The sequence below is a fragment of the Rosa chinensis genome, chromosome 5 (assembly GCF_002994745.2).
Source record: "Rosa chinensis cultivar Old Blush chromosome 5, RchiOBHm-V2, whole genome shotgun sequence".
Classification (NCBI taxonomy): domain Eukaryota; kingdom Viridiplantae; phylum Streptophyta; class Magnoliopsida; order Rosales; family Rosaceae; genus Rosa; species Rosa chinensis.
The window spans coordinates 33,565,261-33,625,644 of NC_037092.1; the positions used below are offsets into that span (position 1 = coordinate 33,565,261).

The 60,384-nt window shown below is 38.4% G+C and overlaps 5 protein-coding genes across 18 annotated transcripts in view; 4 read left to right on the forward strand and 1 right to left on the reverse strand.

Moving 5' to 3' along the window:
- The first annotated feature begins 5,983 nt into the window (after positions 1 to 5,983).
- On the forward strand, positions 5,984 to 9,009 carry LOC121049098. Of its 7 annotated transcripts, none has more exons than XM_040505587.1 (3): positions 5,984 to 8,040; positions 8,122 to 8,239; positions 8,465 to 9,009. In XM_040505587.1, the coding sequence occupies exons 1-2, from the start codon at positions 6,070 to 6,072 to the stop codon at positions 8,212 to 8,214; spliced, it is 2,064 nt and encodes a 687-aa protein (XP_040361521.1). In that variant the 5' UTR covers positions 5,984 to 6,069; the 3' UTR covers positions 8,215 to 8,239; positions 8,465 to 9,009. The 7 variants fall into 7 exon arrangements, with proteins under 7 accessions (XP_040361521.1, XP_040361522.1, XP_040361517.1 ...); XM_040505588.1 differs by having other exon boundaries at positions 8,506 to 9,009; XM_040505583.1 differs by having other exon boundaries at positions 5,984 to 8,239.
- Positions 9,010 to 9,887: 878 nt separating this feature from the next.
- LOC112203670 lies at positions 9,888 to 19,599 on the forward strand. Of its 6 annotated transcripts, XR_005799318.1 has the most exons (4): positions 9,888 to 12,227; positions 14,938 to 15,912; positions 18,297 to 18,403; positions 19,446 to 19,599. XR_005799318.1 is itself a non-coding variant. In XM_040505597.1 (2 exons), exon 1 carries the CDS (start codon positions 10,401 to 10,403, stop codon positions 12,210 to 12,212), a length of 1,812 nt encoding a protein of 603 aa, XP_040361531.1. In that variant the 5' UTR covers positions 9,888 to 10,400; the 3' UTR covers positions 12,213 to 12,227; positions 14,938 to 16,565. The 6 variants fall into 6 exon arrangements, 4 of the variants coding, with proteins under 4 accessions (XP_040361531.1, XP_040361532.1, XP_040361530.1 ...); XR_005799319.1 differs by lacking the exon at positions 14,938 to 15,912; XM_040505597.1 differs by lacking the exons at positions 18,297 to 18,403; positions 19,446 to 19,599 and having other exon boundaries at positions 14,938 to 16,565.
- Positions 19,600 to 26,729: 7,130 nt separating this feature from the next.
- On the forward strand, positions 26,730 to 34,023 carry LOC112202387. 3 transcript variants are annotated; one of them, XM_040507377.1, is made up of 4 exons: positions 26,730 to 30,638; positions 31,448 to 31,549; positions 32,815 to 32,895; positions 33,750 to 34,023. In XM_040507377.1, the coding sequence occupies exon 1, from the start codon at positions 26,857 to 26,859 to the stop codon at positions 30,601 to 30,603; it is 3,747 nt and encodes a 1,248-aa protein (XP_040363311.1). In that variant the 5' UTR covers positions 26,730 to 26,856; the 3' UTR covers positions 30,604 to 30,638; positions 31,448 to 31,549; positions 32,815 to 32,895; positions 33,750 to 34,023. The 3 variants fall into 3 exon arrangements, with proteins under 3 accessions (XP_040363311.1, XP_040363310.1, XP_040363309.1); XM_040507376.1 differs by having other exon boundaries at positions 33,712 to 33,837; XM_040507375.1 differs by lacking the exon at positions 33,750 to 34,023 and having other exon boundaries at positions 32,815 to 33,340.
- Positions 34,024 to 39,632: 5,609 nt separating this feature from the next.
- On the reverse strand, positions 39,633 to 41,271 carry LOC112166762 (7-deoxyloganetin glucosyltransferase). Its single transcript, XM_024303663.2, has 2 exons — positions 40,722 to 41,271; positions 39,633 to 40,625 (listed from the first exon to the last, which is right to left on the reverse strand). The coding sequence occupies exons 1-2, from the start codon at positions 41,224 to 41,226 to the stop codon at positions 39,688 to 39,690; spliced, it is 1,443 nt and encodes a 480-aa protein (XP_024159431.1). The 5' UTR covers positions 41,227 to 41,271; the 3' UTR covers positions 39,633 to 39,687.
- A 15,658-nt stretch (positions 41,272 to 56,929) lies between these two features.
- LOC112167236 overlaps positions 56,930 to 60,384 on the forward strand; it is a 5,213-nt gene continuing 1,758 nt past the window's right edge. The window contains exons 1-4 of the mRNA XM_024304223.2: positions 56,930 to 57,644; positions 58,134 to 58,600; positions 58,967 to 59,272; positions 59,758 to 59,844. Of these exons, the coding sequence (XP_024159991.1) occupies positions 57,001 to 57,644; positions 58,134 to 58,600; positions 58,967 to 59,268 (1,413 nt within the window). The 5' untranslated portion in view covers positions 56,930 to 57,000 and the 3' untranslated portion in view covers positions 59,269 to 59,272; positions 59,758 to 59,844. The remainder of the gene's footprint in view (positions 57,645 to 58,133; positions 58,601 to 58,966; positions 59,273 to 59,757; positions 59,845 to 60,384) is intronic.

Consider the following 60,384-nt stretch of genomic DNA (forward strand, 5'->3'; position numbering starts at 1 on the left):
TTCCACACACACACACACACATATATATATATATATATCTATATATATATATATATATATCTCTCTCTCTCTCTCTCTATACACACACACATATATATTAATATATATATATATGTATATATATATAAATATATATATATATATATATATAAACACACACACACACATATAGATATATCTATATATATAACACACACACACATACATATATATATATATTAATATATATATATAAACACACACACACACACAATATATATATAAAATATTTTGCGGGCTTTTATGGGCCGGGCCTAGAGGGCTTTTGGCGGGCCGGGCCTATGGGTCGGGCCGGGTTTTTGCGGGCCTCCATCGGCCCACCAAGGCGGGCTTTTGCGGGTTTTTTGACGGGCCGGGCTGGGCCGGGCCAAAAGCCCTGCGGGCGGGCGGGCCTCCATCGGCCCACTTGATCCGCGGGCTTTTTGATGAGACCTACCCTCTTGCCTGATATAATTTTGTTTTCCCTAACTTCTTTTATAGTTAGGGGTTGTGGAAGCCTTAAGCATGATTTATAATGGATGCTGATACTATTTTCTAAATTTCTTTGTTTGGATGGAAGCTAGGTTTACTATTTTCATCGATGATATCTTTATGTGTTTTTTAGGGATGCATATGTATTAAATGTATGTTGGCCAACAAAAAATTTCTCAAATGTGTAGATGATAGCTGATCATTAAATTATTAGGTGGTCCCGAAGCATAATACGCGTGGTGATCCTGATTGATGTTATTGGCTCATACGATTTATGTTTGTTTCTTATTGATCTTTTAATTTAATTTATCTTTTATTTTTTCACCCCTGCATGGTCCCCACGAAATTCAAGTGATGTTATTGACTTGGACCACCACATGGCAATGCCACATGGTAATCCAGGACCACATAATAATTAGAGAAACAACCGAACAACTTGAGCTCTATTTTTGTAGACCAATTTCTAGATGACTTGGTGACAAACATCATGTGCTAGGCCTCTTTTTATGTCTCAAACGTTTTTTGAACTTAATGATCTCGATTTTTATGTGCCTGATTTTTATAAGCTCTATGAAGTTTCATCTTTACACTCTTACATAATATAATTTTGTATTTCCTTCATTGCAGAGGAATCATGGGCCCTGAGCAGAATTTCAACGGAAACTTGACAAAGCTGAGAAAGATAGGCACACTTATCTTGTGGAGCTTCATCAATGTAATTTATCGCCATATCATATATTTCAATGTATTGTTTGATTGAACTTTCATGGATTGAAATGTATTGGATACCATGCATGTGAGAAAAGAGTGGAGCAACTAAACAAGAAAATGGAGGAAGTGAAGGCAACACATGAAGCAAAACTGGCCACTTATAACAGAAATATGGAAATTGTGAAGTATACTTTGGAAGATGAATACATAAAAAATAAAAAAAATAAAAAAAGAGAGAGAAAGAGAAAGAGAAAGAAGGCTGCAAGCTAATGTGGTAGAGCTCAAAAACAATCATACCAGACTATTGATTGAGTTCACTCAGCAGCAAGCTTCTCTAGTGATACAAAACGATCACTACGAAGAACTCTAGATTTTCGAGTGCACTCATAAAGAAACTATTGAAGTTATACATAAAAATCACTACCAAATGCTCCAAAGTCACATGAAGGATGTTGTAAATTTAATGAATCATCATACCGCATAGGTCCAAATGCTTAAGTACACTAAAGTATGTTGTCCAAGTAATGCAATACGATCACTATGAACGCTTCCAGAATCTTGAGTACACTTATCAACGAAAAGTTTAAGTAGTTTAGAACTATTACCATAGTACAAGAGAAGAGATAGATTAAGAGAACTAATGAGAAATTACAGAGAGAATTAATGCTTGAAGGAGATGAGAGCTTTTTGGACCGGATGCTATTTTTTATTAAGTTTGGAAGGGACATTAGGAGGAGTGGAATTATATGTAGATAAAACGCACGGCTGCTATCTCATTGTAGCAATCATAATTTTCTCCGTTGCTCTATTCTTGAGTGGATGGGAGTTCACATGTGATTGTCAACCATGAAATAAGATGATGGAGATTGCCTTAAGCTACAAAATTCTATTCGGTTATAGCAATCTTCGCTGACCTTGTCTTCTATTCGGGAATTGCATCCAATATTGCACGTAACCATATATATACACTTGCACTTTTCAATTGTGGTTGTTAGTACATAAACTTACTCTCAAAGCAATAATGTCAAGAGAGAAAAACACAGCGGGGAGGCGTCAAGATATTGAGATGCAAAAGCAGGAGTAGCTAGCAAGAGGGAGACTTTTGACACGGTGAGAGGAAACTTTTTTATTTGTTTTTTGACATCAAAATCAATCAAAATAAATCCAAGATGGTTTACTTGCCAAGCTTAGGTATTAAAAGACCTAAATTCGTTTATTTAGATGAACAGTTTAATATTTTCTCATTAACTATATTCTTATATGCTTTCTATGGAAGCATACATAGATGCATATTTTAGGGCTTAATGTCTTAAATGTGTAGATAACTGCCTTATCATTGCATGTTTTAGAGAAACAATCAAACAATGTGTAAATTTCTTGACTAACATCTTGTGTTAGGCCTCTTGTTATGTCTCCAACATTTTTCAAACTTAATAATCTCAATTTGTTAGATGTTAGATATATAACATCTATATAGGTCAACAAGTTTAGATTGAAGCTTTGCATAATAACACCTTCACTTAGCAAGGCAATTATGAGAATGTAACGCAGTTTGTATCTAACGTCCTCGGCTTACAGTGAGCATAGTGATCCAAATAACTGAATTTAGGTTAGCTAGTTATCCATGAATTGATCGTTTAGTGGTGGAAGCATGATGTAGGATGAGAATGTGACCGGTTTAACCGGTAAACGATAAAAGTAAAGAAGCCGTGTAGAATCAAATAACTGAGCATGATAACACTCTTCACTTAGCAAGGCAATTATGAGAACTTAATACAGTTTGTACCTAATATCCTCGGCTTACAGTGAGCATAGTCATCCAAATAATTGAATTTAGGTTAGCTAGTTATCCATGAATTGATCGTTTGGTGGCGGAAGCGTGATGTAGGACGAGAATGTGACCGATTTAACCGGAAAATGATAAAAGTAAAGAAGCCGCGTAGAATCAAGAAGAATGATGGGTTAATCCATCTATAATTGTCGCTAGATGTTTTTTTTTTTTTTTGAGTAAAATGAGGTCAGCCCTTTATTGAAATTGAAAGGTTACAATGATACCATGCCAATAGGCATAAAAAAGAAAATAAACAATGAGAAAAGAAAAGATGCAAAAATTACATCTGAAATACAAAGAATTAAAAATGCAAGAGCAGTAACGTCGAGACGTAGCGCTGATTTTACACTATGGATTGCAGCCTTGTAGTGAATTGAGTAGTCGGTGGTTTGACTACCCATCAAACCCCAACGCACAAATTGACAAAAATCAACTTGGCGTCAGAATGAAGGCACTCTCCCAGCTAAAGATCGAAGCCGGACAAGGGTGTCAGAACATGGCCATGTTGGCAGACGATCTTTCATGAACAAATACCATAGCATTGGGTCCCCAATCCAGTACCAGTAGCGAGTAGGGGCCCCATGCCATTCCAACTGTTGAACAAAATCCCAAGGAAAAGAGTGGGCCTAAAACCAAGCCCAAATGCGAAATTGGGTCGGAAGCCAAACCCAAAATTGAGAGTGGGTCAGAGCCTAAACCCCCAACCCGCCCGGATCCCAGATCCAGATTCTCTTGCCCTGGTCCCAGACCCGATACTTGAGGTGCACCCCCTAATTCCATTGCCGGCAAGACAAACCCGGCACCACAGCAGCCTCAGTCCCATCTGCACCACGACCACTATAGCTCAACCAAGGCACACCCAAGCAGTTGAGATCCAAATGAAGGACCTCGTTCCCAGCCTTCCAAAACAGCAGATCTGGCGCCCCCCCACCGAACGCCGCTACCGCCAATCACACCACCACCACGATCAGCCTCATATCGCCACCAGCAGCCAACAGACACCAGTTCATCCACCATATCAGAACTGGCAAACAAACCTTTCCTCACCATCCCCGAACACAGCAAAACACCAGCCCCAACAAGAGGAAACAGAGAGAAGAAAATCAGGCCAAGACCTGCAGATTTATCCATAGCTACGTCCACTAGGGACGACGGCTCACAAACCCTAGCAGAGCTAGGTCAGAGAGGGAAAAAAACCCCGTATCAGAGAGGCTAGATGTTCATAAAGAAAGGCCAATATGGGGAAATTTAGTCTTAATGTGATGATATCAAATACTAGCTAGACAGCCGAATTATTTGTTATAATCTTTATGAACTTTTATTTTTTTTACTTCGACCATAATATGTATTCTTTTCCCATTTGTTTTCATAAATTGTTGTTGATTTTCCTATAACTACAACAATTATATCCCATACCGTCGTCCAAGTTTTTCGTTGGCCATTGAAATCTTCATGATTGGGGCAACACAAAGAGAGCCAAAGTTGTGACTTATGATCGAAGTTTCTTGAAATATAATAACCAGTTTAAAGTTTTGATTAATGCAACAAAATCGGGTTATATAGATAACAGACGAGAAATGTTTTGGGCCAAACCACGTGACAAAGCCTAGTGACTCGGTGCTTACATTACTCTCCCACAATTGTCGTTAAACCTGTCTATAATTGTTACATAATTGTCATATCTATTTGTCTATACTATGTATAAAGCAAAACAATCAACCTTCACCAAAATACCAAAAAAAAAAAAAAAGGGAGAAAAATATAAATTTAATTTTTTTTAAAGAAATTAGTGAAAATTAAAGAATATTCACCAATCACACGCACGAGCATGAGACTAGTGTTCATAACTGTATCCATGTTGTTCATAATTGCTGAATATTACAATTCCTTTTTTTTTTTTTTGAACCAAATCATTCATTCATCTCAAGCCAGTATGACACGGATACATACATTCCCTTGCCAACTCTAGGACAAGTTTAGAACGTGGTATGCTAGTACCACCCATTAGACAACCAGTGCTCACTTATTCAGCGAGCCTATGAACTATGAACATACATAGTAAATAGACACAAAAACAAAACAAAAGTGCATAGGTCCCTAAAAAAATAGGGTATAACTTAGAAAAAAAAATCTATCTAATTTGGAGGCCAAACAGACCCAATAGTAGCCCTAGGACCAACACTTAACCCAAAGGACAAAGTGAAGGTCCGGGCCTATAAACCGCAGCCCTACAGGATATGCAGCCAAGGCCCAACAGTGAAGCCCAGCCCATCATCTCTCCACAGCGCAGAGTCTACGAGAGCCTCCCGACTTCCTCACCGTCTGATGCCATCGCCGCCTGACGCCATCGCTTCCGATCTCGCGCCCAACCCAGAAGCGAGGGACGATGTACTCCACAGTTTGACCACTCGCACGGGCCTCACAACGCCGTCGTCTGGAGCGAAACCTAGCCGACGCCAGTCAGGAGCGAAAACCTGCCGCCTCCTCGTCATAAACCTCCAGCCCCAAGCTGCCTCGATCCGAATAGGTACATCTACCACCATCAAAACCTTAAGCAAAGACCCCATAGGGCTAGACCATGTGTCGCCCGTCCGGCAGCATCCCCACGACGTCAGGGAGACGCCGGAGAGCCACTGGACGAGGCTGGAGATGCCTTCGCCGCCGCAAAGCTTGAGGGTTCTCAGAGAGAGTTAGTCCTCTCTTTTTTTTGAATCCCATTAATATTACAATTCCTAAGATTGAGATAACCTCATAACCCCATTATAAGATTAATGCTCTTTTATGAGAAATTTGAATACCAATTAACCTTATTTTCTTTTACCGACAAATCAAACCTGCCCCATGGGCGCTGTTAAGTTGGAACCAAAACTATAATAGCAATAGCATAGGGACAAAGGTCTTCACTCTTCACCTTACCCCAAATTGGTTTCTTTCTTTTAGACTTCATCCCTAGTTTCAAGTTTCAACCTTTTCCAAACTCAAAACCCTCTCTTTGAACCCAGAAGTTTTCCTGCGAAATGTTCCAGCATTCCTCTCAGGCCAAAAGGCCAAAGCTTTCTCTGTTCAAGGAGACTCCACCGGACACGACGGTCGAAGAGCAACAAGACGCGGCCATGGTTTCTTCAACTGGTGGACACCCATTTCGCAAAAATGCCTACTTTCTCAAACCCATTGCCCCATATTCCTCCATTGATGAACCTCCTTTCAAGCTCCCTCTCTGTTTTTCCTCCCTCCCTTCCCGTTTTGACCCAAAAGGCTGGCCATTGAAGCTTCCTTTTACCGGGTGGCGTCTCGACCACTACGATTTACAGACTTGGGTCGAACGCTTGGCCCCCATTCACCAATGGACATGGAAGAAAGCTGGTATTTATGAAGCCATCTTCAGTTCCACTTACGAAATCAAAAGGAGAAAGGATTTGGTTTGTGGGTTTGCAGAGAAATGGTGTTGTGAGACCAACACATTCATCTTTCCTTGGGGTGAAGCAACTATCACATTGGAGGATGTTATGGTTTTGGGAGGCTTTTCGGTTCTGGGTGACTCTGTTTTCAGCCCTCTTAAAAGCACAGAGCTGAAGGAAGTAGAAGAGAAACTTGAGCAGAAGCGACTGGGACTCCGCACTTGCACGACTGTTCACACAAGATTATGGATGGAGAAATTCATGAATAGTGGGAGTGAACTCGAGCACGAAGCATTTCTTGTCTTTTGGTTGGCCAGGTATGTTTTCAACCATCATAATATGGTAAAAGAGGCTGTGATTTCTATTGCAATTCGTTTAGCTAGGGGGATTCGAGTTGCGCTTGCACCGGCTGTTCTTGCCAGCATTTACAAAGAATTGAGTATCTTAAAAACGACTCTTGTATCAGATGAATTCAGAACCTGTGATGATGTCTTAAAACTCACCATTCACTCACCATTTCAATTAGTTCAGGTTTGGGCATGGGAGAGGTTTTTGGAACTTAGGCCAAAACCCAATGTTATTAGCTATGGTGAGCCAAGGATGGCTCGATGGGATAAAGTAGATGGTCTGAATGTTCAAAATTGGAGGAGGGTTTTAGACTCCGCCGGGGAAGATTTCATGTGGCGCCCTTATGCCATGGCCATTGAGAACTGGAATCCTAAATACTATTTGGAAAAGGACATGAGGGTTTGTCCTGGTTTGGATGATGAACTCCTGTCATTTGCCATATGCTTGAGGGTGACTGAGTTAGATGGGTTCGTTACTACAACACAATACCTTCCTCATAGGGTAGCTAGGCAATTTGGATTTGATCAAGACATTCCATGTTCCGTTGATAGATCCGACAAGGATTCCAATATGCTTTGTGGAAAAAAAGATCCTCATAGAGCCTGGAAACATCACATTAGGGAAATTAAGAATGTAAACTTGTCTGTTCCATCTAGACTTTCTGAGGCAGATGTGAGCACAAGATACCTGAAATGGTGGGAGAAAACAGTGTCCTGTATCAAGCACATGAGAGAGCCTAGCATGCCAGAAAAAAAGAAAGAAAACAGTACTCAAGGATCACTACCAAAGGATAAACATGTCCCCATGCATCCTGGGTTTCTGCCAAAGAAAGTTGTTAAAGGTTCAACAGAAAGGAACATGATTACTGATTTCGCCATTCCTTCAGTTTCTTACCTAAAAAGTTTGGAAAAACTAGTGCAGGCCTCAAAAGGAAGCAATGAGGGTAATGATTCCTTTTTTCCTCCAGGGTTTCCTCCCAGAGGTGATAGGATTGAAGCTGGAGCTCCTATGGATGATTATGAAAATGTCAAAACTAGAAAATGTGGTGACAGAGAGAAGTTATCAGGTGAAGTTCAGAATTTGGAATCTTCAATGTCCTTTGAAGGTTCTAATAATTGTATGCTATCAGGAAAAATTGAGAAAGAGATAAGCTTGAGTGAAGCTTTGGTTGGAGGATCCAAGGCGAAGTCAAACGTTGAAACTATCAAGGGGTATACTGCAAGAAGTCAAGCCATGAACACTGTAAGTATCACGGCCAATAATTGTGCTTGTAGTAGCTCTTTATTGGAGATACTGTTTACCCTAAAAGAGTTCCAGAAACAGTTTTCAGAACTTAAAGCAAAGGTTAGCAGGCTTGAAAGTGTGGTGGACATGTCACAAGCAAACGCTAAAGGAGCGAGTTTTAGGAATAACTAAGGAAAGAAAGTCTTCATCAGATTTGGTATTTCTAAAACCTAGTTGTTCTTACTGTACTTTTGTGTCAATGCCATTGATGAGTATTTAGTTTTCCTGATGTTTGCAGAATATTCAACAAAACAAATTGTGGGCGTTTATCTAATGTCTTTTGTTATATTCTCAATCTGGACGTTTTTTTTGTTTATCTAATTGGCTACTTGCTGAATTGGTTGAACATGAAATTTTTTTTTTTGTTTTACTTTTGCCACAGAACTGCCATTTTTTCAGTTGAATGAAAGTTTGCATTTTCAGTGTTTTGTACCATTGGATGGAGACACATCTATATCACAAGTTCTGAAATATAGCAAGACAGATGAAAATGTTGAAAGTGGTGACTGAGAAATTATCATGTCAAGTTCAAAATTGGTAGCTTCAAGGGTGGGAAAAGGTGCTGGTAATACTATAAGGTCAGAGGGAACGAAGGAAGTACTGAAGACTGAAGCTTTTACCGGAGCATTTAAGGCTAATTGTAACCTGCAAAATGTAATGGACAGCAAAACAGGAGGTCCAAAGAACTACATGGCTAGCACCATTGGTAATGAATGTGCTAGCAGTAGCTTGTCTTTTGAAACGAGGGTTAAAAGGCTGTATTTGCTGAGCTAGAAAGCAAATACATTTTAGGAAAAGCTAATGAAAAGAAGCTGAGTTGGTTTTTCTAATTCCTGGTTGTTATCACTGTACTTCTGTTATCACTGATCAGTACTTCTTTTGTTGTCCTGTTTTTTAGTTTTTCAAGATTTGAAACTTTTTTCATCTTATTATGCAACAAATCTCTTCTTTTATGTCTGACTTGATTTTTGTTAAATAGGTGTTATTTCATTCGGGATTATGATATAAAGCTGCCTGAATGAGTAGGTTGAGCCCGGTTTTTAAGTGGAATAAAGTGCATTAGAAAGATTTGAATCTCTAATGCCAAGTTAACGGAGAAGCAATTTAGATAAACTTATTACTCTACTTGAAATATTTTCTACTAAGCAGTGCAATGATTCTGCTCAGAGCCAACTCAACTTGATACAGGTGAAACTATATACTGATCTTCTTTCTATCTAAGAGTACTGTCAATGAAAGAGTGAAATCTGGGACAAAACATTCTTGTAAATTGTAAGTAATGGTGCAACCTTGTGAAGTATTTTGAGACACCTGAAGTGATCAAGTTCTTGCAGACTTGCAGTCTTGTATAAGCAAAACAGCGCAGTCAGTTTAGTCGACGAACGCTTCGTCCTAGGTCCTTGGTCTATCTTCTGCAAACAATGATCGTTCTGCGGTTCATGTCTCAGAGTGCAGAGTGCCTCATTCCCCCTATGCAAATTGGTTTCAACCGCATTATGCTTGAAGGCGATTCTAAGCTTGTTATCAATTGCATCAAGTGGTGATCCTCTCTGACGCTTACGTATTCTTCATTCAAAGACATTAAGATGCTTGTTGCTCAGTTTGACCATATGTTGCTTAAATTTTGTTGGTCGTTGGTCACTCACTCACTCTAGCTCAGGCAGTCAGACATGGTCCTAAAGCATTCTCGTGTGTTGTGTCAGTTCAAGGGGCTTTCGCTACTAATTCTATTTTCTTATAAAAAATTAAAATATAAAAACAAAACAGAAATTATGTACAAACCTTCTTAAAGAATCAACCTTTCTTCTAAAGGAAATCAAAACCCCTCGCTCCTTTTGAACCCAAGAGTTTTCAGTTTTTCAGGCAAAGATGTTTGAAGCCGTTGAGCACTCCCCTCACTCCAAAAGGCCAAAACTTTCTCTCTTTCCTAGCTGCAAGGAGACTCCGCCGGAAACCATGGTTGAAGAGAAAGAAGACCTCATGATTTCACCAACCGGTGGACACCCATTTCACAAAACAGCCCACTATCTCAAACCCATATCCCCACCTCACCCTTGGACCCAAAAAAGTGGCCATCCCAGCTTCAGTTCCGTGGATGGCGCCGCGACCACCAAGACTTACTGACTTGGGTTCACCACTTGGCTTCTACTCACCAATCCACGTGGAAGAAAGCCGGCATTTACGAACCCATCTTCAACTCGACTTACCAGATAAGAAGAAACAACGACTTGGTTTGTGGGTTTGCAGAGAAATGGTGTTGTGAGACCAACACCTTCGTTTTCCCATGGGGTGAAACCACAATCACATTGGAGGATGTTATGGTTTTGGGAGGCTTCTGTGTTTTGGGGGACTCTATTTTGAGTCCTATTGAAAGCAGAGAGCTGAAAGAAATAGAAGAGAAACTTGAGAAAGAGCGAAAAGGGCTTTACGATTACAGTGGGCGTGGGTCTAAGGTGGCCAGCGCAGAGTTATGGATGAAGAAATTCATGAAGAGCGGGAGTAAACTAGAGCACCTAGCATTTCTCGTCTTTTGGTTGTCCAGGTATGTTTTCCACGGCAGTCGTGATTCAGTAAACAAGGCTGTTTTCTCTGTTGCAATTCATTTAGATAGGGGCATTCGGATTGCTCTTGCACCGGCTGTTCTTGCTCACATTTATGGAGATTTGAGTCTGCTTAAAAGGACTATTGTAGCTTCAAATGGCAGTAATGAATTAAAGCTAGAGTCACCATTTCATTTAGTTCAGGTTTGGGCATGGGAAAGGTTTTTGGAACTTAGGCCAAAGCCGAATGTTATGAGCTATGCTGAGCCAAGATTGGCTAGATGGGATAGAATACATGGTCAGGATTTCGGAAATTTGAGGATTGTTTTAGACTCTGCTGGAGAATGTTTCATGTGGCGCCCTTATGCCATTGCCATTGAAAACTGGAAGCTTCCTGGTTACTGTTCAGAAAAAGATAGGTGCGTTGGTCCTGGTTTGGATGATGAGTTCCTTTCATTTGCTCTATGCTTGAGGGTGATTGATTTGGTTGGATTTGGTCGAAATGAGCGATACCTTCCGCACAGGGTGGCTAGGCAATTTGGATATGATCAAGATATTCCGTGTGTCATTGCTCAATCCAATGATGGTTCTGGTATTTTCATTCCTCATATATCGTGGAATGATCACATGAAGGAAATTAAGGATGTAAAATTGTATATTCCATCTAGGCTGTCTGAAGCAGATGTGAGCACAAGATACATGAAATGGTGGGAGGAAACAGTATCAGGTCTCAAACACATAACGAAGCCTAGGATGCCACTGAAGAAGAAAGCAAAGACTGTTGAGGGATCACTACTGACGGGTAAACCTGCCCTCAGGCATCCTGGTTTCCGGCGAACAAAAGTTGCTGAGGGTTCAAATGAAAGAAACAGGTTTACTGGTTTCACCATTCCTTCTGTTTCTTGTCCAAAGAGTTATGCAAAAGTAGTAAAGATTTCCAAAGTACATAATGTAGGTAATGATTCCCTTGTTCCTCCCGGATTTCCTCCCAGATTTCCTCCCACAGGTAATATGATGGAAGTTGGAGACACTATGGACAAAGATGAACCGACTAGTCCAGAAATTTTGGAAAAAGGGAAGCAAAAAAACGTTGAAACTAGAAAAGGGGTTGATGATTCAATTGCTGATGGAAGTTCTGTTGATGATATTATGAAGTCAGAAAGATTGGAGGAAGAGGTTATGCTGAGTCCGACTTTGGTTTGGGGAACTAAGGCCAAGAGGAACATTAAATATGTAATTGTGAGTAATGCAAGAAGTCTAGATAATGACATGGTAAGAACTATTGGCAATGAATGGGCGAGCAGGGTTGAGAGACAGGTTTCAGAGCTTAAAAATCTTGTAAGAAGCTTTAAAGAATCAGACATTTTGAAATATTGTAAGAAGCATAAAAATATTGAAACTAGAAGAGATGGTGACTGCGTGAAGTTATCAGGTGAAGTTCAAGATTTGGCATCTTCAACTGTGGAAGAAGGTTCTGTTATGAAACAGGTTTCAGAGCTTAAAGCTAGGGTTAGCAAGCTTGAAAGTTTGGCTGACATGTTTCAAACAAACACTAGTGGAGCAGGTGTGGGAACAGCTAAGGAAAGATAGCACTCCTCTAATTTGGTATTTCTAAAACTTTAATTATTCTTACTCTACTTTTGTTATTATGGGTGATAAACTTTCCTGATGTTTGCCTAATTTTTTTATTAAAAAAAAATCACTTGCTCTATCTTATGTCTTATGTCTTATATATTATTCAATATTTGTCTTGATTTTTGTTTTCTTACTTACTCTTTGAATCTGGATTCTGGTCTTGCTGTTGAATGAGTTGTTTGAACATAACTGCCACTTTTAAAATGGAACTAAGGGATTTCATTTTAAAATTTGAACCCTTGATTGTGAAAGTTCAGTCTTTGCACCTGCCTTGTTTACATATCATACAAATTTGTTCAATAAAAAAGAAAATCTTGCAAATTTGAATATTGAAGACTCTTAAATAATCCAATAGGACTTACAGTATGGGATGGACCAATTTTATCCATTCTTATTTGAAGAAATGTATTTTCTAATCTCTTGATATCTTCCTATCTTATGTGTTTTAAATGTGAAACGCTTTCTGTTACATAGACAAAGAACCCACACAATAATAAAGGTGTTTGCCACTCCCCTAAAACAATCCCTTAGAGCTTTAGCTCTATGCTTTGACACTACTGTTTGTTGCATTGGTAATTTTTTTACCCTTCCCTAAATCATTTAGAATAAGCTTAAATAATTAGCACTTTGCATCTGATGTGAACAACTTCATATCCAATCCAGGTGAAGCATGCAGTTCGACTATTTCTTAGCTGTTATTTCAACTCTTCCATATGGACGAGGCACAACGTTCTGGGATTCATCTAAAGTTAAGAAAATGTCTTTAGAAAAGAAGAATTCTATGCAGATAATAAAAGTTTAGTTTTGTCCTAGATTTCCAGTGCTTCCTGTTTGGAAGATATTGTTAATGCTAATACCTCAGGTAATCGACTGATTAGTCTTATACCATTGTAAATCCTCAACCGTATATTAGTATGCTATTTAGAACTACCACCATTGTTTGGTATTCGTCGTGTGCTTCACGTGTCTCAGAACTGCTCACCACTTTCTACATGCAAACCAAAAGCAGTCAAGATAGGTTATATTGATTAGAAAGGTATAGATATTTTGAATATCTTGGGTCATTTCATAGATAATATAGAGGATTCTACAAAAGTTCTCTTTTAAGAATTCGGTGAACCGGCATTGGAGTAACATAATGATTTACGAATCCTCAATTTAATTTTTTTTAAGTTACCCTCTGAAAATCATTGCTACAACATTTTATTCCAATCATAGATCATTAGTCTTAAATCTATAATCAAACAACATTTTTGGTAATAATTAAGATCTTTTTTATTTATTTATTTATTTTTTTATGGCAGAGATGATTATTTAGAAAATGAACTCTTCCTATTATGAAAGTCTAAAGTAATGATTTCTCAATCACAATTGGGGTGAAGATGAGGTGAAAATGAAAACTTTAGGATTTCCATAGGTTTTGGATTTCATAAGGTGCACCCATCAATTCAAAGAATCATGTGCAGAAAGTTAGTATAGCAATAGATGTAAGGAACATAGAACTCATCGGGTGAACTACAAATCCTGATTTTTTTTCATTCTTTTTTCTAGGAAGGCAATCAAACTCAATTTGATTCTCAAACTATGAAAATCCTATTCTATTGTTTGGCGAACAATGCGTTGTTGAATTTAACTATGTTCCCAATGCTTTTTTTTTTTTTTTTATCAAGTTAAGGCTTCTGGTCAGCTTATGTTCTTCATGTGCATGAATTCCAACTGGTGGCCAAAACACAGTTTGAAGGGTTGAGCTTTGTGCTAGTGGATTTCCTTATGCAAGCTTTCGTAATGAGAAACTGAACAAACATAGATGACAAATTGATCTCTTTACTGAATTTGTCTTTCATATCGCATGCATGTTTCCACGTTCCAAAGCTCGAGCATTTTTCACCATGATCGCCAGCTATGTAACCGTCCAGGCAGGTGTAATCACCTAGAACAGCTTGTTGCATGCACTTTGTCGAATTTATCCTTCTCATCTCCTTAAAGTCGGGTTGTCAACTGGTCCTTTCATAATTCATTACTCAAGTTTTGCTTCCATGTTGTGCATTTCATACTTCTCTGTTTCAATTTTTCTCCCTAAAGATTCTTGAAGCAGTTCAAGTTTTTACTGTGGTGTCGAATATAAGAGATATTCTCTGTCAATTTTTTCCCTAGTCAATTTGCCAACACCATTGATTCTGTGACGAGCTCCGTAAGTACTAATAACCAAAAACTGTTTATGACTTTATGACTTTATCTGATTTTTCTTTCTAAATATTATTCGTAATGTTAACTTTTTAAAATCTTCAGCATTCATAGTATGATGCATGATTTTTTTTTCAGTGAGTAGCTTGTGCAAATTTTGTATAGAGACTCAAAGTACTTATATGTCATACCTTTCATTAGGATTCCTTGCTTGCCTTCTAGCTGTGCAGTTTGGATTACCTTCCCTTATTGCTTGAACTATTATGTATACATTCTGTTTTTGTGTTTTATTACCTTTTGTTAGATGTCAAAATATTGTTCTAAAAGGAAGATAATGTTTTATTAGAAACTATTTATAGTTACCCTAGTTGTCTTTGCAGAATATTTGTAACAGTAATTGATAAACCAAATGCTGTCTCTAACTTCTGCAAAAGAATACATGCGAAAACTATGTCAAACATCAAAGTTTTATGGAATTTTCTTGTTAGAAATGCAGGCCTGAGTTGAAGTTAATTTGAAGCAAAGATCTCCAGATGTTTCCACCAGATTCTGTGCTTTTGCTCTTGTTTTGGGAATGGGATATTTGCCTGGTTATAAGGGATAACATTAGATTATGGATTTCGGAACAAACCAACTTACAAACTGATAGTGAAGAACTGCACATGATATACTCTTGTTGCTATAGCCACATATGGTATTTTCTTCTACCTAAATATCTTAGCCACACATAATAAGTATCTAACTTATTATGTGAGTAAATATCATCTTTTAAACGTTTAAGATTCCTAAATATGTATTACAGTCATCAACTATCAAGCACAAAGGGGTCTTGTTACCCTCGCGTCTCACTTAATTTGGGGCTGTAATAAAGATATGGGACGGCAGTTTGCTTCTTCACTTAGTTGATGAGTGGAGTGTTGCCTTTCACATCTGCAGTACTGTTCCTATTCTCGCTTATTTTATCGTTGATCTGTGGTATGTTAGAGATACGCAAAGTGTTTGTAATGGTACCTTTCGAATCCCGTGGACTAGTTGAAATCAAGATGAAAATGAAAGCACATATTTCATTGAGTTCATCAGGTCGTGCTGTCCCATTTTTTACTCGCATCCCAAACATTACATTACTAAGCTCTCTAAGAGCTGAGTATGATACTTAGACCCACCATAGTATAATCACATAATCCGAGCCATTTAATTTTTAGATCTCCCTTCAATGGTAAGCGCACCTTTTTCAATACAACAAGGAGAAAATACTTAGTACTTAAACTCTTTGAACCCAAGACTTCTGTGATGGAGAGTCCAGAGGACACCATTATTGAAGAAAGAGAGGTCAATGGAGACCCATTCTGAAAAAAGCCTGCTTTCTGAAACCCACATCCAAGAATGCTACTGAGAGCTCATGGTTGAAGAAGTTCAGGAAGAGTGGGAGTGAATTGGAGCACCAAGCATTCCTTGCCTTTTGGTTGTCCAGGTATGTTTTTCCTGAGGCTTGTAATGCCTTACACAAACGTGTATTTCCAATTGCAATTCTTTTAGCTAGAGGTACCCGCATTGTGCTTGCACCGGCTGTTCTTGCCTGCATTTATAGAGATTTGAGTGTGCTGAAAAGGACTATTGTAGCTTCAAATGAATTAAAGGGCAGGAATGATGTTTCAAAACTCAAACTCAAGTCACCATTTCATTTAGTACAGGTTTGGGCATGGGAAAGATTTCTGGAATTTAGGCCAGTACCCAATGTTATTAGTTATCTGAGCCAAGATTGGCCCTATGGACCAGAGTAGATGGTCTAAAAGTTGTAAATGTGAGGACAGTTTTAGAATCAGCTGGAGAAGTTTTTGTTTGGCGCCCTTATGCCATGCCAATTGAGAACTGGAACTTGCCTAAATACTATGACGAGAAGGAAAAGTGGGTTCGCCCGGGTCTGGAGGATAAATTATTGTCATTTGTCTTGTGCTTGAGGGCGACTGAGTTAGCTGGATTAGATACTAGAGAGCAATAACTTCCGCATCGGGTAGGCAATATGGATATGATCAAGACTTTCCATGTTCTGTAGCTCGCTCTGGTCACAGTTTTGATGACTCATGTGTAGAAGTAAATTCTGAGGGAGCCTGGAAAGATTGCATGGAGGAAATTAAGAATGTAAAATTGTATATTCCATCCAGGCTTTCAAAGGCAGATATTAGCACAAGTTACTTGAAGTGGTGGAAGGAATCAGTGTCAATTCTCAAAAACAAAAGCGAGCCTACAATGCCAAAATTCAAGAAAGCAAAGTCCATGGAAGGATCACTTCCGAGAGCTAAACATGTCCCCGTACATCATGGTTCTGCCCCACAGAAAGTTGTATAGGGTTCTAAGAGAGGGAGGAAGACTAATGGTTTCACCATTCCTTCGGTTTCTTATTCAAAGTTTCCAGAAAAAATAGGGCTGGCTTCAGAACTAAGGAATGAAGGGAATGATTCCCTTGTTCCTCCAGGATTTCCTCCCAGATGTAGTAGGATGGAGGCTGGAGGTTCAATGGATGAAGATGGACTGACTTTATCAGAAATATTTGGATGTTATATGAAACACAAAAATGTCAAAACTAGAACATGTGGTGACAGTGAGAAGTTATCAGATCAAGTTCAAAATCTGGCATCTTCACCTGCAGAAACTTCTGTTGATACTATGGAGTCAGAGAGATTGAAAACTGGAGGTCCATTGGATGAAGATTGACTAACTTTGTCAGAACTTTTTAAGAATTATAAGAAACACAAAAATGTTGAAATTAGGACATGTTGTGATAGTGAGAAGTTATCAGGTCAAGTTCAAAATCTGGCATCTTCAACTGCAGAAAGTTCTGTTGATACTATTAAGTCAGAGAGATTGGAGACAGAGGATATGTTGAATGAAGTTTTGGTTGGAGGATGCAAGGCCGAGAGAAACCTGACAATTGTTATGGGGAATAATGCAAGAAGTTCAGATAGTGACACGGCAAGCATAGTGTTGGAGAATCGGGTTTCAGCTCTTAAAAATAGAGTCACCAGGCTTCAAAAAGTATAGTGGGCGTCTTAAGAGCCAATTCTTCTGGGAATGATTTATAGAAAAAGCTAACGAAACAAAGCCCTCCTCTGATTTGGTATTCCAAAACTTGTTAATCTTATTGCTTTTGCTTCCTTGTTCATGAGGAGTACTCTAATTTTCTGGCTCCCTTTGTTTTTATATTACAAATTCTTCACTAAAGAAAATTCTGTCATCCATATAATGGCGTTTTTTTTTTTTAATAGCTTGCTTTTTGAATCTTACTTTTTCTGAATGAGTAGGTTGAAATCCATAATTTGTTTCATTTTTAATATGTGTTTCACAACCACTTTTTAAGAGGAATGAAACAGTTGACATATCACATATTTCGTGGGTATCCTTTTTGTTTTTTCTACATAATGCTCTGATTATGCTCTAAGAAGTTAGTAGGACTAACAAAAGAAAACTCATACTTGATACAAGTGAAGATAATATGATCCATCTTATCAGAAATCCATTTATACTATAAATAGAATGTAGTTTGGAAATCTGATAAATAATTTGTTACTAATGATGAAACCTTCCGAGTATATGAAGACACTTGAGATCATTCAATTTCTACTGTTGCAGGCTTCTCTTCCTTACAATTCAAACCAACCATGTCTAAAATCAATGTTAAAAGTTGTGTGTCATACTTTATCATAATTGCTTTTCTTTCTATCTATCTGCTCTTAGACAAATCAAATCAAATTGTTAGAGCTCAGCCTTATTTAGTGTTGGATTGCAGTTCCATTTTATATGTGCATTTCAGCATGTTATTGACCCTCTGTTTAATGGTTTATTTTATTTGCTATGCAGGGAAAAGGCGTGCAAGAGTACTCAAACTTCCTCAAAGCAGAAACTTGGTCTTTTGTAGATATTTTAATGGATTGAAGCAGAATGCGGTTGGAATCTCTTTGTAAATGGTAACTACTCAACCTGTTGATCAAAACCTTTAACCTACATGTGCATATACATACTAACAATGTGTATGCTGACCAAAGAAGTTGCATTTTTAATGGTCTCTTATGGCCAGAAAACAGTCACATTACCATCTTTAACTTGCTGCACACATATCTCTTCTGATGATTAAGATATTCTTGAGTCCATATCTTGTAAGTTCAGAACAAAGCTATCAACCTGCACAGTTTTTTGAGCCAACAAGGACTATGGACTAATGCAGTTTTTCGGATGGTACGAGCCATAATATTTCAGTTGTCTTAAGTTACTGTATTTGAGACTTGAGAGTAGGTTCCCTTTAGTCAGATAACCCCAGACGTTCATTTTGTTACCTTGTTGCTTCTAGATTGCCAATACCTTCTCTCCTTTCAGCTTAAATGAAGTTTTACCATGGGTTGATGGGGGGCATGATTTGGTCCCATAAACCTTGCAACTATAACGATAAAGGTTCGTCATTACAAAACATTTCTGACTTCATGCAAAAGTTGAGTTTTTGGCTAGTGTAGTAAAATACTTAAATTAATAAATAAAGCCATAGGAAGATCTATTAGTATTTAGTACTTGTCAGCGAACTCTGTATACCGAGTAGGGAGAATATCACAAATGGTCACTCAATTATGACATATTCGAGTGACTAAAGTGATATATATGAAAGTTAAGTGACCAAAGTGCTGAATGAGTCATACTTGAGTGACCATTTGTGATATTCTCCCTACCATTTGTGATAAATAAATTATTTTATCAACACCTGCAGTCATGCTGTTTATACTTGCATTCCTTTGGTCATTACAAATTCAATTGGTCGGTGGACAAAATCAGATCATCTTTTTACTACTTATGTTATTCCTATCTTATTTGCTAGTATACATATCAATATACCTGGTTTGGAGTCAATCGTGCTTCCTTTCAGATTTAAGTTATGTCTTATTTCTGCCATTCAACATGATATGCACCTTTTTCTTGAAAGTTTAACTGTTCTGTTATGCTGTTTTTTTTGTTCTGATGCAGGGGAAGGGGAGGCCAAAAGTAGAACTCTTCAAATATCAGGAACTTCTGTCTTCTGTAGATACTCTATTGCTGATGAGGCAGTCATACATATTCACTTGAACCTAGGTGGATACTTACAATCTCACCATAAACTTTCAAACAATGTGCTTTTGTTATCGACCATGAACTTTTTAAATTTTATTGATTTATTTTAGTTTTATCCATTGTCTTTCTCCAGTCTCCTCCAAACAATCTCGTTCACGGTGAGTAACGTTGCTGCACGTTCATATCTGGCCGTGAAAACATAATTTTTAAGTCAGTTGATATTGAATGGCAAAAGCTACCAGCCTGCAAAGTCTTCTGACTTCAAAAATTCATGCATGTCGATCCCATTCTTGAAGTCAATGGGTCATGATGGCTTTGAAAAAATTTCACATTCATTTATCTGGGAACTGCATTTATCTGTCCCTTCAAATTATAGCTTGTCCCAGTCTTCAATTATCTGCTATGTCTAAAGTGTCACAGAAAGAATAAAGCGCAAAATATGAACACAATCAGCCCTGTAGATGAGAAGTTCCATGCCTAGCGCCAAAGTTATACAACACGTAAGAAGATTAATAGGCAAATTACTAGGTGTCGAGATGCAGCAGAGAACAGACAATGACACACTCCCTCGATCATTCTTATAGTTTACATAAGCAGTCACAAGTACTACTCATGGTGGCTGACGTACACAACAATATTATAGTTCAAATCAGTGGCTGCTCCTTGTCGCGATCATCATAAATTTAGTGTGAGAAGAAAGGGAGAAAGAACAAGGATCTGCAAGGAATAGGCAAATGGGACATTATTACTGCAACCGATTCATGGAGTCTTAAAAGGAACAGCTAGCTTGAAAATACTTGAAAATAACTATACACCTAGTGATGGAAAGTAATAGTTACAAGGCACCTAGCTAGGCAGGTTCAAGCTGTAAAATTACACATCGCCATAAAAAGTATCTCATGTAGGTACATCTCAATTTGGGTTCTGAATATATATATATAAAGACCTAAACACTATTAAAGATGTCTTATTACTTGATCTTTTGCTTAATAATTCTATTACTTAATATCAAGCAAAGAAAAAAAAAGGAGGGGGGCCCACAGACCCTAAACCCTAGCCTACTAATTCGGTTGTGCTTTCCTTGCTATTACTTCCTATAAATCCATTCTGGTAGTGCGTGTGTTTCTAAAATTCCCCTGCGCAGTGTTCACGCTTAGGGCAGTTTCTTTCAAAACTTTAGGTCACGACTAAGTCTTTCGTTTACTATAGAGGCAAGCCGGTGGGGACTCTTGCTGCTATGGATCCAAAGGCGGAGGCTCTGAATTACAATCAGGAACGTATAGAAAATAGTTCCTGATTGTAGTTCAGAGCCTCGGCCCATTGATCTTTAGCAAACGATGCTTGTTTTTCTTGCCTTATTTTGTTTTTCTAGCCTTTTTTGCTTAGTTTGGCAATCCCTGTGATAATCCTACTTATATATGTCTATCTGTTTTCGAATTTTCCATGCTGATTTTTTATCTAGGTTTCCAGATTCTTAAAGAAAACGGAGAAAGCACAAAAAGAATCGAGGATTCATGGACGGTGGTGGCTATGACGGTCACCTTCTTCCAGGCCAAAGGTTTTGCCCTAAACCCAAGCTGAACGGCAAGGAGGTGCCCGGGAAAGACGATCTTATCTGCGAGTTGGATCTTTACGGTGACCAAGACCCTTGGAAGATGTGAGAAAGATTTGAAGAAAGAAGGGCAAACGACTTGAGGACCAACAAGGATCTCTACTTCTTCACTCAAAAGAAGAAGAAGAAGACTGCAAGAGGCTGGCGTATGAGGCGAATCGTTGGTAGTGGTGGTACTTGGAAAGGCCAGAACGCAGCCAAAGAGATATATCAGCAGCCAACAACTTGTTTTCAAGAAAACCTATACCTTCAAGAACAACACCAAGAAAACCTATACCTTCAAGAACAAGGGCTCCGGGCATCACGGTCGCTGGATCATGTACGAGTACGAACTTGATGAGTCGCAACTCGTGCACAAGTAAACAAGAAAGACTATATTATTTGTTTACTTAGGAAAAACGATGAACAAAGAAAAAGGCAAAAATAAGAGGAGATGCTCGGAGACTCTGATGATGGAATTGATAATTTGAACATTGATCCTGTATATATTGTTGCTTGAGGAGCTGCAAGTGAAGCGGCAATGTCTTTTGCAATGCGCTGATAACGTAGCAACACCATCATTCGACTTTGCTTAAGTAGAAGAATGGTTTTATGACCAACCACTATGGCAGCCAGCACTATTAGAAGTTTAAAATCTGTTCAACAAGCAGGACCAACACCATTAGAAGCTGAACCAGTTGCGTTGCAAGTGGATGAGAATAGGGGACTCCAACAATTTGAGGCTGATCAAGAAGCGGCTGAACTAGAAAAGTCGATTGAAGCTGAATTTGAAGCTCAACCACAACTAGGAGAAGAAAATCTTGAGCAGTACGTGAAGGTGATGATTTAATGAGTGGCTGAATCTTTCAGATTCACCAAGATGAAAATCTGGTCCAGAAAATGGCAGACTGGGCCAATTCTATTGTGGAGGAGCTAATGAATGATGAGCAGCCAAATACCATGGAAGTTGGTGACTGGAATGCTGCTGATTCAGATTTTGAGCACTTAGCATTTTAGTTAACATTTTTCTCTTTTACATGGATCTGTACGAGAATCTTGATATCTCCCAAAACCCGGCCAGTAATTCAACTACAGTTTTTACTCCCTGATAATCTGATATCCCCTTGAACTTGGAAAGAGAATTCTCTTAAGGTGGGATAGAATATCGATATTACAAGAGAGTACGGTAACAATTAACCATCTCTAATAGATATAACTGATAAAGTGGCTTTTGAAATTCAATTGGTAGAAAGATCGACTCAACTAGCAAAATCCATGCAGCAAGTTTGTCACAATCGTGTTCAATTGATAGAGTCTAAAAAGCTATTTACCCTCATTTCTGACTGCACATAGTCAAAATAAATGATGTTGAATGTTATGCTTTATATATGGAGTCCAATAATGAGGCTGGATATAGGCATTCAAAATGCCAGTACGTAGATCACTTCTTAAAGGCTTTTGCACATATTTGTAGGATACGTAACCTTGCTGTCTTTGTTCTAATTGAGTCTATTAACACAGCATGGGAGAGTAGTGAAGTGGAGGGAGGGAACTTTTGGCAAGAGGGACGATGGATATTTTCTCAAGATTTCCAAATGTACCATAGAGGTATGCTTCACTGCGAAAAAAGGGCCAAAAAAACCACATATGGAGATAGAGTATAAATATTAAAATACACATTATGCAGATATTATAGTCGCTATAGCCATTACAATGTCTTAATTTCAGTTTCCTATATTTCATCAGCTTAAGTTACGAACTTGTGATGATGCCTATTTGAATGGGAAACGAGAAATTAATGTCATTCCGTTTCTGATTTCAAATGAAAGGAGTGAAAGTAGGGTTGGTAATGGGGAGGGTATGGTAGGGTAAGGGAATTAAATTACCATCCCCATAGCGGACTTCATTCCTCATCCCCTTACTCGCCCCAATTCCAGTAATAAGGGGATTCCCCATCCCCGTCCTCATTGGGGACTAGGTCCCTGTACCCGCCCCAATCCCTGATAACAATATTACTAATTTATTATATAAAAATTCATACAAATTATTATGAATTGTAAAATATGAAGTTAAAATCAAACATCAAAATAAAATAAATTTCTTATTTCAATCAAGGAAAATTGACATGTTGATAAAGATCTTTTATTAAAAGAATCTTCCTTTTTTAACATATTTATTAATATAATTTAAATATTGACAAAAAGATAAAGTTTACATATTGGGTGGGTACGTATGTAATAAGTAAAATATATAATAAATAATATATATATATATATATATATTATTTTAGATAATTCTTATTATTGGGTGGGTATGGGGATGGGGATCAAAATATCATCCCCACCCCATACCCGATTTCAAAATTCGAATACTGGGGAATGGGGATCCCCATCCCTGTTACCCGATTTCACCCAAATTTCTCCCCGTTAGGGTCAAATATCCGATGGGTACTCTACCCAATGGGGATTTTTGCCATCCCTAAGTGAAAGTAATGATTCCCTTGTTCCTCCCGGATTTCCTCCCAGATGTTGTAGGATGGAAGTTGGAGATTCTATGGACAAAGATGACTTGACTATATCAGAATATTTCAGAAAAAGGAAGAAGCATAAAAATGTTGAAACTAGAAAAGAGGGTAGTGATTTAACTGCAGGTAAAAATGTTTAAAACTTATTCTATTTTGACTTGACCATCGTCACTGATGGATATTTGATCTTTCTTCCTTCAATATCCATTGTGCGAGTAAGTATCATCTCTTAAACGTTTATAATCTCTAAATATGTATTACAATCATCGACTATCAAGTACAAAAGGTTATACTCGCGTCTCGCTTAATCTCGTAATAATTTTTTTTTTCTTGACCGAGTCCTGCGGTATTATAAAGCTTTCAACCATGGACTAATCCCTAGTCAGGAGATCTTGTAAAAGTACTTCCTTCCACTGCCTACAAACAACAATTTCGTGGATTGTATGCGGGTTAGGGGACTCCCAATCTAGAGGCTCAATCGCTAAGTCACATATTGATCGAGGTCATGATAATTAAGAAATCAATAATCACCCACTAAGTCACTATTTAAATAGAAAAAAGTAAAATGCAACATTATAAAATGAAAATTTACCGCTATCACTCTTGTAGTTTTTGTATTTTTTTTTTCTATTACTGGATTGAAATTCAACAATGAGTCACATAAATGTTTATAACGACTTTGAGAACATGAGTCTGACACTGAAATTAGAATTGTATAACAACTGTTTTTTTTTTTTGCTTTTTTCTTTTTTCTTTTTATCTGAATTGTATAACAACTCAAGAGTATGAAATTCAACCCAGCAATTTACCCAATCCAAACACAAGTGACAAAAATATACTATAACAAATTACATATAAGTTATTGACAAACAATGACTTAACAAATACATCCTCTAAAGGTTGAATTAAACATATAGGAACTAAATCTTACAAATAAGGACAATGTGCTCTCCACTTACCACATGTCATGAGTTAATTAATTTTTTTACCCTTAACTACTTCTTTTAACTTCTAATCCCTTTATAAGGATCAAATTTTATAAATGAGGACAATCTACTTTACACTTGTCACATGTCATGAGTTAATTTATTTTTTTACCCTTAACTACTTCTTTTGACTTCTAATTCTCTTATGTTACTTTTTTTATTTTAGAATAATCCCTTTATGTTACTTTTTTTTTTTCTTGAGAATAATCTCTTTATGTTACTTTACAAAACCTCACTCTCCTACTACTCTCATCTCATCATCTAATCCTGCTACTGCACTCGTCCAATCCTACTACTGTACTCATACTCGTCCATTTCTGCTACTCGTGTTATGCTACTGCACTCATCATCGTCAACTAATAATCCCGCTACTGCACTCGTCATTGCCTAATCCTGCTACTGCACTCGTCATCTCCTAATCCTGCTACTGCCCTCATACTCGTGTTCTGCTACTGCACTCGTAATTGCCTAAGACAGCCATCAGATTCTCACATATGTCATCTCTCATCTTTTTCGTGTGTAGCAAATCTCTAAAATTATATGTTCCCAGGGTGTTAGAAACTATTCTGATGTATAACCAATAGTTAGGAACGATACTATTGGTTCAAGTACTGAAACTCATTTATTTCTATGCCAACCAGTATCAATAATATACATCACCGTCACCAATCAATTCATAATTCAATATTCCTGGGCTCACAAAATCCATGGACTTATCAAAAAGCATTAAAAGATGGCCAAATTACCTCTTACAATCTCGCATCTTATCAGTGATATCTTCTAGCTGCTGGCTTTGCCTATTCAAGTCCTTGATCTTCTCCACCTTCTGAAACCCATTCCTACCACAAATCCAAACACACCACCATCAAACCTTCAAAAACTCTGCAATTAAACACAATCCGACCAAATCCAAAACTCAAAAATGCTTACGATAACACAAGGAAGACGTCAACGATCTGGCCGTCGATCTCTGCCAGCTCCTCGTTGATTGCAGATAACGGATCCATCTTCTTTATACAAAAACACTAATCCAATCTCACCAAAACCCTTCAGATCCTCACACTCGCGAGATCTTCAACTCCTCGATCTAAGCAGCTCCGAAAACTCGAACCGGAACCCGAACAGATATCAGATCAAAGCAATGCAGGTTACGCTGGTGATGGAGGAGACCAAAAATGAAGGGTTTGATATGAGAAAGGATCTTTGGTTATAATAATAATGATGAGAGAATAGAAGAGAGGCTCGTCGTGATCTACAGAGAAATCAATTTTGGATTTTTTTTTTGTTTTTTAGAGGTTTGGGGTCAGTGGCATACGCGTAAATATTTCATCAAACTGAGCATTTTGGTCATTTTTCATTAAAATTGGGAGTCAGACTTACATCATTTGGCTTTTGGGCCTGGGCTTGGGTCTATATCTTTATTTGTATAAATCTTTTTAAAAGTGGGTTTTCTGTGTTTACATCTTTGGTTATGTGTTACTATGTGATTTTCTTAAAAAACTTCTGCTTCCGATTTTGAGATACATTGGGCTTCTAACTTTCTAAGCTTCTTAGGCATCGTTTGGTTCACAGAAGGGAAATCAATTCCCTTGTCTTTCCTGTGGGGAAGGGAAACTAAAGTTCTTGTCAGATTTCTTTTCCTATGTCCGGTAAAGCAGGGAAAGCATCCATGAAAGACCATTTGATTTCCCTTCTAATGTTTGGTTGGTACAGGAAAAGAAAGTAAAAATATCAATATTTCAATAATACCCATCTATTTTAAAATAAAAACAATCTAGAATGAATTTTCAACACTACCAAGAGTACTCAAGCAATTAATACTGGGGTATTATTGTCCAAAATTATTACAATTAATGCTGGGAAATGGGATGAGAAACTCAATCCCATGAAGCTTGAGTGGAATGATCGAGTTTACCCCCAACTTTTCCCTATGTCAGGAAAGCATTTCCGGACTTTGTGGTTACCAAACAAAGGAAATAAATAACTTTCTTTTCCCAAGTCCTCAAATCGGCGAAACAAACAAGGTCTTAGGTCTTATTTTCGTGTAACTCCGTTTTCGCTTCATAATTGCTTTTATTAATTCCCCAACCACGGAAACTTCGAAAACATAAGTACACAACTTCTGTCTATTCAACTTCCCACCTAAAGATACTCTCTTTGCAGATTTTTAGGAAGTAGTGAACCCCCCAAAAGGTCCTGTCTTGTGTTCAATCTCGGCCTCCATTGATGGAGGAGAGTCCAATTCAAGAGCAAGAAGATGTGCTTCTGGTTTCACCGACTGGCGGAGGAGACCCATTTCACAAAAAAGCCTACTTTCTGAAACCCATTGTCCCTATTTCCTCCATTGATCATGAACCTCCTTTTAAGCTCCCTCAGTGCCCTTTTCGTTTTGACCCAAAACAGTGGCCTTTGGAGGTTGAATTCCACGGTTGGCGACAAGGTCAAGAAGATTGGAATTCTTGGGTTGATCGCTTGGCTCCTATTCACCAATCTACATGGAAAAGAGCTGGTATTTATGATGCCATCTTTAATTCTAAGTACCAAATAAGAAGAAAGACTGATTTGGTTTTCGGGTTTGCGGAGAAATGGTGTTCTGAGACCAATACCTTCATCTTTCCTTGGGGTGAAGCAACGATTACATTGGAGGATGTCATGGTTTTGGGAGGCTTTTCGGTTTCCGGGGACTCTATTTTCAGTCCACTTGAAAGCATTGAACTAAAAGAAGTGGAAGAGAGGTTGATTAAGGTAAGGAAAGAAGTTAAGAGAGCGAAGGCAAGCAAATGGCTGCAGAAGTTTGTGAACAGTGAGAGTGAATTGGAGCATGAAGCATTTCTTGCCTTCTGGTTGTCAAGGTATGTTTTTTTCGATGGTGATAGTTTAATACAAAAGCGTGTTTTTCCCATTGCAATTCATTTAGCTAGGGGGACTCGAATTGCACTTGCACAGCCTGTTCTTGCTGATATTTATAATGATTTGAGTTTGCTCAATAGTACAATTGTGGCTTCAATTGAATTAAAGACCGGTGATTGTGTCTTGAACGTGAAACTCAAGTCACCATTTCAATTAGTTCAGGTTTGGGCATGGGAAAGATTTTTGGAACTTAGGCCAATATTCAATGTCATCAAATATGGTGAGCCGAGATTGGCTCGATGGGATAAAGCAAATGGTCTGAGTATTGAAAATTTAAGAAGTGTTTTAGACTCAGCTGGAAATGCCTTCATGTGGCGCCCTTATGCCATGGCCATTGAGAACTGGAATTTTCCTAAATACTACTCGGAAAAGGAAATGTGGGTTGGTCCTGGTTTGGATGATGAGTTCCTGCAATTTTCCATATGCTTGAGGGTGACGAAGTTAGTTGGATTCAATACTAGGAAACAATACTTTCCACATCGAGTAGCTATGCAATTTGGATATGATCAAGACATTCCATGTAAGATTGCTCAATCCAAAGTATCCAGGAAGCATTGCAGTGACAAAACTGAGATTGTAGGATTCTACATTCCATCCAGACTTTCTGAGCCGAATGTTAGTGCAAGATACTTGAAGTGGTGGAATGAATCAGTGTCAGGTCTCAAAGACACAAGTGAGGTCACTATGCCCCAAAAGAAGAAAGCAAAGAGGATGGAAGGATCACTAGTAAGGGCTAAACAATCCCCAGTACATCCTGAATATCCTCTTAAGAAAAATTTAGAACGTTCTAAAAAGAGGAAGAGAAAGGAGAGCTTATGCTTTAGGCAGAGTGCCCCAGACATCATGGTTGAAGAAAAAGAAGAGCTTATGGTTTCACCAACTGGTGGAGACCCATTTCCCAAAAAAGCCTACTATCTGAAACCAGTTGTGCCTTCCTCCATTGAACAACCCCCTTTTAAGTTCCCTACTGAATCTTTCTCCCCCCTTCCTTCTGATTTTGAGCCAAGAAAATGGCCATTAGAGGTTGATATCCCTGGATGGAGAGTTAAGGGTCAAAAAGATGATTGGAATGATTGGGTTGATCAATTGGCTCTAGTCCACCAATCTACGTGGAAGACAGCTGGCATATATGAAGCCATCTTCAATTCGACCTATGAAATAAGAAGAAAAAACGATTTGGTATATGGTTTTGCAGAAAAGTGGTGTTCTGAGACTAATACATTCATTTTTCCTTGGGGTGAAGCAACAATCACATTGGAGGATGTTATGGTGATGGGAGGCTATTCAGTTCTTGGAGAGTCGATTTTCAGTCCTCTTGAAAGCAGAGAGCTCAAGGAAATAGAAGAGAAACTTAATCAAGAGCGAACAGAGATAAACAGGGGTGCGTCGCGTAGACCTTCTACTAGCTTATGGTTGAAGAAATTCATGAACAGTGGGACTTTCTTGGAGCACGAAGCATTCCTTGCATTTTGGTTATCAAGGTATGTATTTCCGGATGCTCATAGTACAATACAAAAGCATGTTTTCCCAATTGCAATTCATTTAGCTAGGGGCACCCGAATTGCACTTGCACCTGCTGTTCTTGCAAGTATTTATAAGGACTTGACTTTGTTGAAATGCGCAATTGTGGATTCAAGTAAGTTAAGGACAGGTTGTGATGCTATAAAACTCAGCATCAAGTCACCATTTCAATTTGTTCAACTTTGGGCATGGGAAAGATTTGTAGAGCTGAGTCCAAATCCCAGGATGATCAATTTTGCGCAGCCAAGATTGGCTCGATGGGACAAAGTAAGTGGCGTGGAAGTTGAAAACTTGAGGAAGGTTTTAGACTCTGCCGGAGATGGTTTCAAGTGGCGTCCTTATGCCTTGACCATTGAAAACTGGCAGTTGCCTAAGTACTATCCTGTAGAGGGAATGCATGTATCAGATTGTTGGGGTTTGGATGATGAGTTGCATTCATTTTTCAGATGCTTGAGGGTTAGTGAGTTAGCTGGATTCGGTACCATTGAGCAGTACCTTCCGCATAGAGTAGCAATGCAATTTGGTTTTGATCAAGACATTCCATGCATTGTGGCTCGATCCAATCAAAGTACTGATATAGCCTGGAATCATTACATCAAGGAAATTCAGAATGCAAGGTTGTATGTTCCATCCACGCTTTCAAAGGCAGATATTAGCACAAGATACTTGAAGTGGTGGAAGGAATCAGTGTCGGGTCTCAAAAAGTCCACCATGTCAAAATTAGAAAATTCAAAATGCATGGGAGGATCCCTACCTAGGGCTAAACCTGCCCCTGTAGATCCTGGTTCTGCCCCAGAGAAAGCTGTAGAGGGTTCTAAGAAACGGAAGAAGAATAATGATTTCACTCTTCCTTCTGTTTCTGTTCCTAAGTACTCAGATGAAGGTAATGATTCCCTTGTTCTGCCAGGATTTCCTCCCAAATGTAGTATAATGGAAGCTGGAGGTTCAGTGGATGAAGATGGACTAACTTTATCAGAAATTTGGAAATATTGTAAGAAACAGAAAAATGTAAATACGAGAACATGTGGTCAGCATAAGAAGTTAGCAGGTCAAGTTCAAAGTCTGGCATCTTCAATTGGAGCAAGTTCTGTTGATACTATGAAGTCAGAGAGGTTGGAAGATAGAGGTCCGATAGATGAGGATGGACCAAGTTTATCAGAAACTTTTGAAAATTCTAAGAAACATAAAAATGGTGAAACTAGAATGTGTGGTGACAGTGAGAAATTATCAGGTCAAGGTCAAGATCTGGCATCTTCAATTGCAGAAAGTTCTGTTGACACTGTAAACTCAGAGAAATTGGTGACAGAGGACATGTTGAATAAAGTTTTGATTGGAAGATTCAGGGCCGAAAGAAACCTGAAAACTGTAATGAGGAGTAATGCAAGAAGTTCAGATAATGAGATGGCAAGCATCGTTGACAATGAATGTGCTAGCAGCAGCTCTCAAATTGAGAAAAGGGTTTCAGTGCTTAAAGCTAGGGCCAGCAGGCTTGAGAGTATAGTTAGCATGTTGAAAGAAAATTATCCTTGGACCAAGTTCTAGGGTAAAGCAAACGAAACAAAGCATCCTCTAATTTGGTATATCTAAAAACTTGTTATTTTTATTGCATGAGCTTCCTTGTATACTCTAATGTTCTGCTTTCCTTTTCCTTATATTTGCAAAGTTTTTCACAGAAGAACCTTTGATCCATATGATCTCGTGTTATATGCTACATGTGTGTTGTCTTTTTATTTTTCATTTTTATTAATCTTGCTTTATGAATGTGGCTTCTTATGAACGAGTAGGTGGAAATACAAACTCTATTTCTTTCATATATGTGTGTGTGTTATATGTTATTGCAAATGAACTACTTTAACAGGAATGAAATGGTTAATGTGATAAATTTGAGTTGCTGATAATGACATTTATATGTTAGTCCTATTTTCAATAATAGTGGTAAAGGTTTATTTTTATTTTTATTCTTTTATTATAAGTAGTGCTATGATTATGCTCTAAGTTAGTACATTAACAAAAACTCACACTTGATATGAGTCTAAAAGATATGATCCATCTTATCAGAAAGTCATTTACACTGTAAATAGTATATAGTCTGGAAACTCATCCTTAGTTTTTTTTTAATTTTTTTATTTATGAGAATATGGAAACTCATCCTTACATGTTATAGCTAATGATGAAACTTTGCGAGTATTTGAAGACACCTGAATTCATAAACTTTGTACTTGTTGCAGTCCTCTCATCATTACAATTCAACTGTCCATGCATGTAATAAATCAGTATTGAAAGTAGCATGTCATAATTATTTACAACTTGTCATTGTAGTTCTCGCATACTTGTTGCAGTCCTCTCATAATTAACTTTCTAATGTTTTATTTTATGTGCTATGCAGGGAAATGGAAGGGAGAGTCAAACTCTGTCAAATCAGGAACTAGGTTATCTGTATATATTTTATGGATTGAAGCAGAATGCAGTTGGAATCTCTTGGTAAATGGTAACTATTTGTTGATCACAGCCTTGAACTAACAAATGCAAACTAACAATGTGTTTGCCGACAAAAATGTTTTTTTCTTAAATGGTCTCTTTTGTCCAGCAAACAATCACATGTAACATCTTTAACTCGATGCACACACATCTTTATGATGAAAACAGTATTCATGATTCCATTGATCTTGTAAGTTCAGAACAAAGCTATCAACCTGCATACTCCAAGAACTATGGACAAATCAAAAAGGATATATGGATACATAATTTTGTGCGTACATTCATTTCTTCAGTCCCTTGGGATCACTCCTGACCCAAAAGAAAACTTTAGTTGTTGCTACTTGTTGCAGTGCTAGTGTTGAAGAAAGGTTCAGTTCTTATTGTTACAGTCAGACAACCGTAATGCAAACCCTCGTAATGAAGTTCTGTCCTTTGATATTAGTGCTTGTTGCAGTGCCCCTTTTGCTCTTCCACATACATTTGATTTTAATTTTGGCAAGCAGACAACCTCCAACCCTGCATTTTTCCGTTGATTGATTGCTGGTGTCAATTGGAATCTAGCATTTAATAACATCACCATAATCAGATGGTGTTACATACCCATAAACTGTTTCTCATTACAATTCTTTTGGATGGTCCAAGACATAATATTTCAGAGTCATCTAAAGTTGCTGTTCTTGAGACTTGAAAGTTTTAGAAAAAGTTCCCTTAATTTAGAAGTTCATTCTGTTACTTCTAGACTGCCAATGCCTTCTCTCCTTTCAGCTTAAATGAAGTGGTACCGTGGTTGAAATCCATGATTTGGCCCTGTGAACATTGTAAATATAACGATGGCTCGTCATTACAAAACATTTCCGACTTCATGCACAGCTTGAGTTTTTAGCTAGTGTAGTAAAATAAATTAATAAAGGCATAGGAAGCTCTTATCACAGAACCCTGTATACTGTGAAATGAATATAGTCTGAACTCTGAAGTTCCATTGAACAACAATGAAACCTAGTGAACTATGGCTGAGGTCATGCTAGCTGTTTATACTTACATTCCTTTTGTGAGTACAAATTCAGATGGTTGGCGGACACAATCAGATCAACTCTTTACCACTTATGTTATTCCTCAAGTTGCACTCTTTACCACAATCATATTAATGTACCTGGTTTGGACTTGCTCGTGCTTCCTTAGATTTAAATTCTGCTTTATTTCCTCCCATTCAACATGGTATCCACCTTCTCTTGAAAGTTTAACCGAGTTTGTATGCTGTGTTTTCCTTTGATGCAGGGAAGGGGAGCCAAGATTAGAACTCTGCAAGTTTGGGGAACTTTTGTCTTTTGTAGATTAGAAGGCAGCCAGAATCTCTTGGTAACTAGTCCTTCAAATTCACTTGAACCTAGGTGGATCTTGTACTTGCATTCTCACTGTAAACTTGCAAAGACTGTGGACCTAAGAACTTGCTTTTATCTTATTCTTTACTCTCTTTTTTGTCCATTGTCTCTAGTCTCCTATAAACAATCTCATTCGCTATGTGTAATCTTGCTGCACGTTCACTTCTGGCCATGAAAACATAACTCTTAAGTCGGTTGATGTTGAATTAATTAGCACAAAGCTACTAGCTTGCAAAGTGTTATGGCGTCTCAAATCCATACATGGGACACTATGGCTTTGATAAATTTATCACATTCATTTATGAGGAAAGTGCATTTTTCTATCTTTTCAAATTATAGCTTGTCGCAGTCTTCAATATCAAAGGCAAATCAGAATATCTTTCTGGTACATGCACAAAGAACCATTTCCAGAACAACTCTTGCTTTGATATATCTGCCTTTGTTCTAGTTTCCTTTTTTAATTTTTTTTTGGCTGTTTGATGTCACTTTTAGTATAGACGTGAACTTGTGATTATGTTTTTTTATGCTGTCTGATATTTCTTCCAGATTCTTTTCCCTGTAAATAAACACATAATTTTCAAGGCCAGGTTTACTAGAATCGCATGTCTTTTTCTCCAACCATTTAAAAACCATGATGCAGAACAAAACTTTACTATTTGATCAACTTTGGATTGAGGCTTTTAGTCTAATTGGATTGTTGTTGGAATCTTGACTCTTGAATGATATGATGAGTCCAGAAATAGAAGATAGCAGAAGTTACTCTAAGTATTAATTTTTGGTTGATTTCAAGCAGCTAGCAGTCTCAAAGCAAAACAATGTTCAGTGCTGCAGAACATGCATAAACAAAGTGGGAATTGCATGCTGGATGGAATTACTAAGTTATTGTTGAACACAACGTTACCAACTAATAACCTCAAGTCGCAGAGTCCAACATTTATACTATTACATCAACAAAGGACTGAATCAAAGAATATACCCATCAATCAAAGGGCAGCAATAAGACGATGGTTCAACAGGAGACCTCCTGCAGCATCCATCAAAAACTTGATCCTGATTTTGTTCAGCGTGGCTAGAGCCTCTTGCATACTTCCGGTGATTCTACACAACAAGCAAGAGCAAATCTCATAATGGTTGGTAAGTACTCTCTCTTGCTGACAAAAGCTCATCTTCTTCAATCCCAAGTAAATTCCATCAACAACTTCAACTATTTCATCTGCAAATAGTTAATTTGCCACCCCTCTCTTTAAACTCATTTCCCCGTCAAACATCTCATCTGTTGGCTTCCTTTTTGTGAATGTTTCCAGAAGCACAATACCAAAACTGTACACATCCCCTCTTGTAGTAACCATTCCTTCCATTCCACACTCTGCCCAAGAAAAATTGCACACAAAAAAAAAAATTAATAAATAAATAAATAAATAAGACTTCCATTACTAAGGATCACATGCATAATAGAAAATTGAAAGATAAAATAGGAATAGTACGTCACCTGGAGCCATATATCCAATTGTCGCATGGTTTGACTCATAGAATCTCTTCCGCCTAAGAGTTTTGCAATGCCAAAATCAGAAACATTTGCAACCATATCATCATCTAGTAGTATGTTGCTTGGCTTCAAATTAAATCATAATGTACATCAGGTGATTCATATCCGTCATTATATTCAACCTCTACAAATTGTTCAAAGAAAAGTCCGCATGGTGCAACCACTTTTCGAGGCTCCCTAGCCCATTAGGGATGTAATTCAATACGATGGCTGTGAACTCAATTTGACTGCAGCAACTGATGACTTTGATAAGATTTCGGTGACGCAGATTTGCTAGCATTTCACACTGAATATCAAACTGTGGAATGCCCCTTCTAATTCTAAACTGAAAATCTTTATGGCAACATCTATGCCATCTGAAAGTTTTCTTATATACACTGAGCCAAAACCCCAAGTTCCAAGTAAGTTTCTTACATCAAATCCATTTGTCGCACTTAAAAGTTCTTGGTATGAAACTCTTCTCCTTTGAAGTTGAGGATACAAGACAGTCTCTGTTGTAGCCTTCACACTCTTCTTTCTCCGTAAGTTCAATATCCAAATGGATGTCACTAGAAGCGTTGCTGATAAAATCCCCGAAATGAGAAATGGATGTCACATCTATGCCACCTTTTTTCAGGGTGGAACATGCAATTGGAATGCACCAGAGAGTCCAGTTTTTGAAATAAATGATTGAGCAAACAAATTTTTGAAAGGTCCGCCTGTTGAAACTTCTCCTTGGAGTTGGTTGAAAGACATTCAGATACTTCAGATATAACAGAGCCTTCAAGAAACTTTGGGATAGCTCCTGACAAATTATTTTGGGGTAAATCCAAGCCTACCAAGCCTGGCGAGTTGCCAAGTGAACTAGGAAGAGGGCCTTGTAAATGATTATATGCCATGGAGAGACTAATCCAGCTATATAGACTCCCAATGCTTCTAGCTATATACTACTGGATAATTCATTGTTTGATAAGTCAATATATGTGGCAACTTTCAAATTACCAACACCTTCTGGGAGAGATCCAATTAGAGAATTGGATGACAAGTATATTCTCAAGATATCTGTAAGTCCCCACAGTGTAGATGGTATTGTGAAATTCAACAAATTGGACCATAATAATAGACCTCTTAGAATTGGGGTTAGATTATCCAAGCAGGAAGGTATTGAATCAGAGAGTTGATTCTCATTAAAATACAACTCGGCTAGATATATTGTTTAGTTGATAAAGTGTGTCTGGGATGTTTCCTTGCAATTTATTATCATCCAAATCCAAAACATAGAGATTCTGAAGTCTTCTCAATGAGCGAGGTTGGAATTAATCCTTCAATTTCATTACTCTGCATACATAGAGATATGTGAATGTTTGATATATAGTATGATTGAAAGCAAAAACAAATATACAACATAACCTTCTGCATTATATTTAACAACAACATACATAAATTAAAAGATAAGCTAGCAATAGGACTCACCAGGAGCCATAGAATCTCATATGTGGGATACCCAATTCTCCCTGGGGTCACGGTTTGAGTCATAGAATCTTCTCCACCTAAGAGTTTCGCAATGCCAAAATCTGCAACATGTGCAGCCATATCATCATCTAGTAGAACGTTGCTGGGCGTCCATCACAATGGACAATAACCGTGATAAAGGTACTCTAATGCTGATGCAACTGTATACTGTAATACTGTTCTGCCTTCAGTTTCCTTATATTTGCAAAGTTCTTCACAGAAGTAAATTCTTTCGTCCATCTTACTTCTTTTCTTTATTATATGCTACACATGTGTTGGTTTTTTTTTTCCTAATCTTGCTTTATGGACCTAGGTTCTTATTTGGGGGTCTATACCCATTTTAGCACCCCCTTGTTACACTATTTATATAGGACTCATTCTTATCTCCAACAATGAGGTGCTATATGGGGGTGCTATTTTCACTATTCTTGATTAAAATAGTATATGAGTATATTGTTTATGAATATTATATTAAAAATAGGGATTTTGTCCATTTACCCCATTTCTAGGGATTTTTTTCCCACTTACCCCATTAAGTTTTTTTAATTATCTCTTACCCAATACACTCTAAGGGAGTCTTCCCTAATACCTTTTTTTTGTTTTAAATTTTTTTTTAATACCATTTTACCCTCACCCCCTTGTTACTTAGAGAGAGAGAGAGAGAAAATAGAAGAGAGAGAAACCATGGGAGACTTCGCCGGAATCCGGTCACCGGCCGCCGGATTCCGGCCAACTTTCGCTGGAATCCGGCAACCTACTGCCGCCCACCGGAATTTGCTGAAAATCTCACCGGAAAGTTTTTTTGCCCCTAATAGACATCTATTGCCCCCTAGTAGATGGGCAATAAACCTCTATTGCCCCCCAATAGACGTCTATTGCCGCCCAATAGACGACTATCAGCCATGTATTGCCCCCCAATAGACGACCATCAGCCATGTATTGCCCCCCAATAGACGACTATCAGCCCCCCAATAGATGACTATCAGCCATGTATTGCCCCCCAATAGACGACCATCAGCCATGTATTGCCCCCCAATAGACGTCTATTACCCTCCAATAGACGACTATCAGCCATGTATTGCCCCCCAATAGACGACTATCAGCCCCCCAATAGATGACTATCAGCCATGTATTGCCCCCCAATAGACGACCATCAGCCATGTATTGCCCCCCAATAGACGTCTATTACCTCCCAATAGGACTTCTATTGGGGAGATTACATCAATTCAAAACGTCTACTGCCCTCCAATAGACGTCTATTGCCTCCCAATAGATCTTTAAGAGGCCTCTATTGCCCCAATAGAACCTTTTTTTTTTTTCCTTTTCTTTCTTTCTTTTCATTTCGGGGCTTCTGAACCAATTTACAGCAAAAAAAAAAATTGATTTGGGCACCCAGAGAAAAGCTCTGGGCACCAAATCGTGGTTCTCCTCCACCACCGGCATACCAGATCCATGTTCTCCTCTGCCACCGGCCTGTGTCGAGGCCGGAGAGCTTGGGTCGAGCACCAGAGGTCAAGCTCGAGCGCCAATTCCCGCCGGAGATGAGTTGCGGTTTTGATTTCGTGATCGGCGAAGCCAAGCAACCGGTGACTTCAGTGTTCAGCACGAAATCGCCGCCGGCAATGGATGGCGCGAACTCCGAGCTCGCTGCACGAACCGGAACTCCGACCTAGCTGCACGGAGGTGACATAAAGGAACTCCGAGCTCACTGCACTAACTCGCCGCCGGCTGTAAGATCGATGGCGCCGGCTGCACGAACTCGCCGCCGTCTTCTGGGCTGCACAAACTCTTCACCAACTGCACGAGCTCCGGCTTCTGGGCTGCACGACTATTGCCGGATGAGAGAGAGAGAGAGAGAGAGAGAGAGAGAGAGAGAGAGAGAGAGAGAGAGAGAGAGAGAGAGAGAATCAGATCGAAGAGGGGAGAGAGTCAGATCGAAGAGGGGAGAGAGAGGAGAGAGAGCTCGATGGCATATGGTGTAATTTATTAATTTGATTGAGGGTAAAATTGTCTTTTTAATTTAAATTGGATAGTGGGGAATAAAAATCTGTTGCTAGGGTAAGTGGGATAACTTTGGCTCATTTTGGAGCTTTGGGTCAAGGACCCTTAAAAATATGTTAATTTAATTAAATAAGGTAAAAAATTTAATTTTAATTTTTATCATAAAATGTAAAAATTATTCTTATCATTTAATGATTTTTTTAAAAAAGTCATAATAAATATTTTTGTCATGTTGTGTCAGCATTACAGTACTCACTTTTCACGAGCAATGAAATGGTCAACGTGATAAATTTGAATCACTAACGACATGTACTAGTCCTAATTCAACTGCTGACATGATAAATTTGCAAGCAGTATTAGCCTTTTTCTTTTGTTGGAAGGGGAGTATTAGCTAGTCCTATATTCAATAAATAGTGGTAAAGGTTTTAATTTTTTAATTTTTTTTTTAATAATACGTAGTGCTTTTATGTGATACAAATTTGATCTCCATCAAGTAGGGTTCATGTGTTATAATTTCCCCTCATGGTAGTTTTTGTTGGGAGCATAAATAATTAGGTTTCACCTGAATACAGATATTATATGCCGGGCAGTTATATGTGAGTTTTCTGTTTTGTGAATTATTCAATCATATAAACATACAGAAGAAAAGTTTAAATTCATGAATCCATTAGTGTTGGTCCTGTTGGATTATCCACATTACTATATCTTATAAAGTTGATGGTTTCGACAAAGATTTGGGGCTCAACTTTTTGATAATCTGTGGTCAGTACGCAATGATCAACTTGAGACCTACGCTAAGCCTACAATCAATGCCACTGTGTCTCTTAAGCACATGGGTCCTCCAGATAATTAGATATGTGGTCTGCAGTTTTGCTTCAGAGTTTATACTCAAGTCATTGCATTCCACTGGCTTGGTTGACAGCAATGGTTTGAGATTTGATACCTAGGAGGAATAAGCTTATTCTGTTAATGGAATCTTAGATGAATGAATTGTTTTCATGTATGAGTGCATAGAGTAGTGTGGGAAGCTTCTTTCAGCGTGCTTGTAATGTTGGTGGTTGCATTATCTGTGGAGTGCAAATAAGCATTTGTGAAGCTACTGTGCTTACACGATTTCCCTTTCTTGTGGCTAATGAGTTCAATCTTAGGGACTAGATAAAAAGACATTCTTCAATTTTTTGACCAACCAATCAGTGTTATCTCAGTAGTTAAAGCACCCACTACCTATACAAAGTCATGGATTTGAGTCACCATGATTTTAGGAGTGAAACCCTTTAATAAAAAATAAAAAAAATCCTACCTCCGGGACCTGGGGCAACTCCATTATTGAAAGAACCTAGCTTTGTAGGCTCGTGCAATTGAAAATATAATCATCATTAATATCTGACCTTTGATCCTCTTTTTACAAAAGAGAAAAAAATAAAAAAAAATCCCACCTCTGGGACCTGGGCAACTCCATTATTGAAAGAACGTAGCTTTGTAGGCTCGTACAATTGAAAATATAATCATTAATATCTGACATGATGCGCATTCAAATCTTAAAGTTTGGTACGATCTCTGAGTTTATAACTTTATATCATTACTGTTTTAACTTAAGGTTAACCAAAACCATGAACGATATATAACAAAACAAATGCTAAAATTGAAATCAAGCTACTGTTATTGAGATATAGGAACAGGCCAATTACACCTTTTCAGTTGATTAAACAAACAAAACAACATGCAGCAAAACTAAGTGCGTTTTTTTAATAGGACTTGATTCACTAAATCCTTCAAGTTCTTTGATGAAGAACCATGTGGAGCAGTGGCTTCTTCTGCTAGTTTCTTCCACTCCAAGACTTTGTTTTTCATCTTCTTACCCTTGTCTCCCTCCATTAACTCCTTGACAATCTTCTCCACATTGTCTCTCTTGACTTTGTTATTGATCTCCATGCCAATTCCCCATTCATTGCAAGTGTAGTAACTGTTTGTATGCTGGTCTGCAAAGAATGGCCAACACACCATCGGCACTCCAGCTGTAACACTCTCGATGCTTGAATTCCAACCACTGTGTGTTAGAAACCCTCCAACTGATGGATGGTTTAGGACTTGTTCTTGGGGGCACCAACTTGCTATTAAACCTCTGTCTTTGGTTTCAGCTTCAAACTCTGGTGGCAAGATTGTCGACTTTCCAATGACCAAGTCAGGCCTAATGACCCAGAAGAAGGGAAGCTTGGTATTTGCAAGTCCCCAACCAAACTCAAGCAGCTGTTCGGGTGTCAAAACCGCAATGCTGCCAAAATTAACATAAACAATAGTGTTTGGTGCCTTGGAGTTTAGCCATTGGAGACAGTCTGTTTCTTCTTTCCAAAGACTGTATCCCATAAGCTTTAAAGGGTCTTCTGGTATTTGATTGAGAAGCAATTGGAGAGGACCAATTGCATAAATGGGTGGAGAAATAGATGAGGAGAGAGCTTCCAAAACGTCTTTTTCCAAAGCATCAAATGTGTGTAGAACAACGGCTGAAGCTTTATTTGCTTTTTCAGCTGCTTCCATGACAGTGTTGAACACGATGTCATTTGGATCTGTAGTTCGACAAAAGGATGGGAGATCCCTTAAATACATATCTTTCTTTCCTGGAATCCATTCTATAGCGTTGTCCAGAAACCCATTTGTCAAACAGGTCTCATCTACAGCACCCAAAATTTTTGTTACATGTTTACAATCAAACTACCTACTTTATAACCATAAAATTTAAACAAATGCTTCAATAGTTGTTTTAGTACCTTTGAGTGGTACGAGTCCTTTCTCAAGCAAAGTTCGGAATTTCCTAAATCCCATGAAGCTGCAAGCAGAAACAGTGTAGAACAATACAATAGGGATTCCAAGTTCTTCTGAAGCCGTGGTGGTAAAGCAGGACAATAAACCATCCGAAACAATGCAGGTCACGGGACTACTAGTACTGTTGAGTTTTATCAAGAGGTCACGAAATGGAGCCAAAAGATGATTTCTGATGGATTCACAAACCAAAGTGCTCTCTTGCGTGGCATCTTCACCTGATTCTGGAATGCCATCCGGGATAGCTTCAAAGCGAAAATCAGGTAAGCCATTGAGGGAGTTGGGTCCTTGAGATTTAAGAAATCTCTTGTGGTTGAACTCTGTGTTGACAAAGGTTATGTGAAAGCCTCTGTGATGGAGGGCTTTGGCTAATTTAAGAATAGCCTTGATGTGGCTTTGAGCCGGACCTGGTATACAAACAGCATGAGGCTTGGTACGATTACTGGAAGCCATATTATATTCTTGTGTTTTCTAAGACTAGGCGGATGTATCTTTGCCTTCAACAGATGCTGTCTACTTAATAGAGTTAGAGGGAAGGGTACTGGCTTGCTTTTGTTGTTATAGTGACTTTGCTGCGCTGGACTGATTATTTTTCATGTGGAGGATAATAAATAAGGCCCAACTGGATCTTCAAGGACGATTTGGAAATTATTTGCACGTGCATTTTATAAGGTTTTTTTTATGGTGAACTACAACTGCATATTCCAGATGATGGCCGGTGCAGACTGACGAGTAATTATTACAAGCTAGGTAATTAAGACTAATACTGTTGTCACATTTTCACAATCTTGTTCATGATGAAAGGTAAAAACCAATTAACAAGAATACAAGATACAAATGACTTGCTCGAACAAAATTAAACATTTCACTGATAAGATGTAAAGATTTGGAAAATCAAACTATCTTTACTTCATTATGAAGTTTTGTAACATGAATAGATGAATACATTAATTTTTATGACAACACATTTTGTTATCAAATATTGATTAAGGACTGCTAATAATAATTGATGAATTAAACTGCTAATTTTTAAAGATTTTGTCCATTTATCCTAATTCTAGGGATTTTTTTTTCACTTACCCCATTAAGTTTTTTTTAATTCCCCCTTACCCATGGAGACTTTAATATGGCATTCCCTAATACCCAATTATGTTTTTATTTATTTATTTTTGAGACTATTTTACTCTCACCCCTTTGTTACATAGAGAGAATATGAAAGAGAAATAAATCATAGAAGACTTCGCTGGAGTCCAATCACCAACCTCCAGGATTCGGTCACAATAGATCTCTATTGGCCCCAATTAGAGGGGCAATAGAGGTTTATAAAACCTTGCCGGAAGTCTCCAAAAAGGTTGTTGGAGATCTCGTATGAGGCCGGAGAGGTTTATTGGCAGGGGCAATAAACATCTATTGAGGGCAATAAACTTATATTGCCCCTCAATAGATGTGTATTGCCTCCCAATATAACAGAACTTTTAGACACCGGAATGGAAACTAATCTCCGTAAAATTAGACAAATAAAACCTTTTTTTTTTTTTTTTTTGAAAAACAGCTGCAAACTTTCATTGAAATAATTAAGCAATATGAGCAATGTCATATTGCATTACATCAAGAATACACTCAAGGGGTCTATCTAACCAGACCTTATTACAAAGATTAGAATCAAAAGCTGAAGCAGCTAGCCTATGCGCAACGCCGTTGCAGGTTCTCTTTCCATGTTGAAGTCGAACATGTGGGATACACCTCATGGTAGTCAGTATATCATCAACCACTGCACCTAGCTCATCCAATTCATGATCCTTGTTGAGAATCAGCTGCACAGCTTCAAGACAGTCACTTTCAATTGTGACATGCTGTAGGTCTAATTCTTTTACAAGGTCCAATCCTCTTCTGATTGCTAGGAGTTCAGCATGTTTCGCCGAACTTGTATATGGCATTGCATCGGCAAACGCTGCTATGAAGTGTCCTTGTGAGTTGAGAGGAACACCCCCTGTTCCCCCTCTTGTCATGTGAGGCACAAAAGCTCCATCAACATTTAACTTGGGTGTATCGTTCTTTTCAGGTTGCCAGCACTACCTTTGCATGACCGTTGCAGCCCCTTGAGTACCACAAGCCAATTTAAACTCCTCCAACCACGTTAAAGCCTGCAAACGGAGACTTGTAGGTGTCTGGGATTGATTGTTCCATAGCAGGTCATTTCTAATCTTCCATAAGGCCCATATGAGGATCATCACTGTCTCAAAGACTTCCATACGCAGATGCAAAGCACACTCCAGAAGCCAATCCTTAAAGTTATCAGATGGCCAAAGTGTATGATGTATTTGTAGAGTTGGATCAGAGAGTAGTTCAAAAGCAACGGGGCACTTACAAAAAAGGTGAGAGGAGTCCTCCAACTTAGACAAATAAAACTTTGATTAAGGAAAAAAACAAGAAAATTACATCAATTCAAAACATCTATTGCCCCCTGATAGCCTAGTATTATGAGAGAATAAAACGTTTTTTTTTTTGTCTTTTTTAATTTCCTTGTTCACAAAAAGAAAAAAAAAATTGATTTGGGCACCCAGAAAATGCTCTAGGCACCTACACATCTTCTCTGACTGTGAGACATGAAGAGCTGGACCTATCTCGCTGGAGAGTCAAGTTGGGGCAGCTCCTTGACCAAGTCAGAGATTCAAGGGCCCACCTGTAAATGTCAGGCAACAGCCTCGTCGTCGATTGCTCGCGGCAGTACAGGGACAACGTGAGCCAGGCGGTGTGTCATCGAAGCGGCAACTGGACGAGTATGGAGACCTATTGACGTTCTTCACCGACATCATTTCTGACCTACTCCAAAACTTCTACTTCGCCGCAGAGGATCCTATTCCATCCGAGTCACTCCTCCACCTGTTCATCAACGGTGATGACTTGTTGAGTGTAGTGGTTGTAATTCTTTAATTGAGTTTAGAGTAAAATGGTCATTTGCTGTTAAATCGTCTATATGGGAACAAAAATCTGATGCTGGGGTAAGTGAGATAATTTTTGGTTATTTTGGTGGTTTAAGTCAAGAAGCCTAATTTTTAATCAAACCATTAACTCTTGATGCATCAGTAGTGATAGATATGTCAAACAAAACAAGAGAGTAAAAGTAAGCAAAGGCTCCAAGTGGTCGAGTTGGTAAAAACCTCTAGGTGTGGAACCCCGGCCATTCTCGAGTTTGAATCCCACCGACGCTTATTGTAGTTAAATCCCAATATATTATTGGTGGCCAGGGGGGAGGAAGCGTTCTTACATGATCCTCCGCATGGATTAGTCTCTGGGCCTAGGAAGCCTTTGAGGAACTGTGTGATCTCGATAAAAAAAAAAAGTAAGCAAATGTAGTGTCACGAAGTGATGGATATGTCTTTAGGGAAAAAATCACAAATGGTTACTAAGTTATGACCTGTTGGACACTTAACTTACTGACTTTTCAAAAATATCATTTTACTCACATAGTTTAATATATATCTGTCTTTCACATAACTCATTTCCATCTAACGACATGTATTGTGTTGTTAAAAATTGGGGAAATGATCATTTACCCAATTTCAGCTTAAAATTTGCCCACTTGCTCCACTAACAGTTTTTAAACCCCATTTACCCAAAACAAGAGATTATTTCTCCTTTACCCAATTAATTCTTTTTTTATTCTTTTTATTTATTTTTGGGACTTTTTTGCCCTCTCATTCTTTCTCACTTAGAGAGAAAAGTCATCCTCCACCTTTATTTTGACATCGTATAATAACCTTTATTTTGTCTGTTTCTGAATTTTTTTCCTAATTAGTAACATTTATATAGGAGACTTGGTAAAAAAAAAAAAAAAATTATGGCAAAGGACACTGTTCAAACATTCTTCTCGATCTTTCCTCATCATCTTTCTTTTCACTTTACTTCTTATGTAAACCTTTTTTTTTTAAGAGCCCGAGGCTAAAAAATATATTCATTAAAAGCCAGAATATGCTGTTACATACCCTTCCGCTGTAATCTAGGCAGACAAGAAGATAGTGGTAGTACCCACAGTGGTACATAGAAAATAGATCTACTCATTGTACAATCAAATACCTAGACATAGCGGGATCCCCCTTTGGTACTACGCTGGATGAATAAATTCCATGTTCCTAAAATAAATAAATAAATTCCTTCAAAAAAAAAAATAAAACAAAGAATTTGTCAAAGATCACTCATATATCACTATATAAAATTATATTGTATTATAAATTCTAATATTCTTAGCTCCAAGAAAGTCGGAGTAAAATTTTGGGTTTCTTTGTTGTGATGGTTTCTCTCGTCCAATGGCGCCCCAACGCCTACGAAGACCCTCTACCTAGTAGGAATATGGTGGCTGCAGCCAGGCAGGGATATAGTTGCTTTGGGCATGGTGTTGTGCAGGATCTCCTTTACTTCCGTGTGATGACGGTGGCGGTTCGTGGAGCACGATTGTGGACGAGGAGACAAGGATTCAGCGGCTGGGCTTCTCTAATTTTAATGCGTGGTGGCTATGGCTAGGGGCTATCATGGGCCAGGCTAGGGCCGACCCTACTCTAAATTTTAGGGCTTAGGGCAGGGTAGGGCCGGACCTAGTCAAAGTCAATGAAACTTAGGGCCAGGCCGAGGCTTCAATATGTAAGCCCTTATCCACCCTTAAGACCCATTCCGTAAGGGTCAAAAGGACCCAGCAGGGCCAAATAGGGTTAACAAGGGCTGAAAGGGCCTTACTTTGTTTCAAAAAAAAAAATTTATTTTGGCAAAATGTAGCTCAATGGTTGTATTTTTTAATGCCCCTATTTAATATATACATTTTTTTTGAAGTTACCTTGATAACACTTATAAACATTAGTTAAGGTAGTTGTATACAATTAGTTATCTCTCCAGATCTCTCAAAATTAATTGTTATTTAACAAAGAAAATAAAGCTTCCTAAATCAATTACAAAATAATAAAGGGATAAGTGTTAAGGAATAATTCAGTTATATTATGGGAACGCGCCCCACGCGCTGAAAACCCAGAGAACTTGTCTTCGCATATTTCGTTCGCTCTTGTCCGGCTACGTGGTGGCACTGGGGCTGGCCTCTGGCCTTTCCAGCGTACGTTGTATGCTGCTAGACAGGATGATGGTTTCGAGGCTGTGTCTGATGCTTGGAGGCTGGGGTCGGGAGGTGTATTTTGGCGTTTTGCTTTGTTGAGGAGGGTGGCAACATCGGGGCTGAGTTTGGAGTGGGATCGGGTTGTTGCTGGGTCGGAGCAAAAGTTAGTTGTCATCGGGGGCTAGATGGGGTGGTGGATGGTGGTGCTTTATCAGATGGTTTCGAGCCCGATTTAGTTCTGTGGTGGAGCTATGGACGGTGTTATGGTGCGACGCTGAGAAAGGCAACAAGGTTACCGTGGGTCGTTGGTGGCAATGACTGAAGCGTGATGATGGTGGTTGTCCAACATTGGTGGCTGTGCGGTGGGTGTGGTGGCTAGGTGGTGGCGTGGGTGCAGTGGTCGTCTTTGGTTGAGATGGAGGGTCGGATCCATGCCTTTACAGCCCAGGCCTTCTGGGCCTTGATAGAGCTAGCGGGCTCGGTATGGGCTTTTGCTGTTTTTAGGGCTAAGTTTGTTTTATTAGTGTTTACTTATTTATTGTCTTCAATAAGTCCCCATCTAAGTATGTTAGGCGAATGTGAGCTTTGTCCCGGTCTGCACACTCTATATGCCTTGTCTGGCCTAGTGAGATCGCTATCTGTTTTGAAATGGAAGCAACCTCCTAGTAGTAGGATGAAACAAACTACCGCCGCTAATCCATGCTGCAACATAGTAGGAAAGCTGCGCTATTTGTTATGATGTTTCTCCTTATTTGAGTTATATTTCTGTTATGTCACCGCTTTGTCAAAGCAAATAGAGTAGTAAATCAAGCACTCTTTGCTAACTAGTGCATGTTAGAATACAATACTTATTGTATTATGGGGTTCAGGCTCTATGTCCCCTCTTGTATTCTATGGTTTCATTAATCAAGGCTTAATCAAGGTTTCATTAATCAAGGTTTGTATTCCCCTCTTGTATTCTATGGTCCGCACCAACCTTCCTTCAAAAAATAAAATAAATAAATAAAGGGATAAGTTGTATGTGGATAATATATATATATATATATATAGAAAATAGGGAAAATAGAACATTATTAGGGCTTGTTTGGGTGGGCTTAAAGTGTCGGGCCAGACTTGGCCCTTATGGGCTCAAATAGGCCGGACCGGAGGGCCAGGCCAGGTATGAAGCCTGGCCTGGCCCTTACCCTACTGTCATACCTGGCCTGGCCCTTACCCTACCCTATTTGAAAAAGGGTTGGGCTGATTCCCCCCCTAATACAAGGGCCTAGTCGAGCTTCAGCCCTATGGGAAAAGCGGGCTTAAAATGGGCTTAGAGTTTAAGGGCCAAATGATGACCCCTAGTTCTGGTTGGTGGAGTAATGATGGATATCAGAGTGTCGATGATTAATTCACCATGAATGGGGACAGTGACATGTTGGTGCATGATGGTCAGGCCCTATGCAAAGGGTTGATGGCTGGGTGAGTGGAGGGGGGCGGTGGCCTTGAGATGAGAAGATCAGCTGGGCTCTGATGATTGCTCTTAGGCCGGTGTCGGAGGTTTAGGGAAAGCAAGGGAGGGTGGTGGTTGGCTTTTATCTTTTATAAGCATTTTAGTTTTTGTTAGGGTTTTTTGGTTAGAGTTAATATATGGGTCGCCACTCACTCGAGTTTTTTTTTTTTTTTTTTTTTTTTTGTGGTGCCATGGTTATGGTGTCATACCTAGGACAATTAGGTTTATGTTAGGTTTACTCTTGTTGTCAGTATGCTGACATGTGATCCTTGCATGTGGGCTTGGCATTTTGAGACATGGTGTCGACGAGGACGCAGTCTCTTACGCCGTTGATTACGAGATTTTACTCAGAATTTCGGGTAAATTTGGTCTAAGTAGCCTTTGAAATTGGCGTATTGCAGTTATAGTTGAGCCCATGGTACTTGTAAGTGATTTTGGTCTATATGTCTCCTTCAAATGTATGATTTTGGTGGTTGAATGAAATTTCTTTATCTCTTAAAGAAACAAAGTAATTACATAAGAAGATACAAAAACAAGATAAAAGGATATGAGTTCATAACTGTAGGTCTCTAGTAATCATATTATTCTCTCTTAGCACCACCAGTTAGATTTTCTAAGAGCAACTCCAACAGATTCCTTATATTTTGATTTTTCTCTACTTTAGGGAAAAATAAGCATTTTTTGCTCCAATAGATTCCCTATAACGATCCCTATTTTAGGGAAAGTGAGGAAAGAAAAAACCAAATTCCCTATATTTACAGCAAACTCTAAAATTTTAAGGAAGAATATGGAGATTTTAGATATTATTGTAAAATAGGGAATCTGTTAGAGTTAGAGAAGAAAAAGAAGCTAAAGTTTTGACTTTTGCTTCCCTATAATACAAAAATTATAGAGAAATTGTTGGAGTTGCTCTAACTGCTTAGTCAATTTTGTTGGTCTAAAATTGTGTTCATAATTTATCTGCCAAATTAATAACTGTATCTTGACGGGGCTTTGTATGGTCTTCAACTCTTCAGACAAAGTCTCACACAGACTTTGGGATTAAATATTAGGGGTTGTGCCCGTTTGCCCAAAAACTCATGGTATTTTGCCCATTCAATCCATCATCCTTGTATTTTGCCCATTTACACAACTTTTAGGTGAAAAGACTCATAAGGGTAGTCCTTTCTAAGTAGTGCCAAGTGTATCCTATGCTGACTTTTTGGGTCCAAAACTCATTTTTTCTTAGAAAATCCTGTTCTAACTTCTGAAAAAAACAAAACTAGCCTTCAACATGCCCAAGTTTTTCACCTAACGGCCTTCTGCCTAACGGTTGATTTAACAGGCGGAATCACTGCTGCTTGTTTCAATCCTAAGCTGTGGCAAATTTTTTCTAAAAAACCAAGAATTCTGAACTTAAAGAAAGTATAAGATACTGGCTGAACATGATTAAAGATGAGAACATAACAGAAAACTTGACTTGCTAACACTTAAAAACTGATGAAGTGGGTGAACACACTGAAATTATTTATATAAACATAATTACAAAGCTAAAATTTCAGAGCCTCATTCTCAGGTAAACAGCTAAGAAGCTGTTTAGCTATCCATAAGAATGATTACAGTACTTACTTGAAATGAAAGCACACTTCTTCACACAGGCAGGAAGGAAAATCACTCTTGCTACTAGAACTAATCTGAACTGATATCGAAATTTTTGAATGCCTTCTAAAGGAAGCTAAAGCTCCTTATATAGGGAGCGGAACTCAAATTACAATTCAAAACAACAAAATGAACAGAACGACTCCGTGATTTCCTGCTTTCCTTAGTGCTCCTGCTGGTGGAGGTCGACCGGGGAAAAGCAGATTCTTTTAGGTGAAATGTTTTTCACTTGCTTTTTGAAAAGCAAAAGTCACTTTTGGGAAGAGTCCAAAAGAACTTTCGGTGTTTTCTACACCTGCTGCTTCACATGTTCTCGTCGGTTTCTGAGTTGTGACCGAGGACAAACGAGTCGTTGTCTGCCTGGGCCATCCTTGCTGTTGTTGTATTGTCTTCGACATCTGTATCAACATACATCTTGTAATGGTTGTCTGTTTCAAGCCTTTCCACCCATCGTAAGCATGCCAGTGTCGAATCTATCTCCTTTCTGGTAAGAGATAGGAATAAGTCACTGCTGACTACGTCAGGATGATCGTAAGCAGTGATGATAATTTTCTCTCCTTCTGCCAGGAAGGTATTGTAGGTATCTTCAGAGATGATCTTTTTGATATATTCTAGAGTCATGGCCTTCATCCATGGGATGCTTGAGTTTGGTTGGCCATTGTACCCTACACAGGCTGGTTGAAGATATTTCCTTTGAATAATTCTTACATAATGATAAGGAGGAATATATTCAATTTCACCGTTTGCCTTCTGGATCCATTCTGGAGGAGTGGATCTGAATTTCAGTCGAAGCATACAGTCCTTCTTTCTTACATTTTTGACTGTGTTGACAATGATAGGCGGCAAACCTTTTAGATCATCATTTGTTTTAGTCCACAGATTATGGACAAAACCATTTTCAACAAGCCAAAGCTTGTGTTCTTGAGGATGTTCACTCTGAACATTAACCAGGTATCTTCCAACATAAGGACCTGAAACAATAAAGAGAGTTGGAGGAACTAGGTCTTCTGGATTATGTCTTCCTATCAGACTATGGAATTCATGCCAGTCTGATTCATTGAGTGCCATGATAGGAACCCTAGCACTTTCTGGACTTTCAAGGAAGAGAAATTTTTCTTTTCTTACAGCACTCTGCTGTATATGGCTTTCTTCAAATTGTGGTCTGGCATTCTCATATAGTTCTTCAGCTAGTGCAAAGAGTGCAGGGAACATTAGACCATTGCTTCTTTCTTGAAAGGCAAATAAGAGATTATCTAGGATTGCCTTCTGGTGATAAGCAAGTCTCCTGCCAGTTCTGAACACAGGAGTATCAAAAGTTCTTAATTCATAATTAAAAACATTTATGACTCCAGTTGGAGTTGGTCTGCTTTTTGGCAAAGCAGCAGCCATCAACGGTCTTGATGAGCCTTTACCGTCTGCCGTTTGAGACGGGCTAGCCAATCCTTTACCCTGGGATTGGTCAGTTGAGGCTAATCCTTTAGGACTTAGCAGAAACCTTTTAAGAACCTTTTCTTTGGTTTCCATAAGATCTTCTTGAGGTTCATGTTCTTTCCCAGTTCTTCTGCTTCTGGGATTACGACCTTCGTCGTCTTCTCTTTGGTTGAACATTGCCATTTCCCTGGTCAATGCGTCTGGAAGATAATTCTTGTTACCTGCAATTAATTCAACATTATAATCATATTGGTTAAGAAATAATTGCCAGTTTGCTAATCTCCCTCTATCAGCAGCTTTATCAAGTTTGAAATTTTTGAAATTCTTTACTCTGGCACAATCGGTGCGGACAGTAAAGGGTTTTCCAAGAAAAGCTGGAGAATTTAAAATTGTTTTCTTGACAGCCAAAATTTCTTTTTCCCCTGTGGGATAATTCAGTTCTGCAGGGCTGAATTTGCCACTACAAAATTTGCAGATCTTTTCAATGTTAGTTCCAGGCGTTTTTGCCAGAACCACACCAGACCAATAATTATCGCTCGCATCTGTCTGGAGAATAATTTCATCATTTTCTTCTGGTTGTTGAAGAGGAGGGAGGTTTTTGCAGAGATTTTTTATCTGCTTCACTATCTTTTCATCATCTTCTGTGAAGTTCCATTTTCTTTTGGAACTTGTCTTAGGAGATAACATTGCTGTTAACCCCGAGATTTTGGGAATGAAATCTCTCCCATAGTTTATGACACCAAGGAATCTCTCTAGACTCTTAGCATCAGGAATTCTATCTGGAAATTTCCAGATCTTCTCAAGGATATGGGGTTGGAGTTTTATGACTCCATTCTTGATGTTAATTCCTAGGAAATCAACTTCATCGAGGATAAAGAAGATTTTTTTTTCTCCTAGGATAATCCCATGCTGTACTATCAGCTTTACTACCTCATGGAGGTGTCTCATGTGTTCTTCTCTGTTTTTGGAGAAGACCAGGATGTCATCTATGTAGACAACACAGAACTCCGCTACATGCTTGAAGATGTTGTCCATCTTTCTTTGGAAGATCGAGGGAGCTTGCTTTAGACCAAAGGGCATTACTAACCATTCGTAATGGCCTTGTGGTGTTCCAAATGCAGTGAGAGGAATGCTCTCAGGATGCATCTTGACCTGCCAGAAACCCGACTTTGCATCGAATTTTGAAAAGACTTTGGCTTCTCTGAGCTGGTTAATCAATACTCTTACTTGAGCAATTTGATAACCGTCTTTGACAGTCTTCTTATTGACGTCTCTGTAGTCAATAACCATTCTAGCTTTTCCTCTTAGGTTTTCTGCATGATTTCTCACGTAGAATGCTGGAGCATAATGAGGGCTAGTGGAAGGTTGAATCAATCTCTTTTTCAGGAGATCTTCAATATCTTTTCTGAATTCCTTCTGATCTTCCTCTTTGTAGTGAGGAATGGCTTTGACATGACAAATGGCATTCATGTCATGTAATCTTAATTCACAGACCACTGGGTCTTTTTCCCAAAACTTCTGAGGGTCTACATCGATATTCTGTTCGAGTAGTTTCTTGATTCCTTCGAGAGTGGGAATTTTCTGAGACTCAAGCTTATTCTGAAAGTGCTTGAGGTTGTGCTCATGGATGAAACTAGCTTCTTCTTCTTCTTCACTAGTTTCCTCTTCTTCAGAAGATTCTTCAACAAGTAATTCTTCTTGTTGCTTGATTTGGAGTATGGGTTCGAATTTTGGTTTGTAGGGGGTAAGACCACCACTATTCTGTTGCGATCTCTGATACTGAGTAGTAAAACCGGGACCAACCACAGTTCTGGCTTGTGTGAGGCGGTCTGCCCAGAACACCCGTTCTCCTTTCCTGAAGCCGATTGCTTCTTCATCCTGAATGAATCGTTGTTGGAGAATAAAGTCATTTCCCAACAAGAAATCAGATCCTTGGCCTTCAGATTGCCAAACATTCTGGATGATAAATGTTCCTCCACCAATGGTGATATGAACATTTTTTGCTACTTTTTTCATGGTGAGATGGCTTCCATCAAAAATAACACCAGTAGCTGACTTTTTCTTGTCTTCTTTCCAGAGTTCATCTGGAATTGCAAACCTCTTTGCAACAGTAAATCCCGATCCATTATCTACAAAGGCATGTAGATGATATTTTCTATGATCCGGGAATTTTAGCCCAATCTCTATGTAGTTGCTGTATCTACTGGTAGAGACGACCTTCGATTGATGAAGCTCATTTTCTTGAGCTTGTTCTGTTGGAATGAATGGTTTACATTCTTCTGGAACATGTTCCTGAGTGGGAGATTTATCATCATCCCAATCTGTAGGAATTATTTCTTTGATGTCTGGATTACTGAGCCATAACGGAGGGTCATATCTGACTTTATAGTCAAACTTGCCAGAAGGTTGGCCAAGTAGATCCCATGTTTCAGTATCCTCTTGTCGTTCTAAGAGATGAACAGTTTCTGGTGATTTCACCAGTTCTACCTTTTCTGGTATTTCAACCAGTTCAACGTCTTCATCGACTTCTTCTTTATTGATGATTTCTTCCTTTTTCGAGGAAGAAGGAGGAGAAGGGTCTATAATTTTTTGGAACAGAGTTTCTACCTCTTTTTCTTCTTCGTTCTCTTTTTGTTCAGAGAAATATTCTTCATATTCTTGTTCAACCAATTGGCTGACAAGGCCATTCTTGGTTTTTCTTCTTGCTTCAGCTATGAAGCATTCTTTGTGATAAGTCTTCTTAGACTCTTCACAGAACATAGGGAGACCATTCTTTTCATGACATAAGCAATAGTCACAAACGAATGTACCAGGGTTCACCTGATAAGAAGACATTAATGCTTCTGTCTTGCTTTCTTCCCAATTTTTGATTTTCAAAACATTCATTTGTCTGGATTCGAAGTACTCTACTTCAGAATCTATCTCAGACTCTTCTGATGATTCTTCTTCTTCAGACCAGGCAGAGTAGACTGACCTGTCATCATCTTCATCGTCAGAATAGGCTATTTCGTAGCCTTTCATATTTGCTACTTCTACTATTTGCTCATATTCTTCAAAGAGAGCTTTAGTAGATCTTTTACTCTTTTCAGGGCATTCGTTGGCATAGTGCCCTTCAGCTTTACATAACCAACATCTGCAAGCTTTCTTGCTTGGTTGTTTATGCTGATGAGTATTCTTCTTTTTCTTGAAGAATTTCTTTTTTGGATCTTCATCCTTTTGTTTCTTGTAATTGGAACTCCTCTTGAATTTCCAATCCCTTTTTTTATTACTCTTTTTGAATTTTTTAGAGTAATATTTTTCTTTCTTTTTTCTGTGGAATTTGGATTCATGACATCCCCAGTTCGTGGGCATATCCAATATTCCATAACAGAAATTGTCAACTCCTTTGAGTTGTTTCTTGGCCATCTTAGCTCTAAGATTGGCTTTGCATTGCTCTTTCAGTAATTGTCGGATTCTGTCGGCAATTCCTCCAACTGAAAATCTTTCAATTGGTTTTTCAGCTATGCTTTCTCTCACAGCTGTTCTCCATGGTTCAGGGAGTTTTCTGTGCAACAGATTAACTAGATCAGTATTCTCTAGTTCACCAATTGTACAGTAATATTCCTGAAACTCATTCAGGTATTCTTCGAAATATCTCATGTCACAGATTTTGAGAGCATAGATATTCGACTTTGCCGTTTCTTTGGCTTTCTCACTCAGATTTGAAAGATCTCCACAGAACTGATCATACAGTGGTACTGCAAAATCGTACGGAGACTTTGAATTTTTGATTTCTTCAAGCCAGTCTTTTCCTCTGGCAGTTTCTTTGAAAGATAGGTAGTACTTTTTTGCTACTCCTGTGAGAGTAGTTTCATAGTACACCTGCAAATCTGGTGCTTCGAATTTGCCAAGGGTAAGTGCAGAGGCCATCATCAGGCTATCTACCCATTGGTCAATGGTTTTTCTTTTGTCTAGACTCTTGTCTAGATTTAACCAGATACCGTAGTTCGTGATAGGGACTCTAGGCAGATTATCCTCTGGGACAAATCTTTGGGAGTTTCTTTCCCCTTTTTTACCCGTGGGGGCTTTTTGTAATGGGAGTTTTACTTTTCCTTTTTCTCTGCTAATGAAAGTTCTGGAGCTTTCTCCTTCTTCCATTTCAATATCTTGATAAGGAAAGACTTTTCTCGTCTTTCTGATTTTGAATTCTTTCATATCCTCGATTAGTTTTTCTAATCGTTCAGGATTTTCACAATTCTCAGCTTCTTCATAGAGATCATAGAGCTTCTTAGCTCTGAGCATGTGGACTGGTCTGCATAGATCAGCTTCCAGATCTTCTTCTGATATTGGCTCTTCAATAGTGGGCTTTGTACCACTAACACTAGCTTCTCTGGTGCTGTAGCTTTTTCTTAGAAGACTGCTGTTTATCCTGAGGTTCTCAGGACAGACATCACTTTTCCTGTGATTGTCAAAGTTGAGGCTGATTTCTCCAGTTCTTCTACTCTCGTAGATTTTTGCTTTTGCTCTTTCCGGTTGCTTTTTTGGACCTGATAATTTCCATTCAATAGGAAATGTTACTTCATTCCAAGTAACTTTGTGGATCTGCTGTGAATGGTTCTTCTGATTGGTGAGGAATCCAGTGGTAAGACCTGGGATGTTTGTTATCCTTGTCTTAGGGGCTACTATGGTACTCATCAATTTATAGTATATCCTGTATACTATTGCGAGTTCTTGCATGTCTTCTTTCATGGATATACCATCTGTCTTGACTCTCAGTCTGAGGCAGTGGGCTGCATCTTTCAAGCTGGTGGTGAAGTTGGGGAAGCAGTTGAAATATGCCACTTGGTCGCATAAGGATGCTTCGAGTGTTCCCAACAGACTAGCTTGGAAGTCTGTTAACCTGTTGTCCTGTAGAACACATAAGACCGAACAGTTTATTCCTTCACGAGCAAGCAGATTTATGCCTACTTGGACTGCTCCAATATGCATAAATTGATACTTCTTTGCTTGAGCTCTGGCAACTTCTGCTGGAGTGATTAGTAGAAGATCAGTCTCTCCACCTGCTGTAGCGGGAGTTGTAATTTCTAGTAGTTTAAAATAATGGCTATCCATTAAATCAAACTTTCCTCTTTTGTAGATCTGTTTGAAATCTAGCTTTGGGATTGAGGAATTTTTTACTTCTTGTTCGATTTCGTTGAATTCGAACTCTTCGGCATTTAGGAGTTGTACTCCTTTCTTCTTTCCAAAGATGCTTAACATCTTCATTTCTCTTTTTTCCGGGTTTTCATACCGAATACTAGTCTGGCTAGTAGATGGTTCCAGAAAAATCATGTTTGGAACACGATTTATGTCTGGTTTTTCTAATGGTTTGAATCCATTAGTTTTCTTTTTTACTGTAGGCACTTTCTTGTCCTTCAGTATATTTTTCATAGAATCCAGCGTTTTTTGCTGTTCAATGATTTTTTTACTGACAACTGTCAGCTTTTCTTCTTCCGTTTTTGGAAGTTCCTTGATATAATCCAGTTTGTTTTCCAATCTTTCCAATTGGTGGATTATAGCAGGTAATTTTTCTAGAGTCGACTGACATCTAGATACCTCTAATAACAGCTTCTGATGTTTCTCATCAGAAGATTTTAGTAGAGAATTTATTTTTTCTAATAACAATTCTGACATTGTCCCCATTAAGGAGGGGTTCTCCTTGAGCTGTTTTACAAGTTCTGATACCAGTGATGTGCGGATCTAACCAATGCTCAAATAATTAAGAGGTTTTTGTTCTTCTTCCAGAACATCTAAGAGATTATCTATCTCCTCTTCTATTTGATAGATTCTAGTCTGTAGTCTATAGATAATATCCCAGTAATTGGGAGAATCTCTACTAAGATTATCTCTATAAGTTTTTAATTTTCTCAATTTCTCTCTCTCTTTTTGCAGTTCCTTAGTAGTAATTTTGCAGATAGCAATCAACTCAAGTCTATCAACAATCGAAATTATGAATATTAAGATTTAACTGTTTACCTTCGAATAGAGGATGCAATTTAGCTGCAATTATATCTAGACAAATAATTTTGAGATGGGCCCACCACGTTTCATCAAAGGAAACTAAAAAGAAGCAAAAGAATAGTAAAAGCAAGAGAGAGGGGTATTAATGGGATAAACATTAAGTGAAAAGAATAGTTGGGAGAAAAAGAGAAAACTTTTGGGTGATTGGGGTTGAAAATAAGTTAGTGCAGTGTATGGGGTTATATTTGGTATTCTATGGGTAAGTGGTCATTATCCCTAAATATTAATAACCACCTTTTACCTTCATGATCTTAACATTCATTTCATGACCCTTTACCAAACAAAGGTATTGATGACCCAATCTCCACATGGCCAAGATTAACGTTTTGTGAGAAAATGAAGAGACAATTACTTTAAATGTTTCTTTTTCTTTCTCTTTTTTGTTTTTTGAAAAGAGAACGTAAAATAATAAAAGTAATTAACCCGTCTTTTGAGTATTCCCACTTCAAGGCCACAGTTAACTCCTCTCTCGTTTGTCAAGAAAGAAATCAGTTCTCCGTTTTCTTGTGACTAATCTTCGCTGCCACAGTTGATGGATCGTCCACCGGACACCATGGTTGAAGAGAAAGAAGAGCTCATGGTTTCACCAACTGGTGGAGACCCATTTCACAAAATAGCCCATTTTCTGAAACCGATAGTGCCTTCCTCTGTTTTTAAGTTCCCTAATGAATCTTTCTCCTCCCTCCCTTCACATTTTGGGCCAAGAGAATGCCCTTTAGAGGTAGAATTCCCTGGGTGGAGAATTCAGCTTCAAGAAGATTGGACTGCTTGGGTTGACCGATTGGCTTCACTTCACCAATCCACATGGAAGAAAGCTGGTATATATGAAGCAATCTTCAACTCGACGTACCAAATAAGAAGAAACACCGAGTTGATATATGGGTTGGCAGAGAAATGGTGTTCTGAAACTAATAGTTTCATTTTTGCATGGGGTGAAGCAACAATTACATTAGAGGATTTGATGGTGATGGGTGGCTATTCCGTTCTTGGAGAGTCGATTTTCAACCTTCTTGAAAACAGAGAGCTCAAGGAAATAGAAGAGAAACTTAATGAAGTGAGAACAGAAATAAACAGGGGTGCGTCGCGCAGACCTTCCGCTAGCTTATGGTTGAAGAAGTTCAAAAACAATGGCAGTGAATTGGAGCATGAAGCATTTCTTGTGATGTGGTTGTGCAGGTATGTTTTTCCGGGTACTTATAATACAATACAAAAGGGTGTCTTTTCCATTGCAATTCATTTAGCTAGGGGCACCCGAATTGCACTTGCACCCGCTGTTCTTGCTAGTATTTATAAAGACTTGAGTTTATTGAATTCAGCAATTGTGGATTCAAGAAAGTTAGAGACAGGTTGTGATGGTGCTATGAAAGTCAGCATCAAGTCACCATTTCAATTTATTCAGCTTTGGGCGTGGGAAAGATTTGTAGAGCTAAGTCCTATCCCCGGAGTGATCAATCTTGGGCAGCCAAGATTGGCTCGATGGGACAAAGTAAATGGTGTGGAATTTGAAAACTTGAGGAGGGTTTTAGACTCCGCCGGAGATGGTTTCAAGTGGCGTCCATATGCCTTTACCATTGAAAACTGGTAGTTGCCTAAATACTATCCTGAAGAGGAAATACATGTATCAGATTGTTCAGGTTTGGATGATGAGTTGCATTCATTTTTCAGATGCTTGAGGGCCAGTGAGCTGTCTGGATTTGGTACTATTGAGCAGTACCTTCCACATAGAGTAGCAATGCAGTTTGGATTTGATCAAGACATTCCATGTGTTGTCGCTCGATCCAATCAGAGTTCTGATAGAGCTTGGAATCATTACATCAAGAAATTTGGGAATGCTAGTTTATATGTTCCATCCAGGTTTTTGAAGGCATATATAAGCACAAGATACTTGAAGTGGTGGAAGGAATCAATGTTGGGTCTCAAAAAGACTATCACTCCAAAATTAAAGAAATCAAAGTGTATTGGAGGATCACAAATGAGGGCTAAACCAGCCCCTGTACATCCTGGTTCTGCCCCCAAGAAAGCTGTAGAAGGATCTAAGAAACGGAAGAAGAATCACGATTTCATCCTTCCTTCTGTTTCTAATCCAAAGTATTCCGAAAAATTGGAGCTGCTTTCAAAAGGAAGGAATGAAGGTAATGATTCCCTTGTTCCTCCAGGATTTCCTTGCAAATGTAGTAGAATGGAAGCTGAAGGTTGAATGGATGAAGATGGACTAACTTTATCAGAACTTATGAAATATTGCAATAAATTCAAAAATGTTAATACAAGAACATGTGATGACAGTGAAAATTTTCCATGTCAAGTTCAAAATCTGGCATCTTCAAGTACTGTTCATACTATGAAGTCAGAAAGGTTTGAAGCTGGAGGTCCAATAGATGAAGATAGACTATCACAAAAAATTAACTGTCATAAGAAACAAAAAAATGTCGAAACTAGAACATGTGGTGGCAGTGAGAAGTTATCAAGTCGTGCTCAAAATCTGTCATTTTCAATTGCAGAAAGTTTCGTTGATACTATGAAGTCAACGAGATCAGGGACAGAGGATTTGTTGAATGAAGTTTTGATTGAAGGGTCCAAGGCTGACAGAAACTTGAAAAATGTTATTGGGAGTACTGCAAGAAGTTCAGATATGGCAAGCATTGTTGACAGTGAATGTGCTAGCAACAGCTCTCTAAATGAGAAACGGGTGTCAGTGCTTAAAGATAGGGTCAGCAGGCTTGGATTTATAACTAGTGTGTTAATAGCAAATTATTCTGGGAACAAGCTAGAGCAAAAGCTTATGAAACAAGCCCCGCTCTGATATGGTATTTCTAAAAACTTGATAGTTTTATTGCTTTTGCTTCGGAGTTATAGGTTGATTTTCAAGTCTAGTAAAATGATATTTTTTTTTTCTAGGTTGTCTAGCAAAAGCTGGTGTCGATACTTGATAGTATGCTTCATCTTATCACTTATCAGAAAACTTTTTATATTATAAATACATTAGTGTGGAAATCTGATACAAAAACTTGGCATTGTAACTAATGATGCAACCTTGGGAGTTTAAGACATCTGAAGTTATTAACTTCATAATTGTTGGTCCTCTGGTCATTATAACTTGTCCATGTATAAGATCAGTGTTAAAATCACATGTCATATTTCTTTACAACATCCCATCTATTTGTTAGCAGATGTATTAAATGAAATTGTTTGAACTCGGCCTAAATTATTGTTGATTTGCAGTTCCAGTTTATTTCTGCTATTCAACATGATATCGACCCTCTCTTGAAAGCTTTATTTACTTGCTATGCAGGGAAAATGGAGGATGACAGTCAACTCTGTCAATCAGAAACTTGGTTCTTTGTAGATATTTAATGGATTGCTTAGAATGCAGTTATAGGTAACTGCTGAACCTTCTGATCAGATCCTTGAACCTTCTCTACTAGTATGTTTTAGTGTCAGTTGAGCATCTTGTTCCGTTGCACAAACTGTCTCTTTTTTCTATGCAGGCTTCTTGTCTGGTTCCTTGTATTATGATTTTTGTTTAGTCAATAAAATGCTGTTTTAAAAAAAGAAAAAAGAAAAAGACTAAATAATAATAAAGAAGAGAGTCATAGGAAGCTCTATTTGTATTTATCGAGACCTCTGTATATTGTAAAATGGATATAGTACGATTGCATCTAATGATGAAACCTCTTGAAGTCAGGAAGTTTGTACTTGCATTCCTTTTGTCCCTTTAAATAGTCTGTATAAGATCAGATTAATTGTTTACTACTTATGTTATTCCTGTCAGTATTTGCTAGTATAAACATCAACATGCCTGGTTTGGAAACCATCCTACTTCCTTTGAGATCTTGATTATGTTTTAATTCTGCCATTTAACTTGTATCCACATTTTTCGAAAGTTCAACTCTTATTTTTTTTTTTGCCCTTTATGCAG

Coding starts and splice junctions, on each gene's coding strand:
- LOC121049098 (XM_040505583.1), top strand. CDS start 6,070: ATGTTCCAGCATTCCTCTCAGGCCAAAAGGCCAAAGCTTTCTCTGTTC.
- LOC112166762 (XM_024303663.2), bottom strand. CDS start 41,226: ATGGCTTCCAGTAATCGTACCAAGCCTCATGCTGTTTGTATACCAGGT. Junction 40,626..40,721: donor AGGACTCGTACCACTCAAAG/GTACTAAAACAA, acceptor TGGGTGCTGTAG/ATGAGACCTGTTTGACAAAT.
- LOC112202387 (XM_040507377.1), top strand. CDS start 26,857: ATGGAGGAGAGTCCAATTCAAGAGCAAGAAGATGTGCTTCTGGTTTCA.
- LOC112203670 (XM_040505596.1), top strand. CDS start 10,401: ATGGTTTTGGGAGGCTTCTGTGTTTTGGGGGACTCTATTTTGAGTCCT. Junction 12,187..12,920: donor AACAAACACTAGTGGAGCAG/GTGTGGGAACAG, acceptor TATCCAATCCAG/GTGAAGCATGCAGTTCGACT.